Source organism: Dipteris shenzhenensis, chromosome 26 (genome assembly GCF_047967505.1).
Source record: "Dipteris shenzhenensis isolate YYH24624 ecotype China chromosome 26, Dip_SZ_1.0, whole genome shotgun sequence".
Taxonomy (NCBI): Eukaryota; Viridiplantae; Streptophyta; class Polypodiopsida; order Gleicheniales; family Dipteridaceae; genus Dipteris; species Dipteris shenzhenensis.
This window is the reverse complement of record NC_141621.1, coordinates 50,963,460-51,035,548: the sequence shown is the minus strand read 5'-3', so window position 1 is coordinate 51,035,548 and position 72,089 is coordinate 50,963,460. Positions and strand designations below refer to the sequence as shown.

The window sequence follows — 72,089 nt, the reverse complement described above, 5'->3', positions numbered from 1 at the left end:
CTACAAAGAGGATAACCACTCAACGGTGTAATGCATAAAATATATGACACAACATGTGGCACTCACAAATAGAAGAAGCTAAATATTGACATATGATGCACACTGATATTGAAGAAGCTCCACTCATCTGCATCGATGCACCAGAAAGACATGTTAGAACAAAAACCTTTGATTGTGGGATTGCAAGCTTCAATGCAGAGCTCCATTTTTTATCGATGTCACAATATGAGATGCATGTACAAATCAAATCATTATCCATTACCCGGAGGCACATCATGAGGCAAGTTAGTACTTGAGTCACCAGCCTTTAAATGTTCCACAAGAAGTTCCACCTAGAAGCCATTCATATATTTCAAGAGCCTTGTATGGCTACCGACACGTGTAGCAATGGAGTTTACAAAGTTGTTGAATGCAAAATAATAAATTTTTATAGATATATATGAGAAATCATAGGATCCAAGAAATTAGGATACTTAAGGCTTCAAGATCTAGGGAATCCATAGCGTCTATAGCATCTAGATAATTCAGATAATCTGTAGCATCTAGATAAACTTACCACCAAGTAAGAAATAGTGGTCTATTTGAGTCGATCCCCGCTATAAAAAAAGGATACGCTTTTTTATACTTGAGGTGGGCCATAAATTTTCTATTCTATCATAAATATAGTATAGTATTTAAGAGCAGGTTGTTTTCAAAAATGTGATTGACAGAGCATTTACAGAGGATCACTATCACTCAAAACAAATGGTTAGCAGTGCTGGAGTTTACATAATTGTTGAGTCAAAATAATGTCTAATGAATGTTAGGGCATATATTTCCCACGTATGAGAATCCAAAATTTTTGGTAATCCAGGGGTATAAGATAGGATCCAAAATACACGTCTTTCCCATAGTAAAGGAGTTCGAGATCAACAAACTAGACAAAAGATTTTTATGCATTGATGACATTGATCACAATGATCACATAGACCCTTCAAATTAATGAGCAATGTGGCATCCTTGGAAGAGGGTCAAGTGATCCATGCTACTGTTGCTTGCAGCAGATGGGAATTGGATGTTGTTGTGGGGAACCTCAGCAATGTGTATGGCAAGTGTAGAAGTCTAGATGATGCAAGGGCAGTGTTTACAGCAGGGATGCCACTTTTGAATCTCATCTCTTGGTGTGCCATGATCACTGTATGTGCCCAGAATGGGCATGGAAAGGAGTCCCTGCAACTGTTTGGTCAAATACAAGCCCCTCATCAATATGTACGGAGAGTGTGGGAGTCTATATGATTTAAGGGAAGTGTTTGCAGAGATCCCAGTGTAATGTGGTCTCTTGGAATGCCATGATCACTGCCCGTTCCCAGAATGGGCATGGCAAGCAGGCCCTGCAGCAACTGCTTGCTCAAATGCAAGAAAAAGGCCTCAAGCCAGAGGAGATTGGAAACCATAACTTCCAGAAGGAAGCTTTGTTGAGCTAAATCAATAAATTAAAGAATAGTCTTGCATTTTGAAAAATCTACAAAAAATAGGTCAACATCATCAGGGGATGAAGGCAGTCTCAAAAGGGACTCCTAAGGAATGGATTAAGAGAGTATTAGTGGCTAAGGCAAGAGGCTTGTGGGGTCCTAAGGGATAAACCCCCACCTACCTAGGTGGGTTAAGGCCACAATTGAAGCCACAACTTGTCACCTTTAAACATCATCATGGGTGGGGGCCACTCCTTCCAAATTTGGAAATTTGAAATTTGAAAATTGAATTGCTCCCTCCTCCCTCCCTCCCTCCTCCTCCTCCTCCTCTCCTCCCTTTTGTAGCCATCCCTCCTTCCACAAGCCGCCTCCATCATTGAGCCACAATCCTTCTCTCCCCCCCCTCCTACAACATGCCTTCTCCTCCTCCTCCTCCAATCTTTGACTTATGTGCTCTGTAATCTCTCTACACTTTCTATCTACTCATGGTTCCATTCAAAGAAATCTCTAATAAATGCCATTACAACCTACAATTGGAAGGTAGATATGCAAGAACACAATGTTTGTATGGTAGGAGAGTTGTTGAAAGTGAGTGCTACAATCTTTGTCTGCAAGAAAAGAAGCATATTGACCTTTGCCAACAACATGTCTAGGAATATCTTACCAGAAAATTAGCATTCCCAAGCTACCAACTGAATTAGGTTCAAGCCACTTGGTTAGAGTGAAGGACATTGGTGAACAATGAGATTCAATTGGAGAAGAGGTCACCATCAATGAACAAGGAAAGGACTGTGAACAACTCATGATTTCAATAGTGACAAGAGATGCACCTCCCTTCTTCCAAGCCAATGTCATATATGCTCATGCAACAGCACTTTGAGATGAGCTCTCAGCACTGATTTCAAGAATCATGACAAGGATTTTTTAGCCAAAGGAGGAAGAGGGTTCTATAGAGGAAAAGGCTTCAATAATCAAGGCAGAGGAAGAAACCATGCAAAGAGTCTCCTGTGGTGAGATGGAGCCATCAATTTATGTCCATGGTTGCTAAAAGGCTACTATGCTCATAATGCTTGCAACATCCTTGATAGCACAATTTTTTGATAGTTGGGTCTCTTGCATGTATGACTCTATTCTCTTAGAAGTTAAATATGGAATGAAAGGAGGCGGCATGCTGCTTTACACCTCTGATATGCATTTTTTTCACAGCCCAAGTTATTCGCTTTGCTAATGATTCTCAGGTCCATGATAAGGAAGTAGTGCAACGGTGGTAGAAGAACACAAATCAATAGTTTTGGCAGGCATACATTGGCCACGATATATGGGTCAATGCTAGACAGAGAGATTAGCTTCTACATGGAAGCACATGGGCAGATGGAAGGCATCATGTACTTTGTAGACCCTTCCACACAAGAGACCCCTCCATTTCTTTCAATGCTTTAGTTTTTTCATTTTGTTGGGATGGGAACGTTGGTTTGCTTATTGTTGCAATCGATTGGTCCCCATTCCTAGACAATGGCTATGCAAGCAATTGAGTTAGAAAGAGCCCAAGCAGAACAACTTATTGTAATGCAATGGTCCATAGAACATCTTCAGCAAGAGAACAGGGGTCTCCATGAAAAAGAAATTCATGGATAGGGATTGCAAGAGGCAATCTTGAACTTATGAGTCATGCAAACATGGTTGGAAAGATCTATATATTCCCATGTTCAAGCGCCCTTGAAGGAGTGAGAGAAGATGATAGAACAGTTTCAGAAACTCAAGGAAACAACTCTTGAGTTCAAGGATATCAAAAGGTGGTGGGGCTTGAAAGAGCAGAATTTAGGCTACCAAGTTGGTGTAAAGTCTTCCCATAAAACACTCTACTATGCCTCATCCGTGATCTTACTTTTATTCTTGTCACAAATTGTTTTACTCTTTTTAAGGAAATTTATGGAGCATATGATATAATCAATGACATTAGTGATATCAACACTTCACACTTTTGAGAGATTTATTGTGGCCATCTCACATCCTTGCAATGCTAAAGGACCAAGACACAAAGGATTGTGTATGTGAAATGCTCAAGAGATGATGAAGGAAGTCAATGACATTGTGGATGCAATAGAGATTCTTAGAGCTTGTGATGTTGTTGATATAAGTCTTTAAGATCACATAGCTATATTTAAATATCTCAAGCTTGCTATTGTGGCAAAGTGTTTGTAGTCTATAGTGCCAGTACCAACACCTTGGAGAATAAAGCTTGCTGGATAGAAAACAAACAATCTTGCCAAAGAAATGCTTGGGGGATACCATTGTGTAATCAACACAATGAATTGGCATAGTCAAAAGCGACCTAGTATTCAACCATTTGAGAAGAATGGTTTCAATAATGATTACTTGGATGTTCAAAATGTGTTGACTTCCTTGATCAAATTCTATGGTAGGAGAGAAGATGGTAAACACAACTCCTGTCTTTGTAGTGCACTTTAGTTAGTTTGGTTTAATGTATGCGAAACAAGTTTCTTATTCATGTAATAGGGTGCAATAGTAATCTCATTTTTCTTATCAAGATGGATGACCTCAATTGGTCAAAGGGCACATGTTGATGAGGTAAGCATTTGCATTATGAACAAGGCCTTGCAGTTTGTTCAAGTGGATGAGGAAGTTGTGCAAGATTTCTTAGTCCAATTGAAAAGCAAGTTGCAAGAATCCAAAAGAGAACCATGAGAAATTGAAGTTGGTTTTCGATAGAACCGACACCCCATCAATTACTTAAAGACAAGAGGAAGGGAAACCATTATCAATGGGTTGGAACATTTCAAGTCAAATGGCATTTTGATGGTGACTTGAAGACACTCAAGCGCCTATATGGTTGTGATACCAGTGCAAATGGAAAATACACATGCTAGTACTGCACCCACTCTCAAAGGATGGAAAAGGGAAGCTCATAATGGGAAAATGGCATTCTCTCATGCAACCAAAGGGTAGCCCCTGATCAAGACAAGAAGGGCCTTAAGTGGGATCCCATTTTGCTAATCCATTAGAGGGACTACACATATGTACTTGCATGATGAACTACACATGCACAATAAGTTACTATATCGCCAACTAGTCTTTGCTTGGAATTTGAGGCTAGAAGAAGTGTCCTCATAGTGCATTGCAAAAGCTAAAGAAGTACTTTCCAGGATGGGTAGCTCATAGAGGATAGGTGAAGCTTAAGGAGGATAAGAAAATGTTGAGAGAGACAAAAATCTTCCAACCAAGGTGTCCATTGTGGAGGAAAGGTAAGGAGACTCTTTTCAACCACAATGACAATAAAGAAACACAGATTTTGTCTCAACATCATAGGTTGGGAATACTGGAAAGCTTTGTGTCAGTGCACTACCAATCAAGCTTCAAATCTTCAAATAAATACTTTGAGAGACTAAATTCCTATGTTAGTTTTGAAGTTAACTTAAAAATGCCAATTTTAATGGCCAAGATCAAGGAATCTACTTGGTGCAGAAGGCAAAGCTCTTTAAGAGCATTTTTAATGCAACAAACAAAGTTTCCCATTATGGCATGATTATCGGTCTTTGCACACCATTCGAAGGCTCAAATCATTTTGATAGCGCTAAATTGGGTTTTCTTGCATGGATTGTGCCACTGATCAATGTTGCCGTCCAAGCCAAAGTCAAAAATTCATGATGGTGTAGTGGAGATTGGTTGATGGATGTATTAGATCTGTTTGATTGCGTAATGAATTTAATTAAGATAAGGAAAACATTAAATTCCCACTTATGAACCATAACTTAATTACTCAATTAGGAATAGTAATTGAAACATAAAATTTCCACTCATGGACCATAACTTGATGAAAAGAAACATTTGAAACTTGGCATTTATCAATGACAAAACAAATGATGTAAAAGAGATCCATTTACTAATTATAAGAAACCCCATTACAAGGAGGCTTCATTGCCTATTTTTCTTCTTTGCTTCTTCTATGATATCTAGAAAAGATGTCTTAGAATCCTCGAAAAGGCTCCTAGATCTAAATTACCTGCCAACAACAACAAAACTGACATCATTGGTAGACAAAGACATATCTATTTCCATGAGCACCATGCCATGAATGTTTGAGCCAAATCTACTAGATCACTGATCAAAATGATTTTGTTGGCATTTTTAGGAATGTTGGAATGGCCAATGACACATGGCGAGACCTTGAACTTCACTAGCTCCGTTATCCTCTGTGGTAAAAGCTTTTGTGGAACACCACCATCATGCCTATGGGCATACGGCCAATGTACTATGCCAGTGAGCTACCTTGACCAAATGTGCTACAAACATGTCCCCTCCAAGAGAAAAATTCATCGATCTCAAAGGCATCCTACAATGCCTTAAACATTATACTAAAAGTATGCTTCAAAAGACAACTAGAAAATTAAAGAAGGAATGTTTAGATGCTTACCTCCACATTAGCTTCCTCTTCTATACATTTATAATCTCTAATGTAAATAGTCCTCTTGAATACATCTTGTGTTGTGTGAGAGATCAAAGCTTCTTGAGCCCATGTTACATCTGGTAACAAGTTGTAGGCTAAGGGATTTACATTCTTCAAACTTTATAGTGTTGTGAAAAGAATATCAAACCAAAGCTATTCTCCATCAATAATGATATGGGCCAGTGTCAAAATTTTCATTGTTACATCAAAGGGCATACTTGTATAGTTGGGTGGGGGATCTGTGCTAGTTGAGGGCCCTATGCTAGGATCATTCTAGAGTAGTTACAAGGCTTCCATTTCTTGTAGCTCCTCACCTTTCTTGTCAAGTAGCTCTTCCAAGTAGACATTAGAGTCATCTTGAGAGACTAGGATTAATAATCAAAGCTAGAGGGATCATGTGGGTATAAGGGATGTTTTTCTTATTGGCCTTCTTGCAGAAGGAAAATGAAAGTCATATCCCAAGAGAGGAACCTAGTTCTTGTGTTCCCTATAATATCCAAGTCTATAAAAACACTGATATCAACCTCTATATAAGAATGTCGAGAAGATCACTAACAAAATGATCAAGATGCTTTATGAATTGGAAGGTGTGATAATCTAATGGGGCCCATTTCTTTGTAGATTCATCAAGTTGATATGCAAAATCCTTTATAAAATCTTTTATGTATAGATTAGATCATGGAAGGCAACTTTTTCTCCTTAGTCTCATGGACTTGCCAAAATGCCCAAATTTGTGCCGTGGCGGGTTTTGGGCTTTCTAGGGTCCTGGCGACATCCTGGACACTTTTCCCTAATACACAATGGTGAAATTCCTTCAAGATTTGACAGAATTCAAAACTTAGAGCAAAATGATCAATTTACTACGGTCATAGAAATGGAGAATACACAACAATGCGATAGTGTAGAGAATATATTTTATAAAAAAAGATCAGCCCTTGGGCCTTAGATACAAGATAGCCTTCAAGGGCAGGGGGTGGTCTAAGTCCTCCTAAGAGTGGGCTGTAAGAGAATCTAGGGCTTCAAACTTGGGTCACTTTGTAGCCGCTTCACCAGAGCCATGTCCTTGTCCATGACCATGACGTGCTTTGTGTGGATGGGACACACATTGGCATCCTCGAACAGAGCGGTGGTCACTTGATCCGTAGCCTCCTAGAGCACCCCCATAGCTCCTGTGCTGAATTGCACATCGTCCTTGTATCCTTGTACTATCTCCCATACCACACATTGGAAGGGAGCACACGGGATTAGGTTGTTGGTGGTCTTCTACACCAAATTTTCACCGTGGTGAGTTTTGGGCTTTCTAGGGTCTTGGCGACATCTCTGACACTTTTCCCTTCTACACGACGGTGAAATTCCTTCAGGATTTGATAGAAATGAACTTTCAATACTTGGAATTGGTGAAAATGATACTAAATTGGCTAGAAATGTATTAAATTAACACAATTAAAATTATGGAGAAAATATATCATCAACGACTTAAACAAAATACAATGGAATTCATGAAGAGCAATAATAACTTAAAACAAATAATAAAGACATGTAGTCATATTCCATTGAAATATCCATTTAAATATATGTTTATGTATACAAAAGGCCTCACAGGCTATCTTTCTTCTTGGATAGTTCGAGTCCGTCGAGAATAGGGGTCTTTGAATCCCCTAGTGGATTCCTAGATATAAATCTAGCTGCAATAGCACTAATATCCTCCTCTCCTGCTGCCAAAGACATAGCCGTTGCCGTCAATGCCCTGCCATGAATGTTCGATAAAAAGGCATTGATAGCAACCAGGCGGTGTACCAAAATGACTTTGTCGGCATTCCGAGTAATGTTGGAGTATCCGATAGCGCACGACAATGCCTTCAGACACTCCTTCATGGAAGCATATTGAAGACACATGGCCAAGCTTCAAGGTAAAACCTAGGAACTTGAGACTTGGATTGGGTATGGACGGTGTGCACCCATCTGATCTCAAAAGTACCTCTTATAGTGTATGGCCAGTGATATTGGTGAATTATAATCTTCCACCCTCTATGGCGATTAAGAAAGGACATGTTATGTTATCCCTTCTAATTCTAGGGAAACATAAAGTCAAAAATGTGGATGTTTATCTTGAGCCTTTGATTGATGAGCAAGAGATACTTTGGAGAGGTATCGAGGTGCATGACGCCTCCCTTGTCACGGGACTTCACATGCAAGGCAATTTTGATGTGGACGATGCATGACTTCCCAGGCATTCAGGTAAGCATTGAAAGTTTAATTATGAGTAGGCAATCAATGTGGCATTGGGAACCCACCGTGCTTATGCAATTGCATCTATTGTTTAGGTCTCACTACATCGAGTTACCATGCATTTCCTATTTGTGGTTCTTTGCTAGTTGATTCATGGCCAAAGGACTTGAATAAGGTCATATATGAGAATCACCATCGATTTCTCCCACCTGATCACCCTAGATATATCGCCCCTTGGAATGAACTCCCCCCATAGTCACTCACTGCAAGAGATTGAAAGCAAATTTGGGACCTTTCCATGACTCCTCCTCTATGCTAATGCCATCTTTTGTTTAAATACTCCATTGGTCCCACCTCAAGATCAATCACCTGCTTGATCCCATGCATATCTTCAAGAATGTGGCATCTACGATTTGGGAACATTTGAATGGGACATGAGATTCCTTGAGCATAAGGGAGGATCTACATACCATAGGGAGGATGCGTGAAGCTTGGCCATAAGAGAGGCCAAATGGGCATTTCTTTTTACCTCGTGCACCATGGAAGTTATCAAAGAAAGAGATGGTGTTGGGGTGAAGCGGGCTATCACTACAATTTGTACTCCCATGTGATGCATGAGGTGTTTGGAGGGGGCCTTCATAAAGAGCAAGAAAAGAGGTGTAGAGCAATTATACGGCTTGAAATCTCATGATTGGCACAAGACGGTCCAAGTAAGTATGACTTGGCATAATCTCTTTTTCCTTCACCCAGTTATGATGTGCAGACAAAAGCTCTGCTGAAGGTTGAACCCACTGAGCAAACTGTGGAAGACATACCAGTTAAAAGTGTAGCAACTAATGACAAGGAATGGACAGGCCCCTAGCTTGCCAAGAAAGGAGGCATTTACATCAATTGCACTCAAACTATCAATGTACAATTGATGGAATATTTCCAATACAAGGTTTGTGTCCCTAGTATTTGGAAAAAACCTCTCCACCGGGGAGTGCCAGGTGTTGAGGCCCACCTCTCACCCATGTGGTCATCACTTTGGGGAGTAACAGCAATATAAGAGTGGAGGCCATTTGGTAACTACTCACAGTCTAGAGTAGTGGCCTTGTCTAGTGAATGATGCTAAGAAATCCGACTATTGTTGAAATACTATCGAAATATGTTATAAGCACCATGTCATCTCCTTTTTGGAGAGAGTTGTATGCTGTAAGCTAGGAATACAAACTAGTTGAAAGTTTTTGTCTTTTTCCAACATTGTTTTGTCTCTTTGAATGCGCATTTTCGATTTGTCTCTTTCCGACTTTAGTCAGACATGAATGCGACTCTGGTAGTTCCATTACCAGAAGTGGATGTGTGTTGGTGTTTTTCTCCCTTTTGAAGACACCAATAATACAGATACGCTTCACATTTTGTATAGTGTGAAGTACCTCACAAGCTCACCCATCTTGTAAATATAATCATTCATATCCTTTGATGTACTATGAGAAATAGTAGTAGGTAGTATGAACTGAACACATGAGCAATGGTTGATTAGTTGCTTCTACATTCACAAATTTGGAAGCTTTGTTCTGCTTCATGGTATCTGTTAGGCTGTTGTCTTTTGTGTCTTCCTTGGTAGGCATAGAGTGCAGGAGGGCCACTGAGGAGCCACTTTATAGTTTAACAACTCTACCTCGAATACATCTAGGGTTGTGACATCCTCAATATGCATTGTCTTTGTTCCTAAACTATGAGCCTTTGACTTTAACAGTTCCATCTCACTAGCCATAATGTCGTACGTATAAGCGGCTGAAGCAAATGCTTCATAAGGCCATTTAGCAATCACATATAATCTCTATTTCAAATTATAACACAGGCCCTAGGAGGTTTTGGCTAATTGTCGCTTCATATCTCTGAGGTACTGAGAAAAACATCATAGATTTCTTCAGCCATCTCCTTCAGAGATTGCTCTACCCCTTCAAGTGCATGAACTCTTTCTTTGATGAGCATACTCAAAAAGAGCACAAATAAAAGGTATGATTTTGGTGTGGGCATTTGATGTTTTTAAATCCTTCCTTGCAATCTCACTCATCACCTAGAGTGAAGAAGATGTGCCCATGAGATTTTTGTACCTTTCTCTACTGCACAAAGTGTTGCATAAGAGTCACAACTCATGGTGTTGGTCTTGACTAACAATTGCAATCTTTCCAAGTACCATACAAGTTGTTGTCGTCTGCCTGCATCCTCAACATTAACAATGAAGAAGTAATTAATTAGCATCTTGGGTGGACTGAATTCTTTCTGAATGTCTGCATCTACGTCTTTTTTGAACACGACTTTTTGCTATAGACTCAGCAATTGAAATACTTTAGCAATGATTTTCGTGGTAACCATGAGGTTTGTTCAGCATACCTCCGGACTTCTGAAAAGCTTCATATTGGGTGAGAGCATCAGGCTGGTCCTTCCAAGAATTCCAGGGTAGGCTCACGCATGGCAAAAGACCAATCTTGCACAAATATTTGCTATGCTTTACGAGGTCGAGTGAGATCCTAAAATTGGCGTTGCTAGTCTCCACCATTTGCTTCTTGAAAGGGGGCAAGGGCGTCTTGCTGTCGAACTACGTGTCTTCCAGATCGGGAATGACTATAGCCTTTCTCTAGCTTCCTTCTTTTGGGGACTCTTGCAAGCAGGGGTGAGGCTTGTCTTCTTCCCCATGTCGGCATCGTGCACAGAGCAGTGTCACTAAGAAGATCAAGCAGCTGTTTGGGAGCTTGCTGAGCGACAAGGGTTATGAGTCTGAGAGCTGGTTTGGGTGCCATATATGGCTCAGGCCAGGGAACGGAGTCTGTGGTAGGTGGATGTGAACACTGACTTGCTATAAGCATGAGCTCCAGTGATCTTGCCACCGTCAATCTAGGAGGTGGCGAGATTCATGTGAAGTCTCTTACTAGTGCTACCTGGAGCTTCCCTTGATGTCAGCCCACTCAAATAATCAGCAATGGCATGTTGCTTTCCAAGTCTATGTTGTCATCAAATTCCTGCAATAAGAGCATCCATCTGGCCAATCTGCTTGTTAATTGCTATTTGTTGACCAATTAAATAAGTGCCTGATGATCCATGTGGAAGTTGACCTTATTACCCAACAAATAATGTATGAACTTATGCAATGCATAGATCATACCTAGGGGTTCTCTCTCTATGACTGCATAGTTTTTCTCATGTTTTATCAGAATCCTATTGGCTTAATTTATAGGTCTGAACCATTTAGTTGTTTTTTGCTGCATAAGGACTGCACCCACAGCTATATCTGAAGCATCAACAAAAGCTTCAAATCGGAGAGTCCAATTGGAAGTTAGAGGATAGGAGCAAGAATTAGCATCTTCTTCAGTATTTTGAAGGCATACTCTTGTGGTTCACCCCAAATGTAGGGTTTTGTTTCTCTTGGCAGTTTTGTAAGTGGATAACATATATTAGCTAAATATCTGAGAAATCTTTAGTGCCACTTGATTTGACCAATAAATCTTTGAAGTTGCTTTATATTTTTGGGTGGCTTGGCTTTTTGGATAGCAGATCCCTTGTTGGGATCTATCTCCATACCTTGTTGAGAGATGATATGTCCAACGAGAATGCCTCTACTAACAGCAAATGCACATTCGGCAGGATTCAACCAACCTATATTTTGCAAAGCATAAGGCCAAATGATGCAAGTGCTCCATCCTTTTGCCAAAAACTGAAAATTCATCAAGAAAAACCTTCATAAAACTTGTAAGATAGTCAGCAAATACTTCCTGAATGTATTTCTGAAATGTTGGTGGAGCATTCTTGAGTCCAAAGTTCATCACATTGGAAGCAAATACTCCCCATTCTGTAACAAATGTAGTTTTGTCTTTATCCTCAAGTGCCATCCTGATTTGGTTGTAACCATTGAATCGATCAAGAAAACTGTAAGTCTCATGACCTACCATAGCATCTAATAAAGAATCACAAAATGGTAGAGGAAAAGGATCAATAATGGTGGCAGCATTGAGCTTTCTGTAGTCAACACAGATTCTGAGTTTTCCATCCTTCTTGGGGACAATTACAATGGGTGATAGCCATGTAGCATGTGTGAGAGGATAGATGAATCCTACCCTCAACAACTTGTCTATCTCTTCCTTCACTTGTTTTGCATAATTTGGATTCATTCTTTATTTGTTTTGCACCACTTGAATAGCATCCTTTTTCAAGTTGATCCTATGTTGGTAGAACTTTGGGTCTACCCCCTCATGTCTATGTAATGCCATGCAAATATATTTTGTATTCTGTCAATAAGTCTTTGCATGCCATTTTGAATGGTGGTGGAAGACCTGTACTGGATCAATACTGTCTTAGGGCTGTCAGGCTCCCCAAGATTCATTTTTTCTAGGTCATCCTATCTAACTCTTGCACTCCTTTTCATATGCTCTTCAAACTGACATTCAGCTTCAAGAATGGCTTGTGCAAAAGTTTTGTGGCTGCTCTCTATTAAGGCATCCTCTGTATCTGAGTGATTGTCACAATTTGATTTTCTTTTGATAGTTTCTACTTCTAACTGTGGTCCGACATGGCTCTGCTCTACAGTTGCTGGCAATGAGTTGGATAGCTTTTCTTGTTGACCTCAGTATGTATATTGATCCATAATTTTGATCACATAAATTTCAAAGATGGGGAACACAGTAGAATTTCTTCTAAGGAAGACCTCCTCTTCATCTTCATCAAACTTTGCAATCATATTTATTCCTTCTTCTTGTAGTGGTTGTGCTTGTTTTGGAAAACTTCTCTTTATTAAAGAGAGGTTGATCTTGAACTTCTTCTTTCCTTTAATGATTAGGATTCTTTCTAATACCCAATCTTGTTTTACATTGGCAGCTCTCAACCATGTTCTTCCGAAGAGCATGGAATATGCACAATATTTTTCTTGCATTCCCAATACCACAAATGTCACTGTGAATGTTAGTCCCAAAATGCTTTCTTGAAAAATACCATACAACTTAGCTACTAAAAGGAGCTAAGGAAGGTAATCACAAGAGAAACAACTGGCTGTTAAAAAATAAACAGTCTATTTCCTTGAGAATCTAGCACACTACCTAGGGAATCTATGACATAGGGGATAACAACCAAGGTGGTGGTCTATGCATACAGGGGATGTCCCCCATGGAAATGGTGTAGAAGATGCCTACAAGCCAAGCGTTGCAAAAATACTCCCATCTTTCAACCATCACTCTCAATCCTAAAGTATTGTGCTCCCAAATGGCATGCAAGGTAAAGTGCATGTCCATTAAGGATAGCTAATGGAGTGATCTACTGACCACCCATCACCTAACTTCACCACGTGACCCATATGTTTTAGGTAGTGATGCTAGATACCATCTCTCAAACATTGTCCTCTATGAAGGCATCGAGCGTAGATGGGAAGGTGGTGATGCATCATTAGTCTTATCCAAAAGACCTACTAGCCATGGACCTTGTATGCTGGCAAGACTGGGTCAATTGAGAAGGCGTTCCCTCCCTCTGTGAGCCATTGCAACCATCCCCCAAGTGAATTCTCACAGTATCCATTGCATGTGGGCCACAATCCTAAAGGCTGCCCACCAAATCCTCTGAGTTGTAAGACATTCCCATACGCAATGGGATGTCATCTCTAGAACTCCCTTTGTGTAGCAAAAGCATCTACCATCTACACGCATCTACTCTATCTAGGGGCCAATGGGGAATTCCCCATGGGGAAACAACTAGAAGAAATAGGAGATCTTCCGTGGTCTCATGCTAGTCCACAGATGAAGCCAGAACCCAGAGATGACCTCTTGAGGAACCTCTTACTTGACCTAGTAGCACTCCCTCGAGGGTGTCCAAGTAGCTACCTCCAACTAAAGACGATGACCAATGCAAGTCGTGTATAAGAAAAAGTGCCCCTCTCTAACCTATCAAGTGAACTACTCTGGTTGGCTAGAACAACTCCATTGTGTCCCATTGAATATCATGGAAGGGGCCCTCCTAAAGCTGCATATGCCAAAATTATCCCTCCAGGGCTGATAGGATAGTATTACCCACTTTAAGACCCATGTAAAGTATCATGCCCTTTGGATATCAATTGCATCATTGGGGGCACATTTTATCTTGGTTTTTCACCACTTATGGTCCATAAGGGTCAAAAAGCATGCGTTGGGGTGCCTCAACAAATGTGCTTGTCTCTGATGGGGAAGATACTTTGCAAGGGCCTCAATCTCACCTGATTCAATACCCATACAAATTATTATTCCCAACAGATATCATTTGCATGCTCTATACAAAGTATCATTCACATAGTCTCACTTTTATGCTCGTGCAAAGTATCATGCCCATCAAATATCATATGCATGGTTGGGATCACATTTTCCCTTTTTTTTTACCACCGATCATGCACAAGGGTAAAAAAATGCACATCGGGGTGTCTCGTTTGAGTATCCAAATCTATAATGATCACAATACTTTGCACGGTCCTTAATGTCACCTAATTTAAGGCCCATGCAAATTATTGTGCCTTTTGAATTGGACAAGCCTACTTAAGGCCACTAACACTATATTAGGTAATTTGGGAATTTTCAAATAGTTTGGGACCATCTTGAGAAGGTAAGTAGTCATGAGATGTATACTTTCTGTGATGGTTACTTCAGGTTTTATCAAATCAGAATTGCTGAGGAGGATGTGCTTAAAACCACATTTGCCACACCTTAGGGGACATTTGCATTCAAAGTAATGCCATTTGGCCTCACCAATGCTCCTGTTACCTTTCAAAGATTTATGCAGATGGTGTTTGCTCCTTATTTAGGGGTTTTCTTGGAGGTGTTTTTAGATGCTTTATGTATATTCTTAGCATGTAAGGAGCATGTCAGCCATATACCAACCTGAAAGATGTTAACCCAGTTGCAACCTTGTGTGCTGTTTCAAGTGTCCATAGTACTGAATCCAAGTGTTGATCCCAATCCTCAGGGTGATCAGCAACTGTTCTTTTGTAGACCTTTTTCATCAATTTATTAGAGCTCTTAGATTGCCCATTGGCTTGTGGATAATAGGCTATAGATTTTTTATGCAACATCATGTGAATTTTAGTCATCTTCCTGATAGTTTTGTTGAGGAAATATGTTCCTCTATTTGACACTATTTCAATAGGAACACCAAATCTAGTGACAATATTGCATTAAAGGAAATGTGCTACAGTTCTAGCATTGCATGTTTTGAGTGCTATAGCTTCAGCCTATTTTGTACAATAGTCAGTGGCACCCAAAATATATTGATTACTTGAAAAATTTGCTAGAGGCTTGATGGGTCCAATAAAATCTAGTCCCCATTTTTGAAAAGGTCCCAAGGGGAGAATTGTTTGATGGGGCATCCTATCACTATCAAGTGGTCTATCATCTCTCTGACATGGCAAACATGCTTTGGCCCAATTATGAGCATCTTTTAAAATTGTAGGCCACCATAAACTAGCTTGCAAAATCTTCTTACCTGTAATGTCCCCAAAAAAGTTTCCTCCTACTGGTCCTCCATGGGCTTTATCTAGGACAACTTTTTGCTCATGATCTTGGAAATATGGATAAGATTTTGGCCACATGGTCAAATGTGAACCCATTACTTGAAAGTGGAATCCATCCTAAACACCATAATAGGGAATCCTCCCAAGTCCCACTTTCAAATCAGGGTCCAACTTTTGGCCACATGGTCAAATCTTAACCTTTAATTGAAAGTGGGACTTGGGAGATTCCCAAATTCTCCAATATAGTGTTCACTTCTATTGTTGGATAAACTATGCTTTCCCTTTCATTGTTATGCTTCCCCATGTCTTCATTGCTGCTTTATAATATGGTATTAGAGCCACCCCAATGAGCCTCTAAAGCTTCCAAAACTGCCATGTTATCATCTTCCCCATCTCTCTCCTTCATGTTTTATTCCACATTCTTCCCTAATTTTCCTTAAGCTTGTTCTCCCAATTTAGGCGACCATTTCCCAAACCCTTTGAGCTAGAGATGCCTTGTGATAAAATAAACCTACAGCTCCAAGCAATTAAAGGATAATTGCACCAATTGCTCGTGCAACCACTTTGATAGTACAACAAACTTTCTATGTAATCCCCTTTAGCACATTGAATTTCCTTAATTGCTCATAGCTAGAGTAGGCAGCCCTATGAGGAGTTTGTTGTTGAAATTTCAGCCCAAATGCGTTAGTATTAAAAGAGAAATTGGCAAAAAACTAATCAACTTTTGAGCTTCTAGCTACGGCGACTTGGGGTGATATTTTGCCTCTGCTCCCTGGTGGACAATATTTGGTAATAGAGCTTAATTTCCATGCTAAAAGCCCTTTGAAATCCAACTCCAAGAGTGCAAATTTGATCCTCCAGTTCTTGACTTTTCAATTTGGGGGTTTTTTGCATTACTTCCTCATGTTACATGCAATGCTGATGGTTATGTGCTCAAAACTTTGGTTACTTTGCCACTTTCACTTTGCATTGATGGCTGTTTGTCATATAAGTGGATCGATGAAGTATTTTACGGTCAAAAATTTGACTAACACTTTGAAAATCATGGTTTTTGAGTCATATGTTTGGATGAAGGGCTACATTGACAACAAGGATGTAGCATATATGATGTTTGGAGATGACTATATATTGAGCTATAAAGTTATATCATATTTCTTCAAGTGCTCTTCCCTGACTTTAATGTAAAAAAGGATTGTAAGTGATTATCTTGGTTGTGCTATGGTCAAAATGATATATAATACCAAGATCAAGTATGGACTCTTCAAGAAGAATCACATGAAGACCTTCATCTACATCAATCCAAGGACTTCATCAACAAACGACAATGAATGTGGCTTTTATGTGAAGACCAGAAGATTTCTATCTACAAAAGAAGAACCAAAGAAGGTAACTGCACCCACTGCTCTCATTCAAGTCAACCTTGATAAGGTTGATGACACATTTGTCTTTTGAGATGTTTAATTTGATGAGTCAATAAGGATTCTCTACCCTAGGATGTCCCCCTCAAATGATCGTTAGTATTATGTGAGTTTTACCTTGTTCTACCCATGGGATTTCCCATGCATAGTCATTGTCTAATCTCCCTGTTGTAAACCAAGAGCCATAGCCAGACATGTTGGGGTCATGAGTGTTGTTACTAGGTATGAACATGTTAAATTACATGGCACAGCAGAACAGAAACTGAACAAAGAATAGAGAGTACACAACAAACTGGAGAGGAACAAACTTTTACTTCAATACTGATGTAGTACAGATGATGGCTCTGTCCACCCGTGCACTCCCACAGTGGAGCTTAGATGGCGATCTAGACAGATACTAGGTGAAGAGCTACTAGCTAGAAGATTTGATCTGATTTGAACTAATCTAATGCAATGGACTGGGGAGGTCGCCTCTTTATAGCTATGAGGACGGTAGTCGGATCAACGTAGTTGGTGGAGTCGTCGACTAGTTGACCTAGTTGGTGGAGCCGACTAGTCAACCTAGTCGATGGAACCGACTAGTTGTCCATGGAATATTTAAGGAATATTCCCTATACCATCGCCTCGAGGGCTCTCGCCCTTGAACCCCCACCCGGGGGTCCAACTGGCCCCTAGGCCCCAGCAAGAATAAGGGGCTCCCATACAATCACCTTTCTACCATCAATGATCTCATTGATAGACCTCATTTGACATGTAAGTCAGGATCCATCCAGTGTCCTGGGCTCACACATGGCTTCTCCTCATATGGGGGCCTTACAACTTGAGCACCTTGGACCACTAGTGGTTACCAAGAGGGTGGGGCATTGAGCATATCTAACACCCCCCCTCAATGTCCACCTGTAGGTGAACTACCTTCTCGACCCAATGTCGAGTCTCTGAAGATGACCCTGAAGCTGATTTTTCTCGAGTGCCTTGGTGAAGAGATTTGCTCCATTTTGCTCTGTTGGATAGTAGACCAATTTTGTCGCACCTCAGCACAGTTGCCTCATCCTCTTGCACTCCCATGTGCCATAAGATCCTCGTCAGCCACACTGCTTCACATGCAGCAAAACATGTTGCCTTGTAATCAGCCTCGGTAGAAGACAATGCCACTATTGGTGTTTCTTACTAATCCAAGAGAAGATATCTGAACCTAAAGAGAAACAATATCCAGAAATTGATTTCCTAGAATCAACATCTCCAACCCAATTTGAGTCACAATGACCAGCCAAAGAAGTGCCCGTATCAGAGGTGATGCCATAATCAAGAGTGCCCTTCACATACCTGAGCACCCGCATCCCTGCATTGCAATGATTCTCCCAGGGCTTATTGGAGAACCTGCTCAAAACGCCAACATCAAAAGTGATGTTCGGTCTGGTGTTGAACAGATAGATGAGACTGTCGACCAACTTCTTGTACCTCTACTGATGGTAAGGCATCCTCCATAGATAACCTCGCATTTACCTCCATAGGTGTAGCTATCTCCTTGCACTCGGACATACCAAATGCCTTCAAGATCTCCCTTGCATATTTATGTTGAGAGATGATCTTGCCTGGCTCTTGCTAGACTTCAATTCCCAAAAGTGCATCAAGCCTAAGTTTTTCATCTCAAACTCAGTGCTCAATGCCTTTCTTGTCTACTAGATCATGTCTTCATAGTCACCTATAATAAGGAGATCATCCACATATAGAACAATAATAGCAAAATTTCCACCTTTCTTGTACACATACAAGTTAGCATCTGAGGCACATCTTTTGAAGTTTAATTTATGAAAGAATTTGTCTATCCATTGGTACCATGCTCTTGGGGCCTCTTTCAGCCCATACAGAGCCTTCTTCAGCTTACATACCTTGTTCTCAGAATGGGAGGCGTCAAACCCAGGTGGCTGGAGGCATGTACACCTCCTCCTTGAGGTCACCATTCAAGAATGTTGATTTAACATCCATTTGATAAATTGGCCACTTTTTATGAGCAGCCACCGATAGTACTGTGCGAATAGTGGTCATTCTGGCAGTCGAAGCGAAAGATTCCTGAAAATCAAACCCTTCAACCTGCAAAGATCCTTGTGCAACCAATCTAGCTTTGTACTTTTCCAAAAGTCCCATCGGCCTTGTACTTTACCTTCCAAACCCACTTGGTGCCAATAACCTTTCTGTTAGTTGGTTGATCTACTAGCTCCCAAGTTTCATTCTTCATGATGTTGTCATATTCTACTTGCATAGTGTCTTTCCAATCTTGGTCTACAAGTGCTTCCTCCAAATTGGCAGGCTCCTTTACTTCTGCAATAATCTTAGCCATCAAGGCCATATTGACTATGTGAGCAAAAGCCCTCCTTTGCTGCTCGATTCTCTGAGACCACCTTGGTCCATCTGCATGCTGCTCAACAGACATAGGCATCTGATTATCATGGTCATAGAGCTGCCTTACCCATCGTAGCAATGGCTTTTTCGATGGTGTAACAATAGGTTGGTGACTTATACCTTCATCATTTGATATTTCCTCCTCCTTTATAGCTCTTGGGATAGGTCCATAGTGAATGACCTCTTTGCTTGATGATAAAGTGGAAGAGCTCTTCTCTGCTTCCACTACATGTGGCTGCTCCTGAACACCACATCGCGGCTCACTATGATCTTCTTTGCCTCTTGGTCATACAATTTATAGGCTTTCGTCTCATCACAATAGCCTAAGAAGATACATTTGGTGCTTTTTGGTTGTACCTTGTTTCTCTCTTTGTCTAGTACATGCGTATAGCATTCACACCCAAATGCTCTGAAGTGGGAGACAGATGGCTTCTTACCGCTGTAAGCCTCATGTGGTGTTTTACCTTTGAGTTCCTTTGTATAGCTGTGATTAAGGATGTAAACCGCAGTATTGATAGCCTCAGCCCAAAAGTGGTTTGACAGTCCAGTACCTTTCAACATACACCTCCCCATCTCCATGGTGGTCTGCATTCGGCATTCAACAACCAAATTTTGCTGAGGCATATGTGGTGTCATCGTTTGTTGCTTGATCCCTTTGCTCTTGCAAAAAATCACCAAACTCTATAGAAACAAACTCACCACCACCATCTGATTTGATTTTCTTCACTTTTCTCCCTGTTTCATTTTCAATAAGCTGTAGCCATTCTTTAAATTTACCAAAAGCTTGAGCCTTTTCACGAAGAAAGTACACCCACATCTTTCTACTATAGTCATCAACAATCAATAAAAAATAGAAGATCCCCCCAAGGCCTGTGTAGGCATCTTACCGCACAAGTCAACATGCACCAACTCTATTCTTGCTTTCTTGTGGGAATGCCTTTCTCTATTCCTTGCCCATCATGCAAGCTTCACACGGTTCTTTGATTTCTACAACTGCAAATAAGTTGCTCACTTATCTGCAGTTGGAGCGTTTGCTCTATTCTTGCTTTCTTGTGGGAATGCCTTTCTCTATTCCTTGCCCATCATGCAAGCTTCACACGGTTCTTTGATTTCTACAACTGCAGATAAGTGAGCAACCATACCTTGCTTCTGCATCTCCTTTAGCACTCCAAATCCGATGTGGCCGAATCTTTCATGCCAAAGTCTGCTTGTGCCCACTCCAGCGGTGGCTGTAAGAGCACTTAGCTCATACAGGTTGTTCCTCCTTACTCCTGTGCCAACAAGATTGCCTGCACTATCCAAAATTTTTGCTCCTGTCTTGTTGAACCTCACCTCATGGTCAAGGTCAGTTATGGAAGCAACTGATAGCAAATTTCTCTTGATTTGTGGAACATACAATGAGAGTGCTCTCAATGGAAGCAAGAACGGAAGAAGGAGAGAGAGAGACAGAGAGCCACATAAGTTTGGTGGGTGCAGAACCACCTTAATCTTCTTTTTCATTCATTTATATATGTGTTTGAGTATTGTACATAACCAGGGTTAAGGCACAGTGACCTTTAACCCCCACAACCTCCCACTTAAAGGACAATGTTCCTTTAAGGGAGAATAACTAGTGAGCATACTATCCAATGCCCATCAATACACGACAATACTCAAACCGCTGTGACTAGGTAGACTCTTCGTCAGCATATCTGCAGGGTTATCATTTGTATGAACCTTGACAAGCTCTATGCGCTTGTCCTCAAGTACCTCCCTGATGAAATGGTACCTGACCTCAATGTGTTTGGTCTTTGCATGAAAGATCGGATTCCGTGCTAGCTGAATAGCACTCATGGAATCACTATGCAATGTCGGTACACCTGTATGAATCCCCAAATCTCCCACTAGCCGATCAAGCCATATAGCCTCCTTGCAACCCTCTGTGGCTGCAACATACTCAGCCTCTGTGGTAGACAAAGCAACGCACTTCTATGCGCGAGACATCCACGACACTGCACCACCTGCAAAGGTGAACACATAACCAGAAGTAGATCTCCTACTATCCACATGCCCTGCATAGTCTGAATCTGTGTACCCAAGTACATGCATGTCTCCTTTACCAAAGCAGATGCACATCTCCTTGGTACCCTTCATGTACCTCATGATGCACTTAATTGCCTCCCAATGCCTCTTTCCTGGATTAGCCATATACCGGCTAACAACTCCCACTGCAAATGCAATGTCTGGTCTAGTAGCTATCATAGCATACATAAGACTCCCAACTGCTGATGCATAAGGAACCTTGGCCATCATGGCCCTCTCCTCATCTGATTTGGGATTATCTGTATGACTCAGTTTCACATATGGAGGCAATGGAGTACTCACTGCCTTCCCCCCCTCCATATTGAAATGCTGCAATACTTTTGTAACATACTCTTTTTGTGAAAGCCAAAGGAGTTTCCTACTCCGATCACGCATGATGCGCATACCAAGAATATGACCTGCAAGTCCCAAATCCTTCATATCAAAGGCCTCATGCAACTTGGCCTTTAAAGCATCTAGCTCATAAGTATTCTTGCTAGCCAATAGCATATCATCCACATATAGTGCCAAGATTATCAGGCTATTATCCTTAGCCCTTTTAGTGTAGAGGCAGTGATCAATTTCACTCCTTCTAAAACCCTGGGACCGAATGAAAGCATCAAACTTTTGATACCATTCTCTAGGTGCTTGCTTAAGACCATAGAGACTCTTCTTCAGCTTGCAAACTAAATGCTCTTTGCCCTTTTCTTCAAAGCCTTCCGGCTGAACCATGTAAATTTCCTCATGCAAATCCCCATGCAAGAAAGCTGTCTTGACATCCATCTACATAAGCTCCATATCCTCTATTGCCACTAGTCTAAGCATGCATCTAAGTGTGGTCATCTTCACAACCGGAGAGAATATCTCATCAAAGTCCACACCCTTCTCTTGCTTGAACCCTTTAGCAACCAAACGGGCCTTGTACCTAGGCACATCATCACCTGTGACCTTCATTTTGTAGACCCATTTACATGGCAATGCTTTCTTTCCATGTGGCAAAGAAACCAAGTGCCAAGTCTTATTCTTCATAAGTGAACTCATCTCTGATTGCATAGCATACTCCACTTGCATTGATCCTCATGCATCATAGCCTCTCTGTAGCAAGAAGGCTCCCCGCAATCAGTAAGCATCACATAGTCTACCCGTGGAACAAACCTATCAGGTGGTTTAGACACTCTAGATGATCTTCTCAAGGGCATTTCAGCTTGCTGTCCCATTTGTATATCAGCCATATTTGGCTCATCATTTCCACCAATAGATGATCCATCATCTACCCTTGATTATATACCTGTGGGAGTACTTGGTGGCACCATTTCTTGCACATTTGGTGCATGGACAGCTTGCTGTCTATCAACATATGCAGGTGGATTCACATCCTGGAAAGTGATTCTCCTCATTTCCACATCCCTCATGGGTGCCTTATGCATCTTCTTCTCATTGAAGACCACATCATGGCTGCGTATGATCTTCTTTGCTTCTGGATCTCAGAGACGATAGCCCATCTCTCCACTTTCACCATAACCCAGAAAGATGCATTTCCTAGACTTAGGATCTAGCTTCTTTCGAAGCTCTTTTGGCACATGTGCATATGCCTCACACCCAAATATACGCAAATGAGAGTAAGAGGGATTCTTGCCACTCCATGCCTCTTCAGGAATACCACCATCCAAACTCTTACTAGGTGATCTATTGATCACATGCACTGCAGCCTTCATTGCCTCAGCCCAAAAACCACCAGAAAGACTTGCATTGGAAAGCATGCATTGCAACCTTTCTTGAATGGTACGGTTCATCTTTTCTGCAACTGGATTTTGCTCTGGAGTACAAGTATCACAAAAATGCTGAAAGTCATGAGAGAGATACTCTCCACCATTGTCAGTCCGTAGGCATTTAAGCGTTCTACCTGACTGATTCTCAACCAAGGCCAGCCATTTCTGAAATACCTGGAACACATCACTCTTTCGAGCTATAGCATAAGCCCACACTTTCCTAGTTGCATCATCAATGAATGTCACATAGTAATCAGCCCCACCTAATGACCGTGTAGGCATGGGACCGCATACATCTGAATGCACTAAATCAAGCTTTTCAATCTCTTTCTTTCCCCTTCTTTTATGGGCTGATTTAGTCTGCTTCCCATAGAGACAATGCTCACAAAATTCAAAATCAGAGAAACTCAAATGCGGTACATAACCCAAACGGCATAAGAGTTTCATTCCATTCTGGCTCATGTGCCCCAACTTGCAATGCCACAAAGAAGTGCTTGGCTGCTCGGTTATTGCAACAACATGATCAAATACCCCTGATACATGTAAGGGATACAAAGTCCCACACTTGGCACCCCTGGCCAAAAGCATAGAGCCCTTCTAAATTTTCCAACTTTGAAAGCCAAAAGTGGTGTGAAAACCAGCATCATCTAGCTGACCCACTGAAATAAGACTCTTGGTCAGCTTAGGTACATGTCTCACATGTTTTAAAACAAATGTAGACCCATTTGCAAAAGAAAACTTTATGTCACCTGCTCCCACTATGTCACATGCATAGTCATTTCCAAGATGCACACAACCTGTCTTTCCCCTATCATAAGTGGAGAACCATTCCCTATGGGGAGTAACATGGAATGAAGCACCAGAATCCAAAATCCAATTTTGGGAATATGCATCATCTGAAGTGGTAAGCAACTCTGCAGATAAATTAGACATGAAGAGAACATCATTGTCACTATCATGTGTGACTGCATTGATCTCCTCGATCTTCACTTTTCCTTTGTCCTCCCTTGGACTCTTTTCCTTTTGATTTGCACCCCAATTTGCATTCTTTTTCTTATCCTTTTGCTCTCTTTTCAGCTTGTAGCAATCCTTTTTCATATGGCCCTTCTTGCCACAATGGTAACACTCAATGTTCCGTGCCCTGGATTTGCTACGTGATTTCACTCTTTCTTGGGACTTCCCCCTGAACTGTGATCTGCCCCTTTGCACATTTAAGGCTGCATCCTGCTTGTTGCAATCCATAGACTTCCGTCTAATCTCCTCGGCCAACAAGCTACCCACAACATCATCAAATTTCAGTACTCCACCAGGTGCAGAGTTACTGACAGCTGTACGGAAGGTATCCCATGAGGATGGCAATGAACATAAGAGAAATATTGCCTTAGTCTCTGCATCAAGATTCATTTTCTGAGCCTGAAGCTAGCTGAAAATAATATTGAATTCATTCAAGTGAGAAGCAATGGAGACCCCTTCCTTCATTTGCAGCTCAAACAACCTCTTCGTGAGGTAAACTTTATTAGAGGCAGTTTCCTTTTCATAAGTGGCACATAGTTTCTTCCACAAATCTTCCGTAGTCTGCTCATTTACTACTGTGAAATAAACTAACTCTGCAAGATGAAGTCTAATAGTAGACTTTGCTAATGCATCCAACTCATTCCAATCATCCTCATACATATTTGCAGGCTTAGCTTCAATCCCTGCCAAGGGTTTAATCTGCTTCTTTTGAATAAGCACATCCCTTATCTGTTCTTTCCACAAAGAAAAGTTTGTCCCATCAAACTTTTTAATGCTGAAAAACTCCTTTTTAGGCATCGAAGAGGATGCCATGATGCAAATAAAGCAAAATCCCAAATGCTAGTGCCTGCAAGAGAGAATCACACCAAATATCAAGTGCACCCAAATGTGTATGCCACAATAGAGCGAAATATCACCAAAACTCAAAGCTCAAAGCATCAAAAGATGCATCTGACTCATGTGCATATACTATGCATCCATATGAGCAAATTTGGCCCAAAAGGAAATGCCAATAAGTGCCAAATGACTCAAGCATAAACACCGCCGTCCACTGGCATATGCATCAATAATATCTCATCCAAGAGAGCATAGCACTATCAATGCATCACTTGCAATGTGTCAAAGCTGTCCCTCAGCATAAAATAGCATCCATGTGCAAAGCATCCATAAAAAATAGCATCCCATAAGGCAATTTGGGCCTATTAGCGCATCCAATAAGGACCGCAATGCATCCAAATGGCCTACAAATCATCCACTACAACCAAATGCACACCACGAATGAGAGCACACTGCTCAAACTGCAACCAGAGTGATCTGCATAAGGTATGCTCAGGAAATCATGGTCCCATGGTAATGACCGCTACTGAAAATAGAACTTGAGATGCCTCAAAACATGGGCGCCATTGCATAATCGGACTCGGCAAGAAAATCTGCAAATATCTCTCTTCTGCCAGAACTCCAAAATCCCAACCGATGAGTGAGAAATGGGAGTCAACACTTATCCACTGCCATGTGGCATAAATCTAAGGTTTCAAAACCTTAGAATGAAAAATGCATAACAGAGAGACGAAATCGAATACACAGAGATCTATAACTCTAAAAATCCTCCACCGAATCGCGCAAGAACTGACATGTAGGGGTTTTTGGGCGTCCGGAACGCAATGGGACAGACGGTTTTGGAAATCGTGGTCTCAATCACTGGGTCCAACACACGTACTGAAAAACGTTTTTGGAAATAGAGCTGTTTGTAAACTCCACCGGAGTGCGAATGATGAGCAACATAGCAGTTTTAGGACCTCCTGAGTCCACCGGAACTAACAGATCTACAAATGGTTGCTCCAAACTTGAGTTCCAACACCTGGGCAAAAAACGCAGAAACTGACACAGAGAGCCAAAAATCCAATGAAATGATCCCGGATTCAAGAATGAAGGTGTTTCCAAGCTCCTGAAGTAATGTGGACACCAAAAGCAAGCAATAGTTGCCTCTACAAGTCAATACAGAGTCTCTGTCATCGAACAGAACAGGGAAAAGCTCAAAAAACGACTTTTTCTTTGAAACCACTTAACAGGCTCTCAAAACCACTTCGCAAAGCCAAAGTGACTTTTCCAAAGGTTTCTCCAAGGTCTCTGCACACTCGGATGCAAGTAAAGTCACCCACAAAGCTTCCCATAGAGCTTCTCCTTCCTCCCACAGAGCTGCTGAGCTTCCAAGCATTCACGCACGCTCAGCTAGATCACCCGGGCTCTGATACCAGTTGAGAGTGCTCTCAACGGAAGCAAGAACGGAAGAAGGAGAGAGAGAGACAGAGAGCCACACAAGTTTGGTGGGTGCAGAACCACCCTAATCTTCTTTTTCATTCATTTATATATGTGTTTGAGTATTGTACATAACTGGGGTTAAGGCACAGTGACCTTTAACCCCCACATACAACACATTAGATAGTTTCTTAACATCTCCATTTACAGAAACAAATGAAACCGTACCTATACCCTCAACAAGTCATTTTGCATTATTACCAACCGTCACGGTGATGGGTTCCTATAGAGGCTGCATGGAACAATATAGACCCTTCATGTGATAGGACGCACCACTATCCAACACCCATGAATCAGTGCTTGAAGTTGTGAAAGTGTGGATCATGCTCTCCTAGTGCAACGTGGAATTAGCAAAAGATCAAGGGGGATCAAACCATAGAAGAAACTCCATGAAAGACATATGGTAGGCAATACTCAATCTATTCCAAATGTGTGTGTTCTCAACAATACATGATAGGATTCTTATATAGAGAGAGCCTTTAGAATAGTCAAACCATGTGGGGTCCTCTCATCCACCTCTCTCCTTGTGGATATCCTCAATCCACATCTCCACATCATGTAGTCCACATCATAGGGTGGCTACTTTAATTCTTTCCTATACCATACCTTAGCCCTTTAATCTATGTGCTCATGGCACCATATCTCAACACCTCCCCTTGGTGCCATGATCCTTTGGCTACTGCAAGGTGGTCAGATGTGAGTTATATTCCATCACCTCCCCTTAGTGCATGCATTGCTACTTAAGGTGGTCAAGTGTGGTTTTTACATGTCAATACCTCCCCTAGGTGCTTTCATAGCTACTCTCAGGTGGTCAAGCTTGTTTTACAAAATATATAGGCAAGGTTGGCAAGGTTTTTGCTTTTCAATGCTTCATGTCGATGGTGTTTGCTTCTTCGCTTAACGTAGCTTGATGCATGATGCTTTGTTCTACCATGTGCCTTAATGCTTTATGTGTGGATGCCATGCTTTGTGCTATGGTCATCTCATACACTTGTGCTTTTGGCATGCTTATGACAATGATGTGTGCATTCATGCTTTGCTTTTCCATTTGTTGCAAAGGTCTTACTATGAGCTTTATTTTGCTTCAATGGCAGTGTCTAATTGCTAACAATGATTCTGATTTGACAGGTGCGTAGAGCTCGAAAAGACGATCACTTTTCCTTTTTGGAACGTGTTCAAATTCCTCCTAGATTGCAATTTTCGCCTTGTCGAAGTTTCTGTGAAGAAGAGGTGGCCTTTGATGATGTGGCATAGGGATTCATATGCTACTTATAGGTTGTGCTTAGCAAGGGGTTACTGTGCTGAGGTGGCCCTGTGCCATGTGGTAGTCTTTTAACCCAAGGCTAAGAAACTTCACCATGGTCCAAATAAACCAATAAAGTGAACCTAACCCCACTAACTTTACCAACCTAGTTCTAAGCACTCAATCATGGTTCGTTTAAGTCTGCCACGTGTTTAAAAATGAGAATTATGGAGGTTGATAAGGTTTCGGGTAGATTTTTCATTTCTCATAGTTGTCCTTTGCTTCATGCAGTCGAGTAGGTGCTGCTTTGGTCATTGCAAATTGTTGATGCCAGTCATTGGTTGCGGCTGGATGCTATGGTCAGCGCTGGTTGTCCGAATGCTAGTCGGTCTTGCTACTTGGAAGCCAGTAAAGGGCAAAGCTTAAAGGAGCTAGGTGACTATGATGTCTTCCCAATGGTATCCTCTCTTACTTTGATAAGGCCCATCTTGCTGCTTTTGGCACACAGTCTAAGCTTTCAAGATCCATTCCCAACTCTCCTACCTTTAGAAAACCACACATGTTTGGTAGACAAGGGAGAGAAGGAAGGAGAGCCGAGATGAACAATTTTTATGGCATTAGTTCGCAAATTAGAGCAGACAGACAGAGGATGATCGTGTGGAAAGCTTGTAAGATGATTGCTCGGTCTACAAGGTGAGTGCGACGAAGCTCTTTCAGTTGCCAATCCCCTCGTGTACTTGGATCGTGTACTTGGATCGGAGATGACACCATGCTAATATTGTTTCAACTGGCGGTGCCGTTGTTGTAATTGTCATCGCTCAATAGACGCTGGAGTCCTCGAGGCTGCTTGGAGCTATGTAGGCCCTGGAGAAGCGTCGTTGCTATTGCAGAAGGACCAAAAGGAGCTGGGATGCAGATGGGCTCAACTATGAAGCAGGCTACTAGAGCGTTGACATTTTCTTGAGGGAGGCCCTAAACTCACAAAATCGGCTGACGGTGCTAAGGTTGGAGAAACCACCAAGAGATCTGGTGGAGAAAAGTCAAGAAAAGGGAGGCGATAGCGGGAATGGGAGAAAAGCTCAGAGGCTTGGCTATGGTGGGCGCAAAGATCAATAGAGCTCACCAGTAGACATCGCGCATCAAACTTGTTGATTGGAGTACCATGAAGAGATTGTAGAAGGTCGAGGCTAAGGGAGCCATAGTAGGCTTCTCGTAGATAGGCTGCTAGAAGCTTGCATTCAGGAGATTTGGTTGCTTACTGTAATTTCTAGCATAGATTCTTGTTGTAGAAGCGACTGAGGTTGGACTATGTGAAGAAGCAGCTGATTTGCAAAGGTTGCATGCCCCTAGAGAATATTCTAGGCTTGTAAAAGGTCGTCTCCTTCTCTATGACTCCTCTCAAGCTAAAAACTAAAGACTCTCATATCTCAACACTCACCTTTATTCCTCTCCCTATCTCTTTCTCACACACAAAGAAAGAACAATGGACAAAAAAAAATTTTCAACCAAAATTAATCAAAATGAGAATATGCAACTATGTCTAAAACTAATCTAAGAGAGCTAGACCTAAGCTCTGATGCCATGTGAAAGTGCGGATCATGCTCTCCTAGTGCAACGTGGAATTAGCAAAAGATCAAGGGGGGTCAAACCATAGAAGAAACTCCATAAGAGACATACGGTAGGCAATACTCAATCTATTCCAAATGTGTGTATTCTCAACAATACATGATAGGATTGTTTATATAGAGAGAGCCTTTAGAATAGTCAAACCATGTGGGATCCTCTCATCCACATCTCTCCTTGTGGATATCCTCAATCCACAACTCCACATCATGTAGTCCGCATCATAGGGTGGCTACTTTAATTCTTTCCTATACCATACCTTAGCCCTTTAATCTATGTGCTCATGGCACCATATCTCAACAGAAGCTTCTTGAACTGAGGAACACTCTTCCTCAATTGCCAGAAATAGATCCAACTCTGCTTCCGCTGTGTTAGCTGTCTCTTTCCCCTTATCTGTCTTCTTTAGGGTACCATTCTTTTCATCTGCCTTCTTGACCTGGCACTTTGCTTTTCGGAGACCCCTCTCATAGGGAAGGGCTGACCCCTGATGAGGAGTCTCTTGAGGGTCTGGTAGCAGATTAGAGTCTGTGAGGAGATTTGCGATGCCAGCCCTGGTTATGCATGGCTTGCAGGTTTAAAGTCTGCTTGTTTTCATGAAGCCAATGCCATAGTAGGCACTTTCGAGGACATATGCTAGACTCTCTAATGAGTTGATAGTCAAGTGATGGAAATTTAATTCGTGTGCATACGTATGCACGTATGTATGTACGTACATACATATGTATATATATATATATATAAGGTCCATGCATTAGATTAATTTACCATGAGAGTCCTCTAAAATCTCCAAGACTTAATAACGGTGTTAATAAACACCTTTCAGAGTTTCAGAACTCTAAAATCTCCAAGAGTTAATAACAGTGCCAATAAACACCTTTCAGAGTTTCAAAAAGCAAAAATGGTATAATCTCAAAGAAATTTTTAATGGTGCCAATAAACACCTTGCAATAGTTACAAAGGTTTTTTAAGAAAACACCTTCAAATGACGTAATTTGATGGAGGGGGAAAGAGAGGGAAAGAAGTAAAAGGAAGAGGAAGGAAGAGAGAGAGAGAATGGAGGGGGAAAGGAGAGGGAGAGAGGGAAAGAGGGAGAGAGAGGGGGGGGTGTAAGGAAGCTTTTGCACTGCCATGGCAGCACACACACAATAAAAATAAAAATAAAATTGGTGCAATCCCTTGCATTGCCGCGGGGAGAGAGAGAGAGAGAGAAAGAGAGAGAGGGAGAGAGAGGGGGGAGGGAAGGGACGCATTATCATGGCAGTAAGAAATTTAAAAAAAGGTAGGGAGAGGGAGAGGGGGGGGAGGGGAGGGAGAGAAAGAGAGAGAGAGAGAGAGAGAGAGGAAGAAAGAGAGCAGAGGGGAGATGAAAGGGGAGGGGAGAGAGAGAGAGAGAAGGGGGGGAGGGAAGGGGAAGAGAGAGGAGAGAGGAGAGGAAAAGGAAAATGGGAGAGGAAAGGGGAAGAGAGAAGGGAGGAGAGGTCTCTTGCACTACCGTGGCAGCAAGAATTTTAACACAAAAAAGGAGGAAGGGGGATGGGAGGGGGGAAATAAATTTTTAAAAATAAATTTAATTAGATAAGAGGGGAGAGGTGGGTGACAAGGAGGGGAAGAGATTGCACTGCCGTGGCAGCGTAGAGGTGACGCAAAGCCAATAATATATATATAGAGGCAACGCAAAGCCAATAAGATATATATATATATATATTAATTTTATTTTATTTTTTGCACCGCCTCCGCGCTGCCGCGGCAGCACGATCTCTTGGACAAGGGAGGGAGGAAGGAGAAGAGAAGGGAAGAGAGAGGGAGAGAAGGGAGGAGAATGGGAAGAGAGAGGGAGAGAAGGGAGGAGAAAGGGGAGGAAGAGGGAGAGGGGGAACAGAGCACAACACGAGAGAGAGGGAGAGGGAGGAAGGGAGAGGACCACGATGGGGGTGAGACTAAAAGGAAGGACTGGAGTAGAAGGAAGAGGGAGAGAGGAAGGGAGCACAACACAAGGGAGAGTGAGAGGGAGGGCAACGTGAGGGAGAGAGAGAGAGGGAGGAAGGGAGGGGACCACAATGGAGGCGAGAGTAGAAAGGATGAGAGTAGAAGGAAGAGGGAGAGAGCAATGGAGAGGGAGAGAGGAAAGGAAGAGTAGAGGAGGGAGGAATAATTTTTTAAAAATAAATTTAACTAGATAGGTGGGTGGCGAGGAGGAAGGGAAGAGATTGCACTGTGGCGGAGATTTTTTTTTAAAAAAAATTAATATTTATTTATTTATTTTAGAACGGCGTGCAGCCTAAGGAGATGTTTGGGTTTTCTCAGACCCCCTTGAGCCACTTGTCATGAATCTAAGCCCTGGATCTCATTTCATCTTATGCCCTTGATTTCATTTGATGTAAAAGCTAAGCTTTTGACTAAAGCACTAAAAGCATATAGGTGCTTTTCACAATAAAAAGACTATATAAACGTTTCAAACCTATTAGATTTAAAGAGATGGTCTACTTGATTTACAAGTTTAGGCTTATTGGCATGTGAAGCTTTGGAGAGCCTTGCAAGGACCTTATGCTTTACTCTCACAAGCCTAAAATCTCGACTTACTATAGTGATCAAACTCCCATTTTCTTGAGGTTGGAGAGGCATGTAACGCTAGCTAAATGGAGAGTGAGAATGTTACGTGCTCTATGTTGGACTTCCTCTAACGATAGTTTTCTTTTTGTGCTATCCAAATACTACTGAATGATCTGAGAATGTTGGGATCATCCTGCTCAAGGACACACGTAGATCCTCTCAAGGTCACATTGGCAAGGTTTTCAGATATTGCCTCTCGGCGTTCTACTACGATTACGACTATTGACATTCAAATAATATGCTAGTTTCTTATCCATTAGCGAGACTTATCCTCGGTGCTAATATTCTCGGCACCTAGGGAAGGGCCCGTTCCCTTGGATTATAACCCTTTGGGGAAGGAAGCATGCCGTCTCCCCACCACACTATGTGTGGTTATAATAATTATATATTATATATTATAATATAAAAATTTTAAATTACTGGTCAATCCAAAAATTCTTGTTTTTAATCTGAATTCTTACAATATTCCTCTTGTTTAATGCATGTTATCGGAGCAAGGAAATCCAAGATGGATGCAAGATTGAAGGATGACTACATCTTTATTCATGTGGTTGTAGTCCATGTGACAATATTGTAAAAACTGCACAACAAGGATCACTTATTGTATCGCCTTATTCATGTATTTGTTGGACTTCACCTTCCAAAGGACATCACAAAATAAATAATAAATCATCACCCCTGACATTTGCAGGGAGGATCGGGTCCTAACGGACTCTGTATCACGTCTCATGTCCACTATTTTACTCATTCTCTTTTTTCCTTAAACAATTGATAAAATAGAAGGATTCAGCTTCAATTTCGAGTTAGTAGTTACTTGCTCCACGATTGAAAGACCCTCCCCCCTCCTTTCCCCCCTTTCCCCCCTTTCCCCCCCCTTCCTCCCCCTCTCCCCTTTTTCCCTCCCCCCCCTTTCCCCTCCCCTCCCCCCCTCCCCCCCCCCCCCTTCCCCCCTTCCCCCCCTCTCTCCCCTTTTGCCCTCCCCCCCCCTTTCCCTCCCTCTCCCCCTTTCCTTCCCCCCTTTCCCCCCCCTTCCCCCTCCCTTTCCTCTCCTCCATTCCATTAATTTCCTTTCTTCCCTACCCTCCCCAAGATAAATTTTTAAGGGTGAATATTTTCCTAAAGACGAATTTAGGAGCTTCTCCAAACTAGTGTGGCTAATCTTTCAATCTTGAAATTTGATAAATTCACCCAAAAATTAACATAACTTTATCGTATGAGGTTCAAATTTAGCCCTCCAAGTACTCAAATCGGTCGACATAAGCCATCTAAAGTCATCTATAGGGTTAGAATTTTAAAAATCTAGCTTATTAAAAACCTGTGAATGAAGTTTAATTATACTTAAACCAAATTCTATTTGGTTTAAGTTTAATTATACTTAAACCAAATTCTATTTAGTTTAATTATATTTGTAGCATGGCTAATATTTGTAACTCTACCCCATACCTTAAATCCTAAACCCTGATCCCTATAGCCTAAACCCAAATTCCTATACCATAAACACTATTTCCTATAACTTAAACCCTAAAACCTATACCTTAAATCCTAAACCCTATACTCTATACCCTATGTCCTAAACCTTAAGCCAAAAAAAAGTATTTTAGGTGTGTTATTTGATCGTGCACATAATCGATGGGCACGATCCTTTGCACATGCATCAATCAAATCTATGTTAAAGCACTTGCAAAGTATCATGTGCATCAGATATGCTTTCGATGGTCAAAGTCCCCACAAATTCCATTTTTTACCAAGTGTTACGCACAATTGTCAAAAAATAGTATTTGAGGTGTGTCATTCGAAAGTGCACATAATCGATGGGTATGATACTCTCTACACACGTGAATCCAACCTATGTTAATGCACGTACAAATTATCATACCCATCATATATGCTTTGGATGGTCAAAGTCGCCACAATCCCCATTTTCCATCGTGTTTTGCACAACCATCAAAAAATATTATTTGACACGTGACATGATAATATTCACTTATGTCAATCCAACCTATGTTGAGGCCTGTATAAAGTATCCTGCCCATCGAATATGCTTTGGATGGTTAAACTTGCCACAAACCCCATTTTTCACCAAGTGTTATGCACAACCACAAAAAAACATGCTCTAAGGTGTCTTATTCGAACATGCACATACTCGATGGGCATGATACTTTGCACGTGTATAAATATAACATATTTTGAGCTGTTTGCAAAGTATCGTGCCCATCAAATATGCTCTGGATGGTCAAAGTCACCACAAACCCCGTTTTTCACCAAATGTTATGCACAACTGTAAAAACATAGTATCTAAGGTGTGTCATTCGAATGCGCTCATACCCAATGGTCACGATACTTTTCACATACGTCAATACAACTTTTGTTGAGGCGTGTGCAAAATATCATGTCCATCGAATATTCTTTGGATGGTCAAACATGCCATAAACACATTTTTTCATGAAGTGTTATGCACAACCACCAAGAAATAGTACCTGAGGTGTATTATTCGAATGCACTCATACCCAAAGAGTACGATTCTTTGAACAAGCATAAATAAAACCTATTTTGGGGTGCATGCAAAATATCTTGCCCATCAGATATGCATTGGATGGTTAAACCCTGCTTTTCACCAAGTGTTATGCACAACTACCAAAGAATAGTATTTGAGGTGTATTATTCAAATGCTCTCATACCCGATGGGTATAATACTTTTCATGTGCATCAATACAATCTATTTTGAGTTGTGTGAAAAGTATTATGCCCATTGGATATGGATGGTCAAAGTCATCACAAATCGCCTTTTTCATCAAGTGTTATGCACAATCGCAAAAAAATAGAGTTTAAGGTGTGTTATTCGAACACGGATATACTGGATGGACATGATACTTTGCATTAGTGTCAATCCAACCTAATTTTCAAAGTATCATGCCCATTGAATATGCTTTGGATGGTCAAATGCACCACAAACTCCATTTTTCACTAAGTGTCATGCACAACCGTCAAAAAACATGCTTTGAGATGTGTTATTCGAATGCGCACATATCCAATGGCCATGATACTTTGCAAGTTCATCAATACAACCTATTTTGAGATGTTTTCAAATTATCATGCCCATCATATATGCTTTGGATAGTCAAAGTCGCCACAAATCCTGTTTTCCATTAAGTATTATGCACAACTGTAAAAAAATAGTATTTGAGGTGTGTTATTCGAACATGCACATATCCAATCAGTATGATACTATTGATAAAAGTCAATCTAATAAATGTTGAGGATTGTGCAACGTATCATGTCCATCAGATATGATTTAGATGGTCAAACTCACCACAAACCTCATTTTTCACCAAGTGTGATGCACAACCGCAAAAAACACACGCTTTGAGGTGTGTTATACAAACGCACACATACTCGATGGGCACGATACTTTGCAATTTCATCAATAAAACCTATGTTGATCTGTATGCAAAGTATTGTGAGCATCAGATATGCTATGGATGGTCAAAGTTGCCACAAACCCCGTTTTTTAACCAAGTGCTATGCACAACAGTGAAAAAATAGTATTTGAGGTGTGTCATTCGAATGCCCTCATATTAGATGGTCATAAACTTTGCATACACATCAACATAATATATGTTGAGTTGCGTGCAAAATATCCTTCCCATCGGATATGCTTTTGATGGTCAAACATGTCACAAACTCCATTTTTCACCAATTGTTATGCACAAGCGCCAAAAAATAGTATCTGAGGTGTATTATTTGAATGCTCTCATACCCGATGGGCACGATGCTTTGCACACATGTTAATCTAACCTAATTAGAGATGCATAAAAAATATCGTATCCATCAGATATGCTTTGGATTGTAAAATGTGCCACAAACTCCATTTATCACTAAGTGTTATGCACAATTGCCAAAGAATAGTATCTGAGGTGTGTTATTCAAATGCCCTCATACCCGATGGGCACGATACTTTTCACACATGTAAATACAACCTATGTTGAGGTGCCTGTAGAGTATTGTGTCCATCGGATATGCTTTGGATAGTCAAAGTCGGCACAAACCTACTTTTTCATTAAGTATTATGCACAACCACCAAAAAATAGTATTTGAGGTGTGCTACTTAATTGCACATATATCGGATGAGCACGATATCTTTCAATCATGTCAATTTAACCTTTTTTGAGCCTTGTGCCAAGTATCATCATCAGATATGCTTTGGATGGTCAAACTCGTCACAAATCGTATTTTCACTAAGTGTCGTACAAAACTACCCAAAAACATGCTCTGGATGTGTTATTCAAATGTGCACACACCTGATGGGTATGATACTTTGCATGTGTGTCAATCCAACCTATGTTGATGTGTGTGCAAAGTATCACGCCCATCAGATATGGTATGGATGGTCGAAGTTGCCAGAAACCCCGTTTTTCACCAAGTGTTATCCACAACTGCCATAAAATGTATCTGAGGTGTGCCATTCGAATGCACTCATACCCGATGGAAATGATACTTTGCACACACATCAATACAATCTATGTTGAGTCGTGTTGAAAATATCATGCCCATCAGATTTGCTTTGGATGGTCAAACGTGCCACAAACTCTATTTTTCACCAAGTGTCATGCATAACTGCCAATGATATCTCCCTAATTCTTTCGCGGAACAAACCATCCCTCTCTGGTTTATGGGCGTAAAAGTCCCAATCAGTGGTGAAAAGGGTGAAGATGATTCACGAGTATTTGAGGTGTATTATTCAAATTCTCTCATACCTGATGGGCACGATGCTTTGCACACGTATTAATCTAATATAATTAGAGATTCATGAAAAATATTGTGTCCATCGGATATGCTTTGGATGGTCAAACGTGCCACAAACCCCATTTTTCATCAAGTGTTATGTACAATTGCCAAAGAATAGTATTTGAGGTGTGTATTCAAGTGCACTCATACCCAATAGGCACGATACTTTGCACACACATCAATCCAACCTATGTTAAGGTGTGTACAAAGTATCATGCCCATCAGATATGCTTTGGATGGTCAAAGCCGACACAAGCCCAAATTTTCATCAAGTATTATGCACAACCATCAAAAAATAGTATTTGAGGTGTGTTATTCAAGTGCACACACATACCGGATGGGCATGATACCTTGCACTCATGTCAATTTTACCTTTTTTGAGTCCTGTGCCAAGTATCGTGCCCATTGGATATGCGTTGGATGGTCAAACTCGCTACAAATCCTATTTTTCACTAAGTGTCATGCATAACCGCTGCCAAAAAACATGATTTGAGGTGTGTTATTTGAGCGCGCACATACCTGATGGAGATGATACTATGTAGGCATCAATCCTGCATATTTTGATGCATGTAAAAATTATCATGCCCATCAGATATGCTTTGGATGGTCAATGTTACCACAAACCTCGTTTTTCACCAAGTAATATGCACAACCGCCAAATGAAACTATCTGAGATGTGTCATAAGAATGCGTTCATACTCGATGGAATGATACTTTACACATGTCAATCTAACCTATGTTGAGGCGCATTAAATTATCATACCCATCGGATATGCTTTGGATGATCAAACTCGCCACCACAAACGCTGTTTTACTCCAAGTGTTATGAGAATCTCAAGTGTATCATTCGAATGTGCTCATACTTGATGGGTACGATACTTTACACACATTTTCTATAAGCTGGAATTTGAAAATTCTAACCATATAGATGACTCTAAATGGCTTATGCTTATCGATTTGAGTACTTGGAGGGCCAAATTTGGGTCTCATATGAGGAATTTATGTTAATTTTTGGGCTAATTTATCAAATTTCAAGTTGGAAATATTAGCTAAACTATAAAGGAAAAGGGGGGGGGAGGGGGGAAAAGGAGAAAAGTGGGATGGGAAGGGGGGGAAGGGGAAAGGGTGGAAAGGGGGAAGGGGGAACGGGGGGAGCGGAAGGGGGAATGGGGGAAAGGGGGGAATGGAGGAAAGGGGGGAGTGGGGGAATGGGGAATGGGGGGGAGGGGAAGGGGGGAAGGGGGAGGGAAGTTTAAATTCCTTGAGGGAAGTATATTGACTCTCACCTCTCCCTCTCCCTTTTCAATCACACCCTCCTTCTCATCGTGTTTCCCTTCCTCTCTCTCTCCCTCTCCCTCTCCCTTGCATTGTGTTGTGCTCCCTCTCCCTCTCCCTCTCGTGTTGCACTCCCTTTCCCCCTCCCCCTCTCTGTCTCTCTCGTGTTGCGCTCCCTTTCCCCTTCCCCTCCCCCTCCTCCTCTCCCTCTCCCTCTCCTTTCTCCTCCCTTCTCTCCCTCCGTCTTTCTCCCCCCATCTCTCTCTCTCTCTCTCTCTCTCTCTCTCTCTCTCTCTCTCTCTCTCTCTCTTCTATAGTGTGCCGAAGAGATCGTGCTACTGCGACAGTGCGGTGGTGACCAAAAATAAAAATAAAAATACAATAAATTTTGCGTCTTCCCTTCCTCCTCGTCACCCACTTATCTAATTAAATTTAATTTTTTTAAATTATTACTCCCTCCTCTACTCTTCCCTTCCTCTCTCCCTCTCCATTCCTCTCTCCCTCTTCCTTCTACTCTTGCCCCCATTGTGGTCCCCTCCCTCCCTCCCTCTCCCTCGCGTTGTGCTCTCCCTCTTCCTCCCCTTTCTCCTCCCTTCTCTCCCTCTCTCTTTCCATGCTCCTCCCTTCTCTCCCTCTCTCTTCCCTTCTCCTCTCCTTCCTCCCTCCCTTGTCCAAGAGATCGCGCTACTGCCATAGCGTGGAGGTGGCGACACCAAAAATAAAATAAAATAAAATAATTTGCCACCTCCGCACTATCACGGCAGCGTGATCTCTTCCCCTCGTCCTTGTCACCCACCTCTCTCTGTCTCTCTCTCTCTCCTCTCTCTCTTCCCTTCCCTTCTTTCCTCTCTCTCTCTCTCTCTCTCTCTCTCTCTCTCTCTCTCTCTCTCTCTCTCTCTCTCTCTCATTCTCTCTCTCTCTCTCTTCCCTTACCTTCATTCCTTCCCCCTCTTCTTTCCTCTCTTTCCCTCTATTCCATGTCTCCCCCCCTTCCCTTCCCTTTTCCTTCTTTCCCTCTCTTTCACCCTCCATCAAGATGTGTCATTTGAAGATGTGTGCTTCACTCAATGCAAACACATCTTAGAAAACCTTTGTAACTATTGCAATGTGTTTATAAAGTTCTTTGAGATTATACCGATGTTGCTTTCTGAAACTTTGAAAGGCGTTTTGACACCATTATGAAGTCTTGGCGAATTTAGAGTTCCAAAACTCTAAAAGGTGTTTATTAACACCGTTATTAAGTCTTGGAGATTTCAAAAGACTCAAATGGTAAATTAATCTCATACATGGACCTTAACTATATAAATATAAATATAAAAGCATTATGGGCATGCCCATGCCACGTGGACAGTGTAGTGCACTGGTCCCACCATATGTATCAATGGCCTTTGATCGATGAACCAAGGACATGTATGTTCCATGCATATATGTGCAGCATTGTGCGTGACTCCATATCTACCAGATTTTAGAGTTTTTAAACTCTCAAAAGGTGCTTGTTAATACCATTATGATATCTTGAAGATTTTAGAGGACTCTTATGGTAAATTAATGTCATGCATGGGCCATACATACATACATACATGCATACATATGATATATACATATATACATACATACATACATCCATACATACATGCATGCATGCATAAATCCATACATACATGCATGCATGCATGCATACATATAATTTTTTCATACATTTAAATTGCTTTTATTAATTTAAGTGTAATTAAACTATTAATTTAAATTGTTATTAAGTGCAACATTATAGAGAGATATTCTAAAATTTATTATGTGGAAATGACACTGCCAAAAAGTTAACTTTTGATTCTCGAACAAAATTTTCATAAAGTAAACTTTTCATTTGGGAAGGAGTTTTAGGAATAGTCCAAATGTAGACATATGAGTCCAAAATTAATGAAATAAGTGTTTATATAAATCTGTACATATAACTTTATGTATGTATGTGTGTATGTATATATTGTACATGTACAAATGTACAGAACTATGGTCTTCATAGAAGGCATCATAGAGCTAATTAAAAAATAAAGAGATTTGTTTCATCAAATCAAATCAATAGATCTAAATTGCAATCAAAACATATTTTATTCTTAATAATTTTGAAAAAAACATACCAAGAAAAATATAAGTGTGTGTGTGTGTGTGTGTGTGTGTGTGTGTGTGTGTGTGTGAGACACTCTCTCTCTCTCTCTCTCTCTCTCTCTCTCTCTCTCTCTCTCTCTCTCTCTCTCTCTCTCTCTCTCTCTCTCACACACACACACACACACACACACACACATACACACACACACACACACACACACACACACATACACACACACACACACACACACACACACACACACACACACACTCACACACACGTGTATATATATATAAACTTAGTTATGAGACCAAGCACATTCTGTATATGATCTTAACACTTTACTTCTTACAATAGCTAGTAAGTTTTCAATGTACCCAACTATAATTGATGGGAGAAATCATTCACATGGGCCTTTTTGGCTCGGGGGGGTCACTCATCATATGTAACCCTATCACGTGAGTTCAACAGAAGGATATTTTTTATTCCTAAAATTTACAGAAATAAATATACATAAGGGACTATTTAAAATAGTTTTCGAAAAAATTTACAGATTTGTATAAAAAAGGGGTACATTTTATTAATGAAAAAATCTACAGATAAGGGATTTTAAATATAGGCCTTGAACGCACGTGATATAGAGGGTTTATACATAGTGACCCCCCCGAGCTTTTTGGTACATGATTGTACTTCTCCTCTTTGCTATTCTATTTCTAAAGTAATGAACATGCAAAGTTCTTGTGTGGCACAACCTACTACATACATATCACTGTATGATGTGTGATAAAACCTCTTGCATAGTGTTTATTAACCAAGGATTATTTATAGTAATTGTATGATTGCATCCTCCATGGTTGTATTTTGTAAATCTTTAAGGTTTTCTTTTGAGATTGAGGCCCTAAATATTCATTAGAGGAGATTGAGTGTTTCAACCAATCTTTGATGCTTACAAAAGCATTAGATTTGTAGAAAGGTAGCAATATATTTCCTATGTGCAAATTCCATTCAATCGAACCTAATTGGATATAATTTTGAACTTGACTTCCTGCTTGGTCAGGCGTGGCTCATCTAGCAACAACAAGGTGTAGGCTACCAAAACATTAGATGTGCATTCAACTTGTTGAGTACAAGCCTAGGTTGTGCCTGTTTGTTGTAGCCACAGTCTTGGAGCCTCTTGTTCGAGTAGTCCTTGCTAATGTGCGAGCTACAAAAGGGGTCCAAGAGGCAGAGCCTCCTTGGTTTGTTGAGTCATCTTTATCATCCGCGTTTCTTCTACTAAATAGTTGTGATGAACATGGCCTACACTCTTTTTAAGTCTTATGAATTCTAAGAGAGTGAAAGAATAAATGAACCTAAATATCAACAAACTTATTGATTGTGTATCTCTATGAAGATGAGTAGCTGCCATCTTCAAGAAGGTATGATAGCAAGCACTACTAGGAAGGGGACCAATAACTGAACTTGGCGGTGTCCAGAGGATAGCCTTGTACAAAATCCTACATAAAAAAACATAGTGGATAGCAAAGAAGACAATGTTTTCATTGGGTAAATACGTGTCCATGATGCCATTTGTGAGTACGGAGCTTCATAATGTGGCCCATGGTAACCACACAAAGCAAGAGATATGATTTCTACTAAGCCACGACTAGGTTGGCTCATGGGAAGTGTCAATTATGGGATGAGGGGCTTGGAAATGTGGATGCACGTGGTGAGAGGATGAATAAGCTAAGGCCAATGGAACATTAGTGACAAAAGTGGTAGTGATGGAGGTGGACACCTACTTGAAGGATTTAGAGGAGATTGGGGATGCCATGGCTACAAGGATGTAGAAGGTATAGCATGCGAGGCAAGTGGAAATCAAAGGATGCTGGAAGGTTGAAGGATGAAGGCTAGAGAGTGGAATGCAGCAAACGAAGAATACAAATTGTGGAGGTCCGTGCATCCAAAATGATCCCTTTCATTACATGGTGCTACGGGTCATCTTAAAACCACCATTAGTGCGATAGAGGTAGTGATGGAGGTGGAATCATGCTAGGAGGATTCAGAGGAGATTGGGGATGAATGAAGAATACAAATTATGGAGGTCCAAAATGATCCCTTTAGTTGAATGGTGTAATGGGCCATCTTAAAACCGCCATTTTAATTAAGGAAAACATAAGTGTAGCTTGGGAGTTAGTGAACCCCACATTGACCAGGCTAGAATTCTCCATAACTAATCCACAATTAAGGCCACTACGTTGATGTGGATGTTGAACAATTTGATGTGGCTACATGGAAGATCGAGGTGCAATCACCAAGTAAGTGTAAGCTTGGTATGGTTTTACTTGACTTCCATTGAAGACTTTCAAGATAACTTACCCCTACAAGTCAGCTAGCTAAACTATCCCATTTTTAGAACACTTTAATAAGCCTGTGCGGTTCGTTCCATCTAAGGTTCAAAGTGGTTTTAAAAGGATCAAAGTGGCATTATATAGTAGGATGAGCATTCACTTTTCAATGTTCATGTGGGCATAATGTTATGGTCATGAAAAGATTTCCTATGGAATTGAATCACTTATTATTAAGACCAAGCTATTAGAACCATAGCTCATCCAACTCAACAAGCTAATGTAGTCGTTTCTGGACAACCTTGGCCTCACTGAGGTGATGCTCAGAAGCAACAACTGTTAAGCTTGGTACCGAAATCCATCAATGCATCACTCTTCTAATCCAAATCCATGTAAAAAGAAGTGAGATTATTTGCTACCTTGTATGCCGCATGATAGGCCCACAATGTTGCATGTCGCTTGGCGTCCCAATCATAGCTATGGGTACTTGTTGTTGCTATTTTAATGATCCATTTCACTATCTTATTGGAGTACTCAGCTTGGCCATTACATTGAGTATAGTAAGTTATTGCAATCTGGTGCATCACCATGAATTCCTTGGTCAAAGATTCAAAAACTTCATTCATAAAATCATTACAGTCATAGTGACATATAATATTTTCAAACACTTGAACTTGGTTGTATTGTGGGCCAAGTTATCATGCAATGTCTTGGCTTTAACCCACTTTGTGGAGTAATCTATAGCTACCAAAACATACTTATTTTGAGAGTACAATGTTGCTTTTAAGGAACCCATAAAATCTAATCCCAATCTTTGGAAAATTTCCCATGGTTGACTTGGCTCGAGAGGCATATGATCCTATGGAAGCATTCAGCCTATTCATTGGCAAATGTCACACTTAGCACACTAAGTATGGGCATCCTTAAACAAAGTTTCCCACCATAACCTAGCTTGCAAGTACTGTTGAGCTAGTAAGTCACCACCAAAGTGATTACCAAGAGGAATTTTACATGAGAAATGATGACCTTCAAATTGGGCTATATCAAGACTCCTTATTGGTTATGCAGTGTAGATTTTTTTAGAATGATGATACTCCTTAAGGAATAAGTCATAGATAAACTATTGCACATGCATCCATGTTGAAGATACTTGGAAAATATCTTACTACCTTCAACATGCACTACCCACTACAATAAATTAGGACATGTCAAGAATTTGGGTGCCATAAACAATTGAGGAAACTTAAGAAAAAAATGACTCTCTCCCAAACAACATCTATGAAAATTAGTAAAATGCAATAAATAAAATCTCACTAGCACATCTTGTGGGTACATTTGATCTAGCTAAGATAAAGATTGGGATAGTATCTAGATCCATGGTTCAAGATAGGTTTCTTGGTAGAGCTAAAGGCCATTCCATGGTCAGTGAGGGTGCCATATGATCATTGTAACCTTTTCAAATTCCAAAGCACCCTCACTAGCTTGTGACCTAGTTAATCACACCTAGAAGCGCATCGCATCGCGGCCCCAAAATGGCCCTAAAAATAGTTTCGCGATTGGCTACACCCAAGCAAACGTTGACTCATAAATTAAAACAAATTAGAGTACAAATCACATTACCTAATTTGAAATGTATGACTATCAATTCTTATGAAAGCAATGCATCCACTCATAGAAACACCACTATATTAAGTAATGATGCTTTTTGAATGAAGAAGCTTGTATTGTAAGAAGTATTTAAAACAAATTAGAGTACAAATCAAATTACCTATTTGGAAATGTTCGACTATCAATTCTTATGAAAGCAATGCACTCACTCATAGAAGCTCACAATTATACATAAGTAATGATGCATGTGTAAATATATCATATAATATTACTAATACATATAAAAGACCACACAAAGAAAAAGAAGCAATTGGTGAAGAACAAGGTGTAAACAACCAAAATGAAAGCAATGCGTTCAATCATGTATAAATAGATCATAGAAAATTACTAATACATATAGAAGACCACAGAAGACAAAGAAGCAACTGGAGAAGAACAAGGTGTAAACAACCAAAATGAGGACATTGAAGCTGATACGTTAATACACAATTTAATTAGTGTAGAACAACTCAATGACTTTGAAGTAGAAGCAAGGTTTGGAGCACAAAATGTAGAAATTAAAGCCTCTTGGTTTATTTCAAGATAAACATAGTGGAACTTCCAAACACTATACTTTCGGGTCACAAAGATCAATTGAAAACATACTTTGATATTGTAAAATGGGAGATAATGCTTATAAGTCTTTAAAATTTGGTCATAATATACCAAATCTATTCTTCAAATCAATACAAGTGTTGATTCAACAAGTGATGCAATCGACATGGGTTCATTTAAGAAAAGGAATGTTACAAAATAAAATGCATTCTTGTTAAAGATGTAATGAACAATTCAAACATTGCAAGAATTTTTCAAATTAAGAATCTGCTATAGAGATTTTGAATCTTTAATGATCACGAATTAAAATTGTGTAAAGTAGCGTTTGCTATGATGTGAAAATTAGGACCTCCAACTTTCTTTGTGATATCATCTTGTGGGAACCACTAGCAACATATCTCCAAAAAGCTTACTCTTCCACAGTCAATATCCTAAGAATAGATGCATTATTAAGACAACTAATAAGACAAATAATTCATGAAGACAACTAATAAGACAAAATTCTCATGACTATGTTCATAATCTTTATGGAAAATCTTATCTCTAATTCTAAAATATGAATCCAGATTAGGAAACATTGATAATTATTTTATTGTGATAGAATTTCAAAGTAGAAGAAGTCAACCTTTCATGGGCTAAAGATGCTCTTATATACAATTCCAACATTTAAGAAGATGAAATAGCATCAAGCTGGCAAACTATAAAAGAACAAGAAAAAAATACAAGCAGATTAAATATATAAAAAGCAAATGTGAAAAAGATCCTTGCCAAAATATGAAAAAGACATAAAATGAACTACAAACTTTATACAATCTAGAACTAGAGCATGTGATTTATACATACCCAATATAGGTTATTGTACATTCAATAGACAAATGAAAAATACTTGAGGAATTTAATACATATAGGCATTAAGGAATTGAAATTATAGAAGCTCACATTTGCAAGGACAACAAACAACTACATTGTTCTTAATATATAATAGACCACCACAAATAATGTCACCATGTTTATTGCATTTTAGAAAAAAAATACAAAAAATATAAAAACATAAATATTATATTCATGGGGTGGTTGACATGTCGAAATAGACAACAAATGAAAAAAGGCTTCAAAAAACAATGCAATGTTGCAATTACTATATGCATCTCAAGGAACGACAACAATGTATGATAGCCGCTTAGACCACATATATTGGAGCAACATACCAAAAGAACAAACAAGCAATGGAACGTCATATGCAAATCATTCAATAAATTATATATATATATATATATATGAAATCTCCTTACAATCATAAGTCCTATTAAATATAGGAACACAAAATCTATAATTGAAAGACATGAAAACCAAAAAAAACTTAATTTACAAGTAAACATAACTTCATGTGAATAACGCTACATTCACTCTCACGCATTTGCTTAGGTCAGCTCACCTAATTTTTGTTTTCCTACATGGCTATATGAGGTGTTTGTGGATGCAGCTCTTGTTTAAACTATAATTTGTGAAGCGAGATTTTCCTATTCATTACATTGTGGTGTTTGGCGACGCAGGCGACGTTTTGTAATCACACGTTCTTGCTACGTTTGCATGGGCAGCAAGGTGCGACTAGCAAATCCCGAATGTCGCAGCACGTTAACAATCCTTCGCCATCGCCCTTTCTCGGATGGCTTGCAAGCTCGTAGCTCGTCTCGGCAAAACTCGCAGGTGCGGAATATTTCGAATCCCAAGAAGGTGTCTGTCGACGAGAGCCTGGAGCTTCCGCTTGCGCCGCAGCTGGTTCCTGGCGCATTTCAATCCAGGTTCGCGGACGATGAGCCTCGCAGAGGATGTGACATTCTGGTGGAGGCGCTGGAGCGAGAGGGCGTGCAAGATGTGTTCGCGTATCCGGGCGGAGCTTCCATGGAGATTCACCAAGCTCTTACTCGCTCCCGCATCATCAGAAACGTTCTCTGTCGGCATGAGCAGGGCGAAGTGTTCGCTGCAGACGGGTATACACGGGTCTTGGGCAGCGTCGGATGATCGATGCTTTAAACGTCAATCGTCGAGGTAACCAGATCGATCAGGAAATACAACTACCTCATTATGAACGTGGAGGACATTCCTCGCGTATATCCGAGAGTCTTTCTTCTTGGCGGCTTCCGGAAGGCCCGGACCCATCCGCATTGATATTCCGCAGGACATCCAACAACAAATGGCGATGTGCAGCCCATGAAGCTGCACGGTTATATACAACGTTTACCGAAGCCTACCGAGTTCTCGCAGCTGGAGCAAATCCTTCGCTTGATATTGAGTTCCCACAAACCTGTCGTGTATTGTGGCGGAGGCTGCATCAATGCAAGTGAGGAGCTCAGAGAGTGCGAATTATTCTGTCGACAAAGCCGACCTGTTACTTGCATTCGGAGTCCGATTCGACGACAGGGTGACCGGGAAATTGGAGACGTTTGCGCATGTGGATGTTGACTCTGCCGAGATTGGAAAGAACAAGCAAGCATGGTACAGTTTTCACGAATTATTCTGTCGACAAAGCGGACCTGTTACTTGCATTCGGAGTCCGATTCGACGACAGGGTGACCGGGAAATTGGAGACGTTTGCCAGTCACGCCAGTATTGTGCATGTGGATGTTGACTCTGCCGAGATTGGAAAGAACACGCAAGCACACGTTTCTCTTTGTGCAGATGTCCATCTGGTTCTCCAGGGCGTCAATCATCTCATCAAGAAACGGAAGCTGGATTTTCACTTCTCTGCGTGGATGAAAGAGCTTGCTGAACAGAAGATTAAATGGCCATTAAAATACCTCTAAAATACCCTCATTTCGATGATCTTATTTGTCCTCAGCATGCAATCGAGGTGCTTTACGAGGTAACTAAAGGCGAGGCAGTTTCTACAGGTGCTGGTCAGCATTAGATGTGGGCTGCACAATGGTTCAAGTATGACAAACCCGGAAGATGGCTGTCCTCAGGTGGCCTTGGTGACATCATGGGTTTTGGTCTACCTGCAGCACTTGGTGCTGCAATTGCAAACCCTGGGTCACCTGTAGTTGATGTCGACGGGGATGGCACCTTCCTGATGAACATGCGTGGAAAGTTTGTGAAAATCTTTATCTTGAATAATCAGCATCTCGGGATGGTTGTGCAGTGGGAGGACAGGTTCTACAAGGCCAACAGGGCCCCCACTTACCTCGGTGATCGTAGGGATAAAGAAGCTATTTTCCCAGATTTCTGCAAGATTGTTGAGGGATGCAACGTACCATCTTTTAGAGTTTCCAAGAAATCTGAGGTTAGAGATGCCATTGAGAACATGATGCGCACACCGGGGCCTTATTTACTAGATGTAATTGTGCTTCATCAAGAACATGATCTGCTAATGATACTATTATGGAGGGAGATGGCAGGGTAAAATATTAATCCCTACTTATCCATAATAGTATCATTCAATGATACTATTATGGAGGGAGATGGCAGGGTAAAATATTAATCCCTACTTATCCAATTTATTGTACTCACAAGTGCTCGCTTTGCGAAGCTTAAGAACTTCATACCTATAGAAGTACCTCGTCCATGGTAGGTTGGTCGCTCGCCTATGGAGTGTATTTGTTGCCCACTGGTTAAAGTAGTCTTTGCAATCCTCTTGTTATCCTTCAACTAGCCATCATGGTGTGAGTGCAGGTTTGGAGAAATTAAATCCTCTTGGAGGTGAAATAAAATTGATGCAGACAGTGAGGAAATGTTTGACCACATCCATTGATAAAACTCTAGTCGGGTGGAAATTGCCAATCCACGTGTAGGCTTTTTCAGGTATGCAATGAGTCTCTGCTTTGTTTCAAATTCTTGTTCTTCCCTTTGCTCTTTTCTCTCGTCCACCTTTCACATGCAAACACGCTTTTTAGGTTGACTTCCAATAAATGCATATGTTTTTATTATAAACATATTATATGGCTTTTTCTAATCTTGTGCTGATATTGTTATAGTTCTTGTTCATGTAAGAGATTTTTCTTGTTTCATGTCCTTAAAAGTTATACATGTCAATCATTAGAATAGAGGTCTGTATAAGGTGAGCATCCTCTATAGTTGAGTGCTTAAAGTCCTAATAGAATATCGGGAGAATGAGTGGAACCTCATATTTACATTTTTTTTAAAATGGGGTTGCTAGATTGAATGCATATCCCATCTCCATTTCCAAAGTCTTTTTTTTTTGCATTGTACATGCAAATTATGGTTGTTCTAGAGTGACATGTCATTTCTTAGGTGGTGGATTGTCTGGCGATATGTAACTCGGCAGGATTCCAAAGTCTGGTTGCTGCTTTCTGTAATGTTTCTATGGTAGTTCTTGGTTGATCTCGTAGTTTGTGTGATGTATGTTGGCTATCGAGCAGTTTTTATGATCGTCATGTTTTTTACTTGTCTTGAGGCTATGTAGTTTGACGTTGGTATTTGTGTTCTTTGCATGGTTTTCATATGATATTATTAGGAGGAAGCAAGAAAGCCTTAGGCTCATGGATATGTCATTAGTTGGCTCGTGGATTGTCTGGCAATGTGCGGTTGGGTGGGATTCCAAAGTGTGGCTGTTGCTTCCTATTATGTTTCTGTGGTAGCTCTTGGTTGATCTATCTATTGTGTGATGTATGTTTACTTGCCTCAGGTTTTTTGGTTGTTAGGTGTCTTGTGAGGTTGTGCTTGGCTTGTGGATGTGGGTATGCAGTTTCTATTCTTTGCATGGTTGTCATTATGACATTGTCAGGAAGAAGCAGGAAAGAATTAGTCTAATGGTTTTGTTTTGACAACTCAAAGAATCTGATCTTCCAAGGGTTTTTAGGATGTGCTAGTGTAGGACCAATAAATGAGGCATTGTCATCATGAGTCATGAACCAACTGTAATCTCTCAGATGCACAAGGCCAATTGTTGTCATGTCCTTCCAATGAGTCAACAAGTTGTTGATAGCTATAACAGCTTTGAAGTGACATATGAGCAACCAACTACCACCTCATACGATAAAAATCACCTAGAATATGACGAGTATCGAGCATGATGGGCTTGTCTCAGCCTGTCCAATATGTGACATACTATGTACCTCTATCAAAAGAGCCTTAATAAAAGAGATCATTTTGGCTTGCTCCACATAGATTCCCTCCTCCAAGAATCCATTCAGAAACTTTGAGACTAAGTCTAGTTTTCTCCATAATTAAGCTCTTGATGAGTTCCTCTTACGATCGAACAATGATTCATCCAAGGTCACCTTAGTATCCCCTAATATCAATGGCTCTCTATTCTTTGATACAAACTCTTTTAAATGGGTGTACCACATACACCTATAGTGTCATGCAATGGGGCCTCTATCAAGCGGCCTCTCGATCAACTACCTATGTCAGTAACTCTGATATCCTCGAAGCCTAATTACCAACCTCAAACCTCAACAACCATCTTGCAGTAGGATCAAATGCCTCCTTGATGAAACCTCCACCTTTGTTGGTTGGAAGGACCTGAGCACTAGGATGAACAATGTCCCCAAAGTACTCTACTAGAAATCACCAAAGAAATGTAGAGAAAATAATAACTTTTTTTAAAACTCCACCCTAATTGTTGGAGTCCAACAACTCTTATGGGGCCATGGCTTAGCCAAGCACCCTTTGTTGGGATTTCGTGTTAAGGCTACATGCCATCCTAACAAGTTGGGAAGATTTTTGAAATATCGACGATGGACCAAAAGTCCATCTACCATATCACACATACGCGATTCTAACGCTTCAGTTGGTGTCTCCAATATCATCATGCTCCAACCTTCAAATACCCACCTCATTCTCATCTCCATTGGTGATGATCTTGATGTCCTTGATAGCTCCACTAATTGAGCAACTTCAGTTGTAGTCCAACCTCTTGAAAGAGTTTGGATATGTAGGCTCCATGGACATGCTCTATGTATGCACCATGAAGGCATTTTTTATTACAATAGTACGTGCCTTGCTTCATATGACTCTTTTCCCTTATGCTAGTCATCATCCTAACTCCTCGTTGCTATCTCATGCATAATGTCTAGGTTGATCACAATAGAAGTAATGTCATTTTCTCGCTCCCACCTTCTTGAAATGTCCTCTCATTCTAAAGATTTATTTTTTTTCTTCCACATTGTTGAAGGGTTCTCTCCTTCTAAAGATCGTTATTATCATGCTTCCTCTTGGGGGCTTGCCCTTGTTGGGCTTACGCTTCCTTTTGACCTTGCCCTTGCCTAAGGCAACTAAACACCTTTTCATTGATTTTATGTCCATCTAACATCATTGAATCTTACTCTTGCATGAGCATAGCCCATGTCTCTCCAAAGGTGAGCAACTTTGACCAGGCTTTGACCTCTTCATAGAGAGGTCTTGAAGCTCTTTGGAAGCATATTCAACAAGATCATTGCCATTACTTGCATATCACCTTCTAACTAATTCTAAGAAGTACTAGATGACATTAATGAGATAATCATGCACTAACTCTGCCTCCTCCATCCTTGGTGGTGAAAAGTTGATTTTGGCGATTGTTCTTATAGATGTGTGAGTCCTGCACATGTGCTTGAATATTGTTCAGACTTCTCCATTAGCTTGATATGGGGAAGCCATGGAATCAATAATCATAGAGAATTTCTTAGTGTCCTTGTCCTCCCACTCTTCAACCTCACCCATGTCTATTGATGTTACTATCTTGCATGTGGTTGGATATAGGGAAGCCATGATCTCAATAATCATGGATCCTGATGGCATTAACTATAGCCTTGTCCTTTAGCTCCATGCTTAGTGTCATTTTGCAAAGTTTCCTTCCCATTGTGAAATTTTCCTAACCAAAAAATTTTGAGCTTAGAGGAGCCATCGAGAACATAACACTAGGGCCTTATTTACTATATGTAAATGTGCCTCATTTAGAACATGTTTAGGAGTGTAAAATTTTTATTTGTTATCCAATTTACCGATGATCATTTTGAAATGAAAATTACACGTTTAAGCACTTCATAACTACATAACTATCATGTACATCATCTGCTTATGAATGTTTCCTTTTGCCCAATGGTTTTACGCACATAGCTACACACACACACACACACATGCATGCACGCATGCATGCACGCACGCACGCACATGCACACATGCACGCACACACGCACACACATGCACGTGCACACAAGCACACGCACATGCACACGCACATGCACACTTATATGCACACGCACACACACACACACATTTTTTATGTGAAACCAATGATTCAAAGTAATTAATGCAATTTACAATATCCTCCACCAGGTGTGGTGGCTAGAAGTAGTGGGAAGACACTTCTAAAAGATGCTAGAAAATGTCACTTATATGATGATAAGCTCATATAGGGACGTATGCAATAAAAGCCTAGAAAATGCATAGGTATCCAAAGTAACATGAGATGACATGTGATGAATTTTATCATGCTAGATGGGCCACTATGTGCACTACTAATCGGTTGGCCTTCCGGTGCACACACACACACATGCACTTGTGCACATGTACATGCATGCACCCACAAAGATATATAGAAGTAGAATTTGGGATCTGCTTGCATAATTCTTGTGTATCTAATGATGTCACCTTGGCTTGGCATTAGCTAGAAAAGAACTAAGTGATTTCTTTGTCAATGTGCTATATCAATATGCCTATGGCCTTTTTCCTCCTCATGGTGCGTGTGTAGCAAGAGCTAAGTGTAAAAATTGTAATAAGCATATGTTTTGCATTGCGGGTGGACCACATATTGCATACGGTCATGCATGCTTATTTTTGTTCTTTGTGTGATTTGTGTTATGGCATTGTCAAGAGGAAGCATGAAAGTCTAATTATTGTGGCAAGTATCATACATGATACATTTTGGCACCACAAATAAGCCAATAAAGACTTCTCAGAGTGTGCTTGTGGTTGGTATGAATTGTGTTGTTTTGTGGATATAATTAATGGTTCAGCAGCAACTACAAGCTAGATGTAGTCTCAAATATGAGAACTTATTGTGGAGAGGAGGTAAAAGCGTTCTGAGAAGTACAGTAGCATACATATCACTATGCTTGCATCCATGCTCCTTGGGATGGTTTTTTCTAGTACAAAAACGTCCAAAAAAAAGTACTCACCTAGACTGTGAGTGGTTGACCTAGCTAGTGCTGCAATGTTGCATCAAGCTGAGCACAAGATGATTTACTATTGTTTCTTTCTCAGTCCTTGTTGTACATATTATAGAATAGACCAACTTTGTTTTTCATAAGGTGAACTTCTTCCAACCCCACCAAAGTGTGCCAAATTTGTAGCCCATTGATGGCCAAAGGCTACCAATATATAACCTAAAACTAGATGGCCATTCTGGACCCCTAGTTAGTCTTTAGGCACGCCAAACCTTGTCTTGTAAACACGACATATCTTAGGCCATGTAGACTTTGTGGTTGAGCTCCAAGTTTGCCTAAGTGGTACCCTTGCATGCTCTCTAGTAGACTTGTGAATTATCTACATGGTAGAGTGAATAATACCCATGTGGTAGGGCTCTTGATGAACCTCCTCTTCATGGGTTGTGCAATGCTTATGTAGTAAGAAATTCCAAACCAGTCTAACAAGGATTGCTTGGTGTGAAGACCATCTACCATCCTCTATTAAAAAAATTACAACTAAGTATGTGTGTACAGCCAAGAGACAAATGACCTGCAAGCCGATGGAGTAGCCAAGGTGGCATGATGACTATGATGTGGAAGTTGATGGGGTATCCAAGGTCACATGGTGTCATGATATGTGTGTATGTGTGTAGGGAATTGGAGAGGAGAGTGTAGGAGGGGTGTTTATATTTAGTTAGGGGTAGAATATATTTAGGGAAGAAGGTAGATTATATTTAGGTAGGGTGTTAAGATATTAAGGGAGGGGTACTTCATAAGCAATTCATAATCAAGAAGATCCAAGAGGGAGGAGATTTTGCTGGAGGTGAGTTCTCATAGGAAGAGCTTGGCTAGGTGGGTGGAGCTGAGATCCTAGATGAGCTTTATAGAGCAAGAGCGAGGGAGTGTAGGTAAGAATTTTTTTCTCTTCCATGAAATTTTTGGTTATGTGCTTTTGATTTGAAGCAAGGTAGGGTAAACTTTTTGTTTCCCTAGAAAGAGGACTAAGGGATCAACACACAAGGAGGAAGTAGATGGAGGAGGAGGGAGAGATGGTGGGGCAGGGAGGAGGAGGAGGAGGGGGATCCATATGTAGGGAGGAGAGAGGCAAAGGAAGTTGGGGGAGGAGGTGAAGGGAGGAGAGGCAATAACAACGATGGAAGGAGATAGAGGAGGTGAACAGAGGGGGTGGGACATGAAGGGAGGCGAGGGAGTGGAGGAGAGAGGAGGGGGGCAGTGCAATGCAGGGAAGGGGGAGGCACAGGGAGGGGACTCCTCCTTGATGCACATGGTCGTGGCCATGCGAGCCACACCATGTGCATGGAGGAGGGGGATTAGAGCTCGATTAGAGGAGGGAGAGAGAAAGGATGAGAAAATCCCTTGCCTCCTCCTCCATGCACACATGTGCATGGAGGAGGAGGGGGATGAGAGAAGGGAGGGAATACAGAGAGAAAAATCCCTCCCGTCCTCCTCCATGTGTGTGGCCATGACCACATGCATGAAGGAGGAGAAGACAGGGAGGGGGATGATTGGGGACAAAGAAAAAAAGAAAGAAAGTTCATTAAAGTCTTCGGAAGACCGATGGGTCTATGAGATTGTGAAAAGCCTGGTACAAATGAGCTGTGGTAGTGGAGCTACTAAACGAGCATCCACACCAATGCAAAATGTAAAAAATGCAGAATGGTAGTACTAAGTCCCAAGTACAACATAGTCATGTCAATGGTTGACTATGTATCAATCTCAACATCATCATCATCATTAGCCAGCAGTAGCACGACATCAAGGTGATTAAGGGAATGGGGGCATGAAACCAGCAATAGAGTGTTGCTGGCCACTCAAAGGTGTAGTCTTGACACATCTCCTGGTTGTACCTCTACATCTAACCAGGGCTACTGTGACCCTCGTCGGTCGGGCTCCTTGGCCTCTGTGCTCACAAGGCATGGGAGCTAAATGGGACCACTACAAGAGCCACATGCATCATCTCTCTAGAAGAGGGAGTTGATCTTTGTCATGTTGTGTCTTGTTCATTAATTTTAAACTGTTTTTATTTAATATTTCAAAGTTTAAGCATAAGTTTCTTTTTTAGCAAGAAATAAATAAATAAATTTTGTATTTTAGTGTAGATTTACATTAAAATAAAAATTCAATAATTTACATTTGAATAAGCATTTAAAATTATAAAAATATAAAATAATGCATTGCAAAGAATATTCGCCCTTTCTATCCCCACACAGGGATGGCTTAGGTCATAGGGTAGTCCTTGGCCCCTATGCTCCACAAGGCATGGACATGAGCTAGATGGGACCACTCCAAGAGTCAGATGCTTGGTCTCTCTCAAAGAGGTAGGGGGTTTCTATTGTGATGTATCTCATTTGATTGTTACATTTTAAATATAATTCTAAAATATTTTCATATAAATTTTTATTTTTGAGCGTAGATTTACATTACAAAAAAAATTCATGTAATATTTAGCCCTACACCAAGGCCTAGCTCAAGGGGTAGTGCTTGGCCCCTATGCCATAAAGCATGAGGGATAGTTGGGACCACTCAAGAGTCAAATCCCTAGACTCGCTCAAAGAGGTAGGTGGTTTTTCTCGTGCTTTGTCCCGTTCATTATGACATTTTGAATATACTTTTTAATTGTTCTTATTTAATATTTCACAATCAAGAAATACATTTATTTTTAAGCAGTAAAATAAATAAATAAATAAATATTTTTGCATAGATTTAAATGAAAATAAAGATTAATGTAACATTTAGTCTGTGGACACAGGAACTAGATTGGACCACTCCAAGAGTCAAATCCCTAGACTCTCTCAAAGAGGGAGGTGGTTTTTGTCGTGTTACATCTTGTTCATCACATTTTGAATATAATTTTAGATTGTTATATTTTAAATTTTAATAATAATTTTCTTTCAGAGCAAGAAAAATAAAACATTTTGTTTTTGGCATAGATTTAAAATTAAGATTCATGTAATGTTTAGGACCACACCAAAAAAGATTCATGTAATGCTTAGCCCCCACACCCGAGCCTAACTCACAAGGTGCTTCAACTAGATGGGACCTATGCAAGAGTCAAATCCCTCGACTCTTTCGAAGAGGGAGGTGGTTTTTGTCATGTTGTGTCTCATTCATTATTATATTTAGAATATAATTATAAATTTTTTAATTTTTAATTTTTAATTAAATATAATTTTCTTTTTTACTAAAAAAAGAAACAAATAAATATTCATGTAAGGTGTTGCCCAAAGTTTTAGGATGTTGTAAAAAAAAAGAGAAAAAACTTACCCTTAAATAAATCTTGCATCTTGGTTTACCATTTGGCTTAGTTTGTGGGTTTTTATTTTCAGATGAAAAACCTATCAATATTTTTTAAATTCATACAGTTTTTCCTACAAGCAACAACATGGAAGATTTGTGTAAGCATATGCTAATAGTGAACGAAGAAAAGGGTTGTTAACCATATTCTTTGAGTGCAATTTTTACAGCATATAAATAGCTTGCAAGAGAGAGAGAGATGCATAGCATGATTGAAAGCACAAACTAGCTACAGAATTCAAGGAGAAGATTTTAGATTGCATAAAGGCAATGATTGAAGAGGAGGCTCTCAACTGTGAGCTAGCCAATATGGCTGATTAGCAGTCAAATCCATTTATTTGGATTGATTCCATAATTGGCAATGCATCTACATGGTTTACAGAGTTGAGTGATAAAGATCCATTGTTTGTCAGCCATATTAGTGAAACAAAGATGAAGGATTGGGATGGAATATGGTCTAATCACAAAGATGTTGTACTTTGATTAGACAAGAAGCACAATAGGATTGAGATCTAGGAGAAGAAAGCATCCTTTCTAGATATGGAATTGCAAAGAAATGTGCTCAGCATTTGGTGGAGGAAGGCACTACAATTCTTGAGAGGCATGGTGCGTGGAGGTACCCCACAATTCTTGAGAGGCACAATGCATGAAGGTACCCCACAAAGATTACACCATCAAGCTAGTCATGTACAAAATATGAATTATCTTTGCACTCTCACAGAGAAAGAGCTCTTTCAAGGAGAGAAGATTATGTTTGGAGGATATGGGACTGTGTACAAGAGTTTTTTTGATAGGTTTCTTGAGTTTCATTCAACATAGGTGTTATGTTGGCAAGCAATACAAGGGAAAAATTTGTACACATGGATGAGAAGCACAAAGAGAATCGGCAATACAAACAGTTCATCCAATTCTCACGAGAGTTACTGCAACAACCTGCAAAGAGCCCATATTAAACATCACACCATATTTCAATGGTGGGAGCTTGTCTAATTTTTTTCTCCAACTGCCCAAATATCACTGAGCCGAGAAAGGAATTTAGGAAATTGAAAAAGTTATGGGACAAGAATTTAAAGGATTAGCATTCAGAGATTCAAGAACACAAGTGCGAACATGCTTGAAAACACCGGCTTGCACAAGAATTGCAAAATTGGGCAAGAAGAGGAGATATAATCCATAACATTATATGCATGCTCTAATTTTGGTCTTGTCTTTGTTGATTTGTGGAATCTTTGTTGTCCTTGCCACATTATATGCATGCTTGAATCTTGGTCTTGTCTTTGTTGATTCCACATTATATGCATGCTTGAATCTTGGTGCTGCATTGTGGAATCTTTGTTGTCCTTGCCTACCTACTGCAACCTGATTAGCTGCCATGGGTGGGGCTTGATTTTGGATGTGTTGAATGTGTGGTGGGACTCATCCTCTATAACTTGGATTGTACTAGCATCCCTCTTTTTCATGGTTGTCCTTCCCACAAAAGTCACAATGAACTTTGGGTGGGGATGGGGGTGGCTTCAAACTCTACAACTGGTCCTTGATCATTTGCTCCAACTTGGAGTGTTGTCCTGACAACTTGTCTGATTTCTTCTTAGTCTTTGACTTTTCTTTGCTTTTGGACTGCTTGTCCTTTTTCTTTTTCTTAGTGTGTTCTTCCTCTTCATTGTCTTCATCAGATGTTTCAGATTCTTCTTCCTCACTATCCTCTTCCTCTCCATCAGTATCGGTTTCTGTCTTAGAGTCTATGTCAGAGTCAGAATGTCTCTTTTTCTTTTGCTTTTTGGCCTTTGACTTAGTGCAAAGTCTTCTTTCTACCCTTTGGGCTACTTCAACCATGTTGTTGAAGTCATTAGCACCACCAAGCTGATCTCTACCAGCTACTATAGTTCTTAATTCTTTGTTTAATCCTTTGCAAAAGTAATCTCCCAATTGCTCCTGAGTTGATTGCTAGGCTGCAATGAGTCTTCTATTCAAATTTCGAAACATCTGAGGATAAGCCTCCACTAAGAGATCTTTCTTACTCATGTTCCGAAGCTTCTTGAGGATATCTTCTTGTGTTTTTTCTTTTCTAAAATGACTTGAAAATGCAGTTTTTAAGTCATCATACATGGCAAAATAAGCTACTCCATACTGCATAAACCAATTCATTGTAACTAGGTGCTATGTGATGTTCCATTTGGGAGGTGGATGCTCTCTCTTGACCTGTGTTGGAAGTGGAAGCTTCTGCATGAGAGGGTTGTGCATCGTATACGAACATGTCTGCATCCCTCACTGAAACCAGCGTCGTCAAGAGAAAGTCTTCCATTGTTTGGTCTTCGGTACCTAGAACCCCAAGATCTTTGACACTTGTGTCAACATTGAACCCTGATAGGACTCCAAGTGCCTCATGCTCTCATAGTCCAAAAAGAACCTCTATGTCATGGAGGAATACGTACTCTTCTCCATCGATGATGAGGGGGGACAAGGACCATAATTTTGAGTCTAGGTCAGTGGTCTCCGATGCAGATTCTTGCTCTACTGGGGGCTCTTGAAGTAGGTTCAATGCTTGAGTTGCTTCCATCTCCTCTGTTGGATCGTCAAGAATCTCTTCCATGTACATATCTGAGTCTAGTCTAGGGATGACCAGATCAGCAGTTCTACTAGAGGGGGTGCTAGACGATGAGGCTTCTTCCTATAAATTTCCTTCTTGGAGAAGGAAGATGAATGTTATCTCCCATGAAAGGAATTTGGTGCCTGTATTTCCTGTGATCCCTATGTCTAGGATGTCTTGAACTTCGACTGTCCTAAACCCTTCATCTGTAAGGTTGTCACAAAAGTGGGCCAAGCGCTTTACAAACTTGGGTTCCTCTACGAATAGATACTTTATGTAATCTATGGGAACCCATCTCTTTGAAGAGTGGCCAAGTGTATAAGCAAAATTTGAGAAATTATCTTGCATGTAAAGGATGAGATCTGAGAAGTCATCCTTGGCTCGCATATATGTGCCTAGGACATCTAAAGTCCTATCAAACACCAAAAATAGCTCTTCCTCACGATCTACAAATGCAATTTGTGAGATGGTCATGGAACATAGTTCCAGCTGAAGCTATGGCAAATAGCAGGCTGATAGAGGGAGTAACTTTTGAGGACGGGAGTTTCTATGGCTCTCTAAACGTGAAAGTGAGAATGTGATGTAAAAAGGGCTCTTACCCCTTAATATATATCAAAACCTTACAAATTAAAATTAATCATAAAATTTCCAAATTTTTTGAAAAACATTTACCATGAGCTGAAAGGAGAAAACGTTAAAAGAAATAACATTTTAATTTAATTGTCCATCATCTTTTGAAGCAATAACTAGGAATTGACAAACAAAAAATTAAATGCTACACTAGTCAAACACATTGTTAGCAATCTTCAAAGTTGCAGGAGGAATGAAATTGGCACTATGCATGCACTTCTCCACACGGTGGCTGATCAAGGGCTGATCTTACCACCATTTAAGGTAAAGTAGAAGGACTCTGACATGTTGTCCTCCATGACCAATAGGTGATCTCGCACGTCCCTTAGAGTCCATTGCGATGTGACATTCACATTCTTGACATCTCCCTCTTCAACATCAATAGACAAATTTACCCCCGTATTGTCTTCATCATTAGAGTCTAGGGGAAGCCACCGGCCATTTGTTTTCTTCCAGCGCCTGTACTGAAAAGCTAAATACAACATTTGGCATGACAAATGGTATCTAATAAGCATATTGTCTTTACACGCATGACATTGAAACAAATCACCCTTTTGGTTGCCTGACCTAGTTCCCCAATTCATCCCAAGTAAATCTTCAAGAGCATTTTCATCTACACGCTTGCAGGACCACGAGAGGACCACATAGTTTTTGTTCTATGCATACGCATATTCTAAAATAAAGAAGCAAAAATGTATAGAGGCATAAACCAAGATAACCTTGCCCATTTGGATCCAAATGTAAACTTCACGGCCATGCCCACATCCTTTGCAATCTTGTCCTTGTATGATTGCAATGTCCTTGAGTCCACATTGCTGCAATCCATGTCTTGAAGTTGTGGTGGTGCAATGGTTTGTAGACTGCCATAGCTTGATGATGTCGTTGGAGTGATGTATGTTGCATTATACCAATACACATTTTTCATTCGCAAGGAGGCCAACTTCTCCCCGGCATGCATTTGCTTAAATCCTCATGAATTGCAGGTGAACTTGCCTATGAATGATTCAGTTGGTTCCACTCCTCGAAGTCCGAAGGAAAAACATCTGCCACCATGAATAAGAGCTCTTGGAAACCAAACACAAAAATTCCAAATGGACTCATTACACTTACAGGTGAAAAAGGTACATAGATAGAAAGGCTCACAGTGTGATGGTATCCTAGATTGATTGAATGATGGAGGAAGCCACATATCTTTTCCCATGTAAACATGTTGCACTTTTGTGAGCCATCCTTTCTTCCCAAACTTGAACTTCAAGATGTGCCCCTTCCACTCATGCAAGATGTCACCTCTCATGGTCTTGGGAAGCTTATGTGGACCTTTGGCTAATCCTTTCATCACTATTCAGTCATTTAAGTTGTAGGTGCAAGGGATCCACTCATCCAATGCATTTCTGGTGTTGTGGAAGACACAAGAGGTCACAGCATTGCATGGTCTTGTAGCCTTGCTCCTCACCATGCTTGCAGAGGTTGCAACAGCAAGAATGGGACTCCTACACAGGGCAATGCAGCTCCAATAGAGGCACAAAAGAGGGAGAAGCAGAGGGATAGAGCAGCAGCCAACAGAGGCACAGGAGAGGGATAGACCAGTTCCGACAGAGGCACAAAAGAGGGAGAAGGAGAGGGACAGAGCAGCAGCAACAATAGAGGCACAAGAGAGGGAGAAGGAGAGGGACTTAGCAGCTCCAATAGAGGCACAGGAGAGGGAGAGGAGAGGAGAGAGAGAGAGAGAGAGGAGCTATAGCAAGTAGTCCAGAGCAGGAGGGAGCAGAGAAAGAGGGGGAAGAGGGAAAATGCATGGGATTTGGTTCAAATGGAGTGATTTGGTAGGATGGACCAGAACAGTGGGGGGCAAAGGCCCTAGAAAGAGGGAGGAGAGAAGCAAAATTCACCAGAAGGGCCCTACCATCCCATTGAAGGCAAATTTGTGCTCATGTGGGGGAGGTGCACCTGGTAGGAGGGTCAAACATGGGTTAAGAGGGGGGGGATGGTTTGGGTGGTCCCTAGTGTAAGGGGAGCAACCAATAAGGGCTCTCTACAGGCCTGCCCACCCTCCACCTCAACATACCATTGCCCCACACCTTCTAGCACTCTCATTGTTGGTATACCTCAAATCACTCTGTAATCCCTTGAAATTAGGAAACACTAATTGGAGGCCCTTTTGAGACCCCAAATCTCCCCTAATGGATCACATTAGTGACCTAAAAAATCCACCTGTGAACTAAATAAATGTATCAGGTTAGTATACAGCAATTTGTTGATGCTGGCAATCATAACCGGTGGGGTAATAGACCATATACCAATGGGATGATTATTTACACTGGTAGTCAATGTCTTAATATTGATGGTACTTATCGTTATATCTACGGTGTTGAGCTTCTCCAGGTACCAATTTTGATTAGCTTTTCCATTTGTTTTTTGTGTATAGAAAGCCTGTGAGAGCCATTAATGCTCTTCATTTAGCAAGATTGTAGTCTATAGCTCCTACACCTATTGTGTTGGGGTAAGGTGCACCCATGGAGTCATGAGTAGTATGAGAAAGAGAGTGTTCATTGTGGTAGCTGAAGTGGTTGATAGATTGTTCCAATATCTAGCATATTGGGGTAAGAGTCAACCACAGCCATAAGGTAATGAATGCAAAGGGGACTATGAGAGGTACCAAATTTTCAAGAGGTTCTTTTTGCACAATATTTAGATTGGAATCATGCCTTTATGTTCATGTGACATACCAATTGTATTTGGGGAGATTGTCTTGATATGAGTTTATGCTTTTTCCAAAGCATGCAGCCTTTAAGTGTGGAGACGAGAAATAGTACTAGAAACACACGGAGAGAATGAGCTTCAAGTAGGAGGCAAGGTATTGTAGCTTAAGATGATAGCATAGAGACCTCACATGATGCTGTGCACAATGTGGTTGGTGAGACTATGGTTGAAGTTTTCAATGCTAATTGCTATGGCTTTGGGGTGCAAGTAGCTTCTTATTAGTTAAGAGATAAACTAGAGTCAAGTGGAAAAAGGCGAAAGAGAACATTTTGCTAAGTTATAAGCAATAGCTCCAACATCACATCTATTGCCATTGCAATAGGAGCCTAGAATTTAACCATATAAGTTTCCATAAGTAGTGAGGCTACTTAGGCATGTCTCAGTAGTGTTGGTGTAAGCTTCCCTCAATCGAGGAATCAAGAAACACCAACATCTCGACACATAACTACAGCTAATAGAGGAGGTGGAAATCAGACCATTGGGCAACCATCAATTGTAGAGAGCATTCAAAACTTGGAGGTTGTCACGACAAATTTATGGTTTAAATTGTATTAGGTTAGTTGATGAAATGTATTAAAATAGAAGTTAGGCTAGGTAGGTATAATGGTAGAGAGCCATCGATTATGTATTTGACTATTTGATTCTTACATAAATATGAACACTCACACATGCTAGGTCCTAGGGGGTACCCACTCCTTGAGGTTCGAAAGGAAAACATCTGCCACCATGAATAAGAGCTCTTTGCATCGGTTCATTTGAATGGTAGGCATTCATGAGTCATAGGCTAAGGATAGTGAAATGGGTACATGGGCCGTGGATCCCAAAGGCCACTATTGAAAGGGTGATACCCTTTCATGTCACACATTCATTCTCCAATCCCTTGCATTCTCTCAATCTCTCCCTTCAATTTTGAATGTAGAGGAGTCCATAGAAAAAGTACATGTGTCTCACACACATGGGCACTTTCCCCCATTGGAAGGCCAGTGCAACTTCATAAATAGTTTTGGTTCTTTTATCTTTTTGTGACAAGTGGTATCAGAGCAGTGGTTCTCTGCTTGTGGAGCCCAATCCATGGAAGAGAAGGAAAAAATAAATCATATAAGGAGTTGCATGATATCAAGCGACTGCCTGTGGAGCCCAATCCATGGAAGAGAAGGAAAAAACAAGGTGGGGTTCCCACAAGGGCCCTGCTTGGCTTAGAGTGTCTTCCGAAAGTTTTTGTCTCCTTAGAAAGTAATGGATTTGCAATGCTTGGCCCACCCTTTTTTTTTTAATGCATAGATTTCTAGCAATAATTTATTCAATGTATGCAAAAACTATGGAGTGGCCAGTCCAATAAGCATGCGATATTTCCATGTGTATTTCTTCTGCCTTCAAGTCACTCCAAATTTGATCCAAATGTGAACCGTAGATAGTCGTGGTCTTGTGGAGGTTTAGTTGGAGCCCTAAGATTTGTATGAGAGCTTGCAAGTTTGTGGATGCAAGCAATGTTTTTCCCATGTCAATGTTAATGTCTCCTAAAAGTATTTTCAAAATGAGTTGTCTCTTCTGTTGATCATTATGACTTTATGAAGATATGTCAAGAACATGTTATATCTTTGAGAAGGTGGCCTGTATATATTGAAGATTTGGTAAATTTTGTCTTAAATTGTTGTCTTGATGGATGTGATTTCTTTTGCCTACTCCATGTATGTCTGAACAGTATGTATTAGCAAGTTTTCTTAGATAAGTGTGAATTGTCCTGTGTGTGAGAAATTCTCAATTGCAATGAATCCTCATGATGTTAGTTGCTTTTGATGTCTTGCCTTTGTCTCTTGAAGACAAATGACACAGCATTCCATCATCTTTGTGGTACCTTCGATGTCCGCAATGTATTTTGCTAGCGACCTTGTGTTTAGTGACCCCAATGAAACTCTTTTGTTTTGTCTTTGTTGGTGGTGGGAGTTTTCTATCGTTACCCAAGTTGCATTTGTTTTGAGTCTACGCATCTCATCTTGTACATCTCTATCAACGTGGAAGTTTTCATTTGTAAGTGGTTCTAGCAAGTACAACCTTTCAATGTCTTTTACTCAGGAAAGTGCCGTGTATGCTAGCCTATCTCATCGTACTCCCCTTGGTGAGAAAGCGAGTCTTTCCAATGTTAGCCCTTGTGCTCGGTGTATTGTTCTTGTAGGTGTTGCCTATGTAGGAAATTGTTCTCGAGTGAGGATGCTTGTTTTTGAAGGTCCTATTTGCACCTCTTTCACAATTCTAAAAATAGGAGTCCATTGTTTTGCAATGTTGTTTTCATAGGCATCGATGTTGTGCTGGTGTGTTCACATGCCGGACTTCCACCATTTTCGGTGTCATCCACGATGTTTGTAGGAAGACTTTCCATGTCATTATCATCATAGTACTAGTAGTTTAACTTCTCTTTGTTGATGCATATTATATTTTCATTTGCGTAGTAGGCTTCTTTCCAAGTCCCATGGGCTCTCAATTGCTCGTTCTCATCATCTTTGAAAGGGCAGTAAAAAGAAGAAGTTGCTTACAATAGTGATTGTCAGGGTCTTTAAATTTGTTGAGCTTGACAAACCTCAAGATTTTTGGTTTCTTTCTTTTATTGGAAGTATTGTTCTCATGGTTGTATTCGGCGGCGAAGGTTGCCAAACGTAAGTCATCCATGTTTCGCTGATCGATATATTTGTCGATGATATTTTGACAAGAAATGTTAGTCATGGATTCATTGTTCAGTGCCTGAAGTTTGTCTTTGCACTTCACAATGAATGCTCTTTTCCCCTTCTCATTTGTGTTTAAAAATTGGAAGTCCCTACTGGATTTGTGCAATGGTAGTGAGAGAGTTATGAACGGTGCAAGCTGTGCACTCATTTGCTAGGCGTGTAGAGAATTATTCCCCATTTTCCTTAATCTCTCTTGCGTGGGGTTATTCTCTTGCAAGCATGTTTTCAATGTGTCGCACATCGATTGCGTGAGTGTGGTGTCCATTTTTGTGATGTATGAGGTGCAATACAATGTAGCAGCATATGGGTCCAAGATGAATTGTATGTCCATGTTAGATTGCCAGAGGAAGCTAATCTTTTTGTTGAAAGCATTGGTGAAGATGTCCTTTGGCTCACGTTTTAAAAATAACATTGGTTTTAATATTGAAGCTCTTAGGGATAGGATGTATGTTTGTATGTCTATTTGTAGACTGTCCAACCATTGTGGGAACTTAACATCTTCTATGGTTTCAATTCTTTGAATCCCTTGCTGAATTTGAATACATGCCTCTTGGAATTTATCCCTATCTCCACACTCAAGTGGAGTTAGTATCATTGTTGCATGCATTGGGGGCTTGGGATAGTGGAATCTGCAAATTTTGCGCTGACCCTTTGTACATGTTTTTGTACGTTTGTGAGTTTGTATTTCGGTCATTTTTTCACTAAGGAGTTTTTTGTCACATGTGATATGGTCATCTATGAAGGCTTCTACTATTGTATTGTCGTGCTTGCTCAACCCACAAAATCCCATGTTCGTGTTGGGGCTACCTCTACTTTGGAACTCTATGACAAAGAAGTAATCAACTACACTACCTACTATTGATGTGTCCGTACGCAAGAGGTGGATCATATTTTGTAACTTGTGCATGTAATATCGGGCGCATAGAGACAGGCTTTGTCGAATAAGTTGCATGATGTTTGAGTCTTGGAGTGTTGCACTTTGTGCTAGAGTCTGCACACTATATTTTGTTTTGAGGGCACTCACTAAGGGTTCCCACATTCGTTCTACACAAAAGAAAGTGAGAAAGAAACATGATGGCCCTAATTGATGCATTATTGTAAACGTTTCTTTGCGTAGTCTTTCTTTGTGATCGGGTGATGTTTGAAGGTTTTCAAAGTCTCTATATCCTATCCGTGACTTCATTAATTGTTCGATGTTCGTGTTATTTTTTACATCTTTTGCACAAAGCAATTTATTTTTTAGCATTCCTTATCTTAAGCATACCCATATGGATTGCATCACTTGATGGATCATAACCTTTATAGCTTTAAAAAAAAGATTTGTAATATTATGAGCAAATTTCAATGACTTGTGCATTATTTCCCATTTCACTATGTTAAAATATGTTAGCTTGTGATTGTGAACTATGTTCTAGGGAAACCAAAATATAGGGATAGGAAATTCAACTCTTCATTGTGCTCGTCTTTGAAAACACCCAATGGTTTTTGATTCTCTAAAGGGGCCACATAAATCAATTGTGTTTCAAAATCTATGATTTCCTCTGTGCTAACTAAGTTGTGTATCAATGTGTCAGTTTTTATGTCATCTTCTTCCATGGTGCTTTCATTATTTGTGGGGTCCTCTTCAAAGGAATGTAATGGGGATCGACTTGGGGAGAGCATATTTTCCTACCAATCATTGTTCACAACAACATTGTTAGCTCTATATAATGGTGTTGTGACAAGCATTTTCAATGCTTTCATGAGAGTGTAAGGCCTAACCTTGCCTATTGCAAATGTTGATTTGTATTGCAACTCCTTTTGATTCCAACAATGGCAGCATGATCATCATCCACAAAGCATGGCAAAACTTGTTGTATTTTCTTTGTATCTGCTAGTACATTGACAATACCTCCACTTATTGCCATTTGGCCCTGTTAAAAGTCATCTCCCTAATTTGCATGAAGGCAAGCCTTGGCGCCACCAGACATTCCTCCACATCATTGAGGACACACACATCAGGCAAAGGTGTGTTCTGTGATATATTTAATAGAGTAAAAGACTTAGGGAGAACACTTTTTTTATAGCCTTGTTGCATTCAAGAGAAATCCTATGGCCTTTTTTTTCAAATATGACACTCGCATCTTTTCTTTATTCTTTTACCCAATCAAATGTTGCATTGTTGAGATACATGCTTTGTTTCTTAAAAAACATTCTTTCACATGAAAAGCAATCTTGCGATGGTGTGTCTTTGATGTTGTTTATATTTTTTTTAACTTGTCGTGAGCAACATCTGAACATTTGAGCGAAATTCGAGGGGGTATGTTGGTATCAATAGAAATTCTTTTTCTATGCTTTTCTAGAATGACTGTGGGTAGTGAAGAAATTTCTTTTGTGGAGAGTTGTGCATCTTTATTGCATTCAGCTTCCGTGGGTGTGCTTAATTTTTGAGATCTTGCTTTTGATGGTTGATGTCGAAATATTGTAGAGGGGAAACATTTGTCGCATGCGCTCTTTAATGTTCGTGTTTTTGGTTTCCCTTTCTTCAAGCACCATGCTTTGTAGGCATTCCTCCATGCATGCAGACCAACGCTTACGTTTTTTTTCTTGCCGAAGAACCTTGCATGGATAAATGGTCATATTCGGTTCTTGAATCGACATCTGCATAGTTAAAGTTTTGTGATTCCAATTATCAAATTCATAGACTTTGTAGATTTGATCGGTGTTTCCAACAAACGGCTCTAGTTTGAATGCATATTTTTTCACTCACGGTGACTAATGTTGACAATGCGAATGAGTCAAATGGGTTGAGCGTGAACCCTTCATGTTGTATGCAGTAAAGATACCCTTCAAAGTCTCCAACTCCTGGATATAGAGTCTCAAACAATACATAGATGAAGCCGTTCTTCCATTCAAAGAAGCTTTGTTTTCCCCCTTCCATTAGATCTTTCACTTCATCGCATATGCAAGCTTTCAAAGAGTGTGTGGACACGTGAAAATTAAGAAAATATGATATATAGATTAAAACACAATTATTGTTTGGATATCTTGCAACAAATTCGATGTCAAGAGGGTTATTAGTGTTAATGTCTATATTTTCCATACCTTTGATTGGTCAAGAATGCAAGGAAACTATTTTAATAGATCTGTACAAACTAATAGCGAACGCAAAATTTTATTAATGATACAAGATTTCATTGCAAGCCTCTAACTCTGAAAATACAAACTCCACAGAAGTCTTTATTATACTGAGCAAACCATTTATACAAAGTACTTCTTGATGAGCACATCTCTTACTACATGAAGAGAAGTAGACTTTTGGTCAAGGCAAGGACGCGCCTCACTTCAGATCCTCATCAGTGGGGGCAATAAAACTAGTAACACAACCAAAGTTGTTTGTAAGAAAATGGCTTGAATCTACTTTCTTGCTGAACAAGTACGATTTCAGCAATGACGTATTTCAATGAAGCAAGTTTGCAAAAGGTCGGGAAAGCCTCAAATCCTTATCAACAATTGTGTCTTTCAAAGTGACATCAATGAGTGCTCCTTCGGCACTTGTTATGAGGGCTTTTACTTCAGGTATTTTGATAAGAGATGATGCTTTATCATAGGACAAACAGAAGACATTATCTCCATCTCTTAATACCTTGTTTCCCTTGCATATGGCACATGCACTCTCGTAAAGGGCTGAGTTAACACCCGTTACTATCAACGTTCCAATCACCTGCAAAGTTTGTAACTCGTCTTAGCAGGAGTTTTGAGATCAAAGTCAAAAAATCTACATTGTTTACTTTGATAATGAGGGAGTGGACCTAGTTGCCGTATCCAATGTGTTGGATGTGTGTGGTGAAGACATGCAAGAGATAGGCTGGGAGCGATTGGTCTTTGATGGGGGCACAACTATGGTGATGTCAAGCACATTTAACAAAATAGGTAGGGTGTTTTTCTTGCATCCAATATTGTGCAATATGAACTTTGCCTCTCCAAAAACTTTGAATTTCTCCACGATTTTGACAAAGTCAAAATGTCGGTTGCTCCAAAAAGTGCACTGTCGAAATGCAATTGAAAGCGCAGCGCATAAGTTTTTGATTTGGGCCAAAGAAGTGAAGAGAGTCATACACAAGAAGAATTTGTTGGGATAAGTGTGATCAAGGGCTTGCTCTATGGTGCATGTGTGCATCTAGGGGAGTCACATGTGTGTTTGTGTGTGTTGTAAAGGCACATCAAGTGCTATGATGTGTCTAGTGTGTGACCTAAGTGATGATGTAAGCCAAAGGCCCCCACATGGGAGGTTCCTTTGATTTAGGCCAGTCCCACTGATGTAGGGACTGATTCCCACTGATGTAGGGGCTGATTGCCACTTATGTAGGGAAGGTGCTACCTTCTCCCCCTTTCTATAAGAGAGAGTCACCTCTCTCACAATCTACATAAAGAACTACATTTTGGTTTCATCTTGTGCTCCCACTCCTCTTCCAAGATGCATCTATTCTATCCCATGGGATTCTACACTTGGTATCAAAGCTTTAGGTTCTAGATCTAGCCTAGCCTAGCATTAGATGCTCTCTCTAACATAAACTACTAGTTTTTCAAAGCTTCTTCATCATCTCCATTTTCCTCTTTCTTCCCCAAATCTGTGAGAGCTCAGTTCTCCCATTATACGCAACCATTGTTCAAATCCTCTGAGCTATAGACTCCTCGTGTATGGGCAACCTTCCAGCTATAAGCAATTAAAGAGATATTACTTGTACGCGCAATGCCGACACAAACTTCACTCATCGATGTATCGCGTAATGTCGCCTCTGTGGTTACCCATTTGCAAAATCCTCTGAGCTCGAGTTGGGCGACACTACAGGCAATCTGCTGATGAAGTCTGAGCCCATTTGGTCAAGTTTTGGAGGTGCAACAGACAAAAGACCAATCGACTTTACCAAGCTCGGCTATGGCGACCTGGCGCAACATTGCGCGCTTCCTTGGTGGAGGACCTTCTCTGTATAAGGCCTTTCTTCTTGCATAAAAATCCCTTTGAATAGAGCTATGAGCTATGAGAATTGCACCCTCCAATCTACTTTGGTCTCTGTTGACAAAATTCTACATATTTTGGTCAAAGGGTGTTGAGCAATCACCATAAGTTTGGGGCTTTCATTATTTACTGCAGACTTTATTGCTTTGATTGTACTTGAGTAGTAGAACTCAGTCATGGAGCTCATAAGTGTCCTTATACTTTACATTTAGAATTATGACTATGTGATTCTCTTTTGATGAGTACTTGAATTGTAAAGATGACTAAACCCAAGCAAGTAGAGAAGTTTGATGGAACTAGTTTCCATACTTGGTAAACAAAAGCCAAGTTTATGGAGATATGCTATGTTGTGAATGGAAAGGAAAAGAAGTCTACAAAAGAAGAAGCTAATTGGTTGATCAAAGACAAGAAGGCTCTTGCTATCATTGCTTTGGGATTAAGTGGCTCATACATTCACCACATTGATGGCTTTGAAATTTCACATGAAGTTTGGGATTATCTTCTCACAGTATTGTTGAGAGTTCATGCTCAACATCATGTGATCATGTGTGCATAGCACCATCACGTGATCATATGTGCATAGCACTAACCTTATAGAGTGCTATAAAGGAAAGGGTTAGATCCCCTAACCCTAACCCTAAAAGGGTTTGTATATATTCTATTTTTTCAACTAATTCTAGTGTACAGTTAGTCATTTGTGGTGTGCTCTCTAGCTGTGCCCTCTCTCCTCATCTCCACTCTTCTCCTCTCCCCTCTTCATATTTTGTCATGGTATCAGAGCTCCCTTGTCTTTCGCTGAGGCATTGTGATTCTTGAGAGTGTGAGAGAGATTGTGAGATTGAGAGTTCTCTTGAGTGATTGTGAGATCCTTCCCTTTACTTCCGTTGAGAGAAATTTCCGTCATTGAGAGGAAATTTCCGTCCATTATTCTTTCTTTGAGTTCTTGAGTGATTTCATTCTTGAGAAAGAGAGTTCTCTTGTCTGAGAGAGAGAAAGATACATAGAGTTTTGGCTTGAGGGTTTGTACCTTTGAGAGGTCGAAAGACCCCGCCTCCTTCTTCACAAGGCCATTGACTCCATTTCAAAGATGACTTGGCTCCTTCAGCTACAGTAGCTCCAGCCTCGATGGGATAGCCACGACTCAAAGCCTCCTACGAGCCTCCAACGAATGCCCGCGACCTCTCTAGCATGCTTCGCAAGCAAGGAAGCAACTAAAGCGCACTACAACGAAAAGCTCTTGGCCATCGACAGCCAAGAGTTGCAGCCAGCTTCAACGCTTCCTCCAAGCGACTGCACGTAGCAAGAGCCATCGCTGCAGCAGCCACAGGCTGCACCTCCTGCGCACAGCCTCTCCGTCTCAGCTGCAGCCCGCCTCTGCTCCACCTCCTTCTGTAGCTCCGCCTCTCGAATGGCAGCGTTCTTCGTTGCCTGTATCTTGGCCAATTCCGCCTCTTGCGTCCACAGCGCAGCCTTTGTCGCTAGCCTTGCATCTGCCTCCTTGATCTCTGCCTCTAGTGAATTGTGATAGACTTTCGTCTCCGCGTCCAACTTCATCTCTTGCTGCCGTCTCAGTGCTTCTTGCTGCTTGGTGAAAATCTTCAAAGCAAATGACTCCAACGACTACTTCGACAGCGCACGCAACCGACGGCTCCTACAACAAAGGCGATCAACGGCCGACCTCCTCAACGAAGCCACAGGCCTCCAACGCTCACGCGACGGAATCACGGACGGAATCGGCATCTTCGTCAGAATCTTCGAAAGATTCCGGTGGCTCTCCTTGCAACACGTGGCAGATAGGACCTAACCAGGCTAAGGTTCTGTCAACCCCTAGTTAGGTGGTTTGATCACAATTGTGCCACGTGGCAAGGTCATCTTATCTGCCACGTCAGCTGACACGTCACCCCTGCCACATCACTTGTGACACGTCATCACTGCCACATCAGCTGACAAGTCACCCCTGCCACATCACTTGTGCCACGTCATCACTGCCACGTCAGCTGCCATGTCATCACTACCACGTCATCATTGCCACATCATCACTGCCACATCATCACTACCACATCAGCTGCCACGTCATCACTGCCACATCAGCTGCCACATCATCACTGCCACATCATCAGGCCACGTCATCAGGCCACATCATCAGTACCACGTCACCCTGC

General features: G+C 40.7%; 1 pseudogene; it reads left to right on the top strand.

Annotated features, from left to right (window-relative positions):
• Positions 1-46,380: 46,380 nt before the first annotated feature.
• On the top strand, positions 46,381-48,190 carry LOC147885238 (acetolactate synthase 1, chloroplastic-like; annotated as a pseudogene).
• Positions 48,191-72,089: the final 23,899 nt, after the last annotated feature.